Source organism: Phalangium opilio, unplaced genomic scaffold, assembly GCF_054372755.1.
Source record: "Phalangium opilio isolate 3A_F unplaced genomic scaffold, DU_Popi_V2 ptg000009l_1, whole genome shotgun sequence".
Lineage (NCBI taxonomy): Eukaryota > Metazoa > Arthropoda > Arachnida > Opiliones > Phalangiidae > Phalangium > Phalangium opilio.
Window position 1 is genome coordinate 10,025,347 of NW_028324146.1, and position 71,890 is coordinate 10,097,236.

General features: G+C 38.2%; 3 protein-coding genes and 4 long non-coding RNA genes across 11 annotated transcripts in view; 4 read left to right on the forward strand and 3 right to left on the reverse strand.

The window, feature by feature from the left end:
- Nucleotides 1–463, forward strand: part of LOC149713754 (uncharacterized) — a 1,705-nt gene extending 1,242 nt beyond the window's left edge. For 3 of the 4 annotated variants that reach the window (XR_016371499.1, XR_016371498.1, XR_016371496.1), the window contains 3 exons: nt 1–110; nt 178–280; nt 355–463. The exon at nt 1–110 is cut by the window's left edge. This is a non-coding gene — a long non-coding RNA (uncharacterized LOC149713754). The remainder of the gene's footprint in view (nt 111–177; nt 281–354) is intronic. The other variant, XR_016371497.1, reaches the window with a different exon arrangement.
- A 27,637-nt stretch (nt 464–28,100) lies between these two features.
- LOC149713755 (uncharacterized) lies at nt 28,101–29,674 on the reverse strand. Its single transcript, XR_016369355.1, has 2 exons — nt 28,407–29,674; nt 28,101–28,331 (listed from the first exon to the last, which is right to left on the reverse strand). It is a non-coding gene; the product is annotated as an uncharacterized LOC149713755 (long non-coding RNA).
- Nucleotides 29,675–30,804: 1,130 nt separating this feature from the next.
- LOC149713756 (uncharacterized) lies at nt 30,805–31,623 on the forward strand. Its single transcript, XR_016369357.1, has 2 exons — nt 30,805–31,317; nt 31,393–31,623. It is a non-coding gene; the product is annotated as an uncharacterized LOC149713756 (long non-coding RNA).
- A 199-nt stretch (nt 31,624–31,822) lies between these two features.
- On the forward strand, nt 31,823–33,477 carry LOC149713757 (uncharacterized). Of its 2 annotated transcripts, none has more exons than XR_016371500.1 (3): nt 31,823–32,126; nt 32,231–32,452; nt 32,529–33,477. It is a non-coding gene; the product is annotated as an uncharacterized LOC149713757 (long non-coding RNA). The 2 variants fall into 2 exon arrangements; XR_016371501.1 differs by having other exon boundaries at nt 32,535–33,477.
- An 8,351-nt stretch (nt 33,478–41,828) lies between these two features.
- On the forward strand, nt 41,829–42,919 carry LOC149713758 (uncharacterized). Its single transcript, XM_089843927.1, has 4 exons — nt 41,829–42,195; nt 42,259–42,327; nt 42,380–42,475; nt 42,538–42,919. The coding sequence occupies exons 1-4, from the start codon at nt 42,173–42,175 to the stop codon at nt 42,701–42,703; spliced, it is 354 nt and encodes a 117-aa protein (XP_089700053.1). The 5' UTR covers nt 41,829–42,172; the 3' UTR covers nt 42,704–42,919.
- A 14,885-nt stretch (nt 42,920–57,804) lies between these two features.
- On the reverse strand, nt 57,805–59,026 carry LOC149713759 (uncharacterized). Its single transcript, XM_089844630.1, has 3 exons — nt 58,751–59,026; nt 58,276–58,419; nt 57,805–58,113 (listed from the first exon to the last, which is right to left on the reverse strand). Exons 1-3 carry the CDS (start codon nt 59,024–59,026, stop codon nt 57,805–57,807), a joined length of 729 nt encoding a protein of 242 aa, XP_089700756.1.
- Nucleotides 59,027–59,215: 189 nt separating this feature from the next.
- On the reverse strand, nt 59,216–59,820 carry LOC149713760 (uncharacterized). The gene is made up of 3 exons (XM_089844635.1): nt 59,578–59,820; nt 59,286–59,414; nt 59,216–59,236 (listed from the first exon to the last, which is right to left on the reverse strand). Exons 1-3 carry the CDS (start codon nt 59,818–59,820, stop codon nt 59,216–59,218), a joined length of 393 nt encoding a protein of 130 aa, XP_089700761.1.
- Nucleotides 59,821–71,890: the final 12,070 nt, after the last annotated feature.

The following is a 71,890-nucleotide window of genomic DNA, read 5'->3' on the forward strand; positions in this document are numbered from 1 at the left end:
GGTTTAAATTAATGGTAATATAATTGAATAATTAAATCACACGATCACTAAACCCTGTCAACAAACCAACCAATGTTTTTTATCCCGGCTCTTGCAATCATTTTTATTAGGTAACAGTTGCGTTTTTAAGTACTATTTATAACCGCTATTTGGAATAAACCTTTTTGTTTAAATTAGATACATTTTTGATGTGTAAAGTAGATTAATTCAAACTACGCAGAAGAGTTCATTCCCTGGTTTCTAGACAAGGGTTACCGCTACGAAGATATGTTTTTTGCTGGTAAAATAAATGATAGATTCAATTCAATCACACTATCACTAATCCCTGTCTCCAAATCAATATTTTTAATTCAGGCTCTTCCAAGCGCGAAATTACAAATTACAGTGTGTTAATTAATTAATATAAATTTTGGATAAATATGTAACACACTATCATTATTAAATTTCTGAAGAGAGGAAAAAAGGTTGAAATTAATTTTTTTAAATTTAAAAAGCAAATTTGGCTCGGAAAAAACCCAGCGCCAGAAGCCTGGCTTATAAAATTTTCACAAGATGATTCGTTCAAGAATGTCTAGAATTAAGTCGCATAGAAGTAATGAATATTTCACCTAAGTCAGCTGACTTGGCCAGGCAGGGCATAGCCCACTCGATCCATGCTCACGGACGCTGCTCTGCATCTTGCGTAGTGTTACGCGTGATCGAGTGGGCTATGGGCAGGGTAAACAAATACGGGGCTGCCAGGCTGTCTCTTACACAATAATGATACAGGGCAAATGACTAGTTTAAAAATAAAACCATGGGACCACAAAGAAAATGCAAAGGTAACCAGAGTCCAGACATTAACTCAAAAAGTTTAATTGTTCAATTCCTAAGTTTAGCAGACGACGTGGTCAAATATTATTATATAGCGCGAGCAGCTTGCGTCCATGAGCGCGGATCGAGTGGGCTATGCTTGCAGGAAGAAACTTTGTCTCAGTTACACCAAAGAGAATATAGGGGAGGAGTTGAAGATCCCCCGCTCCACAAGGCTAAATTACATTGTTGCCCCTAAATTATACTAGTGGTACGAGGGAGTTTCCGGCTCAGTCGCGCCACCTACGATACCGTTAAATGTCTCAAACGGAAATGCCTCGGTACTGCGCATTGAAGATGCGCGGAAGAAAAGAGCAACAAGATTTTCCCCTCTTTCCACTCCTCCCCTATATTCTCTTTGGTTACACCTTGTATTGGAAACCCCCATACCTATAGCGTTGCCTGTGTACCCCCGCCTACGGCACCGTAGTCCTCCCAGCATCCTCAGCGGTTAGGTAGGGTCGTACTGGATGAAATTGTAAAGGGCGCCCCCTCTATCTTAAAATTAGAAGCTAGCTCTCATACAAATAAAATGGCGCTACGCGGCAGCACTTAGCAATCGCCTACCGAAGGGTATGGGGCGTGCGCGAGGTACATTGGGAGAGATACGGTGCCGCAGGTCGCCCATCATCATTTGCAATCCATCTCAATTCCCTTATCCCTGGTTACACTGCCACAACGAAAACCAAATACCAGCAACATAAGTCCAAGCCAGTCATCTGAAAGACTCAAAACGATGACTCTGATTCTTCTGAATTTGAAATATCAGTAGAAATGTTTCTAGATAATCCTCAGAGTTATTTTAAATATTTTAATGCTCAAAGCCAGGGGATAAGGAAAGGCCAAAATAATTTTATTATGAAAATTTGATGTTTTCAGTAATAAATTAATCTCATTGGTGATAACTGATTAACTGGTACCTGAAAGCATTAGTCACTAACTTGCAATATTAGGTCCCTTATGCTTACGCTCCCCTATATTTATGTTTGTGCTTAGTGCAGATTTTAAAAATGCCACAGTTTCTTAACAATCTTAATTAAAATGAAGACTGAAGGAACAGATATTAATAAAAAATGTCTTCGTGGACAAAGACTTGAAAAAGTAAATGATAAGAAAACAAAATGGAATGACCGAAGCAACAGATATTAAACTTTTTCTTTAAAGACATGATTATAAAACATCAATTATTTGAAAAAAAATACTTATCTTCGTTTTTTTCACCAAAATTACATTTGCCCAAAAATATTGTATCATTAAATTTTCCATTCTTTTCAAAATGGTTTGTGGCAAAGATTTACTATATAACAGATACATGCGAAATCGTTTATATTTACAGCTAGATTTCCAGTGTAGACCATGATAGAAACAGTTCCTCGTTAGTGATATTTAAAAGGATTGCAGCTTTTAATTTGAACTACAATGCGTTTTAATACTGGAAACTAAGCCCAATAGTGAAATAAATACGCAGCCCACCATTTGTCGGTGTCCATTTACGTGTTTCGTGTTATACGTTTGCTCTACAATGTGTTCCTCATAGCGAGTTGAAGTCATACCAAACTAATTCAATCACAACTTTTAAAACAGTTCTCACGCACTCAATAATATACCAAAGGTTTTTTGTTAATAATGTCTTTTATCCAGATTTTAATGATTCATTTATAAAACATTTTAAATCATCGACCCAAAAAATAGGACCCAAATTGAATCGTGGTCGAATAAATGCAGGCGCAAAACCAAAGCACCCTAAAGCGACGTTTAAAATGTCAATCATGATGAAAGATAAAATTTCTTCCTTCGGTTGAATTTAGTCGTTTTAAACAACGTTTTGCCTTATAGTTCGAAAAGAGAAACCTTTAAAAATAACCTATATCCATACTCGGATATTTATTCTAATCCTTTTCATTCGAAAACTGTTAATACCACAAAGGATATATAGAATGAATAATCTGTCTTTCGAAAACAATGCAAATATAATTTTGGTGAAAAAAACGAAGATAAGTATTTTTTTCAAATAATTGATGTTTTATAATCATGTCTTTAAAGAAAAAGTTTAATATCTGTTGCTTCGGTCATTCCATTTTGTTTTCTTATCATTTACTTTTTCAAGTCTTTGTCCACGAAGACATTTTTTATTAATCTTATCTATACCTAATATCTAGTCTCCCCCTCTCTGAGATCAACTACTCTGTTATACAACATTATGCTAGTTTGAGCATATTACAACTATTCGTGAAATTATAACAATTCAATAACTTGGTAAAAATATCCGCGACATTCAATTTTGATGGAACGTATTTCATGTTAAAACACCTCGCTTCTAATTTTTCCCTAATAAAATGATAACGTATGTCTATGTGTTTCGAGCGTTGATTCTCAATGTTGTCTGTGGCGAAACATATGGCAGATTGACTGTCGCTGTGTATAGTTGGAGTCGTCATCTTTACCTGGAACGATTCCAGTTCTCTTATGATCGGTTGTAACCATAATAATTCTTTGACGGCTTCGGCGATGGCCACATACTCGGCTTCCATCGTAGAGAGGGACACTGACTTCTGTTTCAATGATCTCCATGCTACAGCCGATGCTCCCATGAAAGTGACGTATCCACTCATTGATCGCTTAGTGTCTCGGTCCGACGCCCAATCACTGTCCGTGTAAATTTTAAGTACCAATTCCTCTCCCTTTCCGTAGACCAGTCCATGATGTGATGTTTACAGTACATATCGTAAGAGCTGTCCTAAGAGTCTCTAATGTTTAAATCCAGGGTTACTGCTGTACTGGGCGAGCGTATGGATTGCCGTTTCGGCCAAAAATGTTGTCAGAGGTAGCTTGCAATCGTGACGCTTTCTTCTACGCGAGACAAGCGACGGAGGTTTGTCATGAGGTAGAGTGTTGACTTTGGGAGAGAAAGGAGCATAATTTCTGGCAGGAAAGTCTATACATGGCGTGAAGGTTTATACTTGGCGGGAAGTTGCATACGAGACGGGAAGTTGTATACGTGGCGTGAAGGTTTATACTTGGCGGGAAGTTGCATACGTGGCGAGAGGTTGTATACGTGGCGAGAGGTTGTATACGTGGCGAGAGGTTGTATACGTGGCGAGAGGTTGTATACGTGGCGAGAGGTTGTATACGTGGCGAGAAGTTGTATATTTATATATACGCTATTTCCATTTTTATCGGTGGCTATAATGCTCCTTGGAATGCAATGTTCCTTCCCAGGATGCGCTCGTATTTGTGCATCGACGAAAAGTTCTCGTCCAATGGCTTCTCGATCGTTGGCCAGTAAATCAATATATCCAACGTGGTTGGCCGGTATAACTACGGCTTCCTTCGCCCAGAGATTTACTTTCTCTTTCGGCAAGATGGGAATCTTGATATTGGTTAAACAACCGTCCTCTTCTTCGTTATCGTTTTGTTCATTGAACAAGCGGATTGTTCCTTTTCGTTTAACCACCGTTACATGGGGTTGATCTGTCAAAGGTTGACCGATGAGTAAGGGTATTGTTTGGACATGATCATCCACTACGTAAATATTCACATTGGCGCTCGCTTGATCGACCTTTAGTTCTCCGCTCAGTACTCCGATGGGTAACGTTTTTCCATGTCCATAACCGCTTATTACCGTTCCCTAGGGCGGTTTCTCGTACGTTAGGTTCATCTCTTCGGCGATAGACTTCTGTAGATTAATACATTTGCTTCCCTGATCGACATATGATCGAACAGGTTTGTCGTTCAGCCCTGCGTCCTTGAAATATTTTTCATTTGTTTGTTGGTGTCAACGTGACAGTTGGCGAGATTTTTCGCTGATGGCGTTTCTTGTTTTCGGCGACAAAGCTCGGTCGAATGTCCTGTTCTCTTACAGTGCGAACATCTAGGCTTTCTCTGTAGCTGGTCGCATTCCCGCGAGAGATGTCCGCATTCAAGACAATTGAAACAAAGGGAATCACCTTTTGCGTTTATACTTGGTCTATACGGGCGGGTAGGTTTGAGGCGTTCACTGTTCTCTTCGTTGCGTTTTCGTTCTTTGTACCGTTCTTCATTTCGTTCTGTCGTCTGGCCGGTCCTTGTTCTTTCTTCACTTCTCCACTTATCGTGCGAGTGGCTTACTGTCTTGATGTGGCCTCGTTTGACCAATAAGCGACTTTCCTCGATCTTGCGAATACTATGCAGGAGTTCATGGGGTGAGTTGAATGACCTCGAACTAAGCGAAGTTGACATGCTCTCATCATTCAAACCGGCTATGATGTAGTCCATCATGGTTTGTTCATTCAGTCCTGCTAGGCGTGCCTTCGCTACCTTATCATGAAAATATTCATCCACGGGCTCGACCGGGCCTCGTACACGACGTTCCATTTCTTTCATAAGATGCATGGTTCCTTGAGGGGACGTGAACCAGTTGCTTAGAAGGACTTTCCATTCGGACCACGTGTGATCAACAGTGTTCAAGCTTTCGTTCCATGTTTTCGCGGTACCTTGCAGTTTCGGCAATGCGTATCGAATTATAGCTAGTTCGTCCCAACTATACGTTCTAGCCACTTGTTTGACCTTTTTCAACCACATATCCACGGTCTGTTGGGGCTGTTTAGGATCAAACTCGGGTATCAGTTTCTCTGCGTCCTGATAGCTTCTAGTTGGTGTGCCTGCTGCTTGTTGCCCTTGTATGGCTGCTTCTACTGCCGCTTTAATAATGCCTTGAAGTTGATCTAATGGGAGAAACCCGGGTGGGGCAGCTTCCAGTCCATTCGTTCTTTTGTTTCGATTTCTATTCTTTGGAGGCTGTTGGTAACTGTCCTCGCTATCGCTTTCGTTAGCGCTACTGGCTCGGGAGTTCTCCATTTCAAACAATGGTTGATTGACGCTTGCGTCGTCGTTCTCGTTCAGCGGACTCGTTTCGTTCTCGTTTTGTGGACTCTTTTCGTTCTGTGTCGGTTTTGTCGAACAACCGTAACAAGTTTCACATACACGTTTCGCTCTCTTCCTCAAAGATCTTCTTGGTACAATATTTTTGTCCATATAAATTAATATTTCGTACTAGTAATCATCCATTTCGTTCTACGATCTAACAGTTCGTTTATAGTCTTATCGTTTCTCATAACATTTCGAACTAACTAGATGCTTTCCTGGTTTAGGGTGTGGCTACGTGCCGTACTAAGAAGACGTAATGGCGGTCACCACACGTTCGTCAACGTGCTTGCATCAAAACAGCTTGTTCCATCCTTTTTTATCTTGATCCTATTCTTTAATTTGGTCTCTTTATCCAGTTCTTTATCCCACTTCTGAGATTTTAGCGTTTTTTCTGTGTTTAGGTCAGGTGGAATGAGTGGAGGACGTTATTTAGATAGGAAAAAGATTTATTTAATGCATTATTAACAGTCCGACAATTGCTAGAACGTTCGCGTCCGAAATCCGAATCCCGACTCGCGTCTCTCCTCCAGGGCCGTCGCCAGGGTCAAATTTTAGGTATGGCCGCGGTAGGGCACATTTTCGGGCGAATGCACCTTATTATCGATGAGTGTGCCAAGTCTTAACGCAAGATTTTTAACTGAAAAGTCTGGTTCCAGATGATGCATATTAGAAGATAACTTAAAGGTTCCTACTGTGAAGAACACGACGCATCATTTTGCCTTAGATTGTTGAATTAAAATCGTGCTATAAACCTTGGTATACTCATCGGGAATAGGGTGGATTAGTATTAAAATCGTGTCTATACAAGAAATTTAAAACTTTGTACTATTTATTAAAAATTAAGCGAGGGAAGAGACAATGTCAACGAGGTCTTAAAACAAATTAATAGAAGGGTTTACCAACTATTAATTAAAATTACGAAAGTCATAACAATAACATGAAAAAGAAGAAAATAAATAACCGAAAACAGGTATGAAAATTGCTCATTGATTGTTTGATCTGGTTAAACATATATCTCAAATACGCGGTTTAAAAATTAAGCACTAATGCGACTAACCGATTAACAATAAAAGACTAGTCACTCTATACATCACCTCCTGGATCACGCGCAGGATGCTCGTTCTTTGGAAGCCAGTTCAAAGATATATTTTTTGCGCGTGTATCTCCGACTATCACTTGAAAATTCAAAGCCGTAAGCTTTTACAATGACCGTCAATATGACCATGCAAGTTATCGCACAAAGTTTTAAAAATAATGGTTCTTTTCCTAAAAATGTCTATGTTACTGTGATAAGTACAAACAAAGTTTCAATGAATTTTGAAAAAACCATTAAATATACGTCTCACTAATATTTTAGAAGACTCGAACCAGTGAAACCGCAAAAGAAACATATTTCCTCCGACTCATGGCTAAATCCTTTAATCATAGCTTATTTCCGTTTTAATTTTATTTTTTTTTTGTAAAAAGACTATGAAATGTGAACTATCGAAACTTGCAAAAAAATAACCTTACGCTGCACATATGTTAAGAGATTTGACCATAAGCTAAAATGTGTATCAATAACAATAAAGACTAAACTAACATTAAGACAGGTGCGGTTAGGATTGTAAACGACAATAAATATGCCAAATGATGAAATGTTCATTTCCAAGTGTAATTTAAATACAATCATAAGGATATCAAACCACCCGTAAGCGTGAATCGGCGGGAAATTAGCCACAGGCATTGTCTATGTAAAACTTGGGACACAAGTCTTCCAGGTGGCACAAAAGGGAAACTTTACACAAATCGCGCAAGGTATGCTACCGGAAGCTTGGGAAAAAATACTAGGATTAATATATATCTTAAACTTACCTATTAAAAGCTCTACCTCTATTAATACTTGTAATCATAACAAACATTTTCGTCTGCTAGTGGGGCTAAAACGTGGATTTTGAAGTTCGCGTAACAACAGCATGCTGCAACCTACACTCTTATCTTTTGTACTTATCCTATTCGTAAGAAACCAGTTGTTCTGTGTACACTTATCACTATGAGTTTTTCCCATTTTCTTTAAAAATCCGAGATAATTTGCTGTTCCTAATCTTAAACAAACAACTTAAGTCTAAAAACCCGGAATAAACCGATTACCACTGCCATTTATTGCAGAAGCAGACGACTGCTTAGATTTCCGGGTTATAAGGTGGTAGGGGGAATCGGGATGGAGGGAATTGCTTCGTTTTCCCTCTAGGTGGCGTAGAACCTTAAATTTTTCTTGTACAATGGTGATTACCCGTGGTCTTATTATGAGTTCACGCTTACGGGTGGTTTGATATGCTTATGTTTCAAATTACTTTGCCAGGCTGAAATTTTTCTTTAACGATACGCTACCTCTTCCAATTTTCATTTGCTTTTTTAATAAATTTTGATTTATCATCTATATAATAGGTTGTAGAGAGCTGATCGATTTAATAAAGCGAGTTCAAAAGCTTGAAGAAGCAACGTTGCCAGAAGTTGAAATCCTTAAATCGCAATCGATGTCGAATTCTAGGATGCTTGATAAAATTGTGGTAGAAAAAAATCCACAAAGCTCTTAACTCGAAATTGATCATCTCAATTTACCCCTTGATTCTGAAGAATCTTTAAAGAACTTCGAAGAGTTTATAGCAGATAAAAAACCAATTAACAGTGGTGAGTATAGTTCTATATACAATAAAAACGGCTTCATTTATGTATAAGCAATGATTTTACTGTCTTACAGATTTCATTTCTTGGTGGTTTAGGGGGGGAAAAGCGTAGGGGATGGAACTAGAAGAGTTTTGTCTACCCTTTTTAAAGACAATCTTGCTCAACAGTATAGTTGGCAAGGTCATGGGAAGCTGCCCTTCAAAGTTTTAATGGCGAAAGATATAGTAATTAGAAAGTATTAAACTGTACTCTTAACACAACCCGACCAATTATACCTACTTAATTTTGACTTTGGGGATTTTGTAAACCGGTGATTATGGCTTAGGCATTTGTCAAAACAGTAAGAATATTTTTTGATGTTTCCAATTTGAGGATTATGTCCAGCGAGAGAGAATATTTCCAATTGTAAAGTTTATCAAAAAAAAACCTCCTATACTCTTAGGCTTAAAGGGATAATGAAATAGAAAACATTTTTAATGTGCATAAAAACATGACTTTATCAATATATAATCAATTATAAAAGTTGTGATTTTAGCTCGCTAAGCCTATAACTACATTTTTGCAGAAAGTTCTGCAGATGTAAATTGCTTTAAAAAAATTTATTGCAGCCATGGCTTAATTGAACGTACAAGTACTCCCTCTTTTCTCCGGTCAAGGTTTAGCCCGCTTGAAACCTCGTTAAACTTAACTTCAGCGTTATTTATGGAATTAATTCATGAAGATTTAAGCCGATTTCATAATTTAATTCCAAAAATAACGCTGAAATTGAGTTTAACGGGGGGTGAAGGGTGCTGAACCTTGTCCGAGGAAGAGAGTGAGTTCAAATCATTTTCGGCGGCCCCTGATTGGTCGCAATAAGTTCCGTTATTTAAAGAAATTTGCATCTTCAGAATTTTCTACAATATGGAATTTGGCTTAGGGAGCTAAAGTCTCAATTTTAGAAATAGATTATATATCGATAAATTTTAGAGAAGTTATATTTGATGTTTTATGCATATCTATAACTTTTCTAATTCATTATCCTTTTAATTAACTAGAAAAACCCTGCAATCGTTAAGCCTAACTAGAAAACCCTCCAATCGTTAAGCCTAACTAGAAAAAAAACCTCCAATCGTTAAGCCTAACTAAAAAAAACCTCCAATCGTTAAGCCTAACCAGAAAAAAACCTCCAATCGTTAAGCCCAACCATCCCAGATGAGCTTATAATAATATAATGTATGCCTGCTAGCTTAATTAAAAACGATCAAACTCGAAAAATCTTCAACCTGCTATTTATCTAATCCATATAAATTTACCTTGAAGGTGCTGTTCGTTCAAATTACAATTTCAAGAAGGCACAGGAGAACGAAATCGAAAATGTAATAAAGGAGTGTTTGAAACAGGCACGTAACAGGCTCAACAAACAAAAAAGGCAATAATAAAAATTAAAATGGAAATGACTGCAAAAATAAATTTTGAAACCACAATTTATGGCTCCAGTATTATTTAAAATGTAATATTTAAACTAATATAAGACGCTGTTTGGGCACGTGATGGTACGAAGTTTGGGCACGTGATGGTACGAGGTTTGGACACGTGAATTTACGATGTTTGGAGACGTGAAAGTCCGATGATGGGACACGTGAAAGTCCGATGTTAGGACACGTGAAATTCCGATGATAGGACACGTGAAAGTATGATGTGCATACACGTGAAAGTATGATGTTCGGGAACGTGCAATATTGAAGTTTTTACACGTGAATCTATGTTTTTTGAACATGTGAAGAATACGTTTATACGGTGTTATTAAACACGTAAAAAAAGGTGACATAGCAAACGTTATTATCACGTTTTTGGTTCACGTTATTTCAAATAGCCCTAGATCACGTGTAGCACACGTGGTTGTGCTACCTGGGTACTCTCCGAATTCTGAAACTACAACATGAAGCCGTAGAACGCTAAGCTCAAACTCGTAACGTTGACAACCTGCAACTTACTCTTCTGGCTTCGTGGGGTTTTGATGGAAGCACTGCACAATCCCAATACAAGCAAAGGTTCGACAGCTTAGACGAACTATCGGACGCTGCCTTATTTGTTACAACCGTGATTCCGTTTCGCCTTTCCTCAAGTGCGGGCCACGTTTTGTGGAATAACCCCTCTCCACAGTCTGTTCGATTTTGTAGGCCACTAGGATACAATTTGCCAAAGAATCGAAACAATTAATTTTAGATGAAAAGTATTGGGTTGAACATCAGATTGCAACGCTTCAACCGCTGACGTCAAGACCATCAAATCATCTAAATGTTACCATTGACTATAGTCTCTACTTAACGGTAATTGATGGGAAAGTCCTAAGTATAAGATCTGGAGCAACGTCACAGCAATCCTGCTCGATTTGCGGTGCCACACCAACACAATTCAACAAACTAAACCTTGAAGCAATTCGTACAACGGATGCGCAGCAACCTATTTACGGTATTAGTCCCCTTCATGCTTGGATTAGGTTTTTTGAATTCTGTCTTCATTTGGGCTATCGCAACGTTGAAGGCTTGAAAACATGGCGAATCAAAGGGGGTGCGAATAATGCACTTTTCATCCAAAGGAAGAAACATATCCAGGGTTTGATTTGGGAAAAATTAGCTCTTCGAGTAGACTTCCCAAATCCAAAAGGTGCGGGAACAAGCAACGACGGAAATACAGCAAGAGCTTTCTCTCCAGAAAACCAGGATATGTTCGCAGAAATACTTGGTTTAGAGAAGTGGTTAGTACCAAAGTTACACGTCAACCTTTGCGTCATATCATCATCTCATCCAATTGAACCATCAAAATTTTGGCAGTACTGTCGAAAGCTGGCCGAAAGGTATGTTGCTTCTTACCAATGGTTCTATATGGCTGTCACTGTTCATAAGATTCTCATTCATGGAGAAGATATTATCAAGACATCCGCCCTGCCAGTAGGGATGTTGAGTGAGCAAGCGGGTGAATCAAGAAATAAACATTATCGGCGCGATAAGGAACTTCACGCGCGAAAGACAACTCGAAAGGACAATGTGAGAGATATGTTTGGACGAGCCCTTTATTCTTCTGATCCTATTGTTTCGGAGTATTCTTTGACTAGATAAACGTAACTCTTTACCTCTTCCGAAAGAAGCAATTGGTCTTCTCCAAGAACCGGATATTCATGAAACCTGCATTCATACTGAAATAGTACGCTTAGAAGAACATGAAATAGAAGATTTAAGCTTAGTTCCCACTTGACCGAAAACACGACGGAAACACTGCGTAAGTACCTCTGCGGTAAAACATCTACCGCAGAACGCGACCGAAACAGCTTTCGGTCGGACAGAATTGGTGTTCTATTTTTAACGCAGAGGCCGACGTAAAATTATTTTAATAACCAATCAAAATTCGTTTGGTGATGACGTTCATTTTGACGTCATGGGTATCTCCGTTTTATAGTAGAGATCGCTATTCGCGAGTCGCCATTTTATTTTACTATTTGTGCCGCGTTGGAAGGGAATGTTGAGAAGGGAAAGAATTTTTAATTCTCCGGTATGTTGTGAACTAGAGATTTTGAAACGTTAATTTGTTCGGGTTAATTTGCCGCCGCGCTCCGCTAGTACGAATATATTTTCCTTAAAATGCCACCAAGAAGAAACACGTCGAAGGCCAAGGCCCAAGCTGTTCGAGTTCCCACTCCAAGCCCAACTCCTACTGCCTTAATTGCTCCAAAGGACACAATGACAAAAAAACGTTTGTCTATAAACAAAGAACTATTTATAGAAGAAGTACGAAAATATGAATATTTGTACGATTTAAAACATCAGTTTTATAAAGATACGCTTATGAAAGAACGAAGATGGTTTGCGATAGGGACGATGTTTTACATAACAAGTAATTAGTACAATTCTAATTAATGCCTTAAGCTGGAGTCGTTGGTTGTTACTGAATTATGATTGTGGTTCAATTTAGGTATAGAAGCTTACAATGTTTGGCGAGCTATCAGAGATCGGTACCGAAAAGAAAAAAATAAAGTTCATACAATGAAAAGCGGTGCTGCGGCCGATGAAATTGTCACACCAAAATGGCACTTGTATCCAGTTCTAGACAGCTTTTTAAGGCAACGATGGAACCTCGACAGTAAGGAAGACCTTATTTTAGCCAATTTAAACTTCTAAATTAATTATTTTACAGAACATGTACCAATGGAGATTCAGTGACGGAGCCAGGAGATATGTTTTCAGGTGGTGGTGCCGAGGAATCAGTGTCAATCGGTGACGGTGCTATGGCCGATTTTCTGTTAAAAAGTTTAAGCAATGAAACCGAGTAGGTTTCAAATATAAGAATTTAAATTTCATAGCATAGTATTAATTTAATACCCAATTTTAAGACAGGGAAATATTTTCTGATGAAGATGACGATGATAATTGTACTTTATCGCAACTTAAAGAGAAATCGGATACAAGCAGTGTGAATCCGGCTCTAATCAAAAGAAGTCATTTAGATGCTTCTACCAGCATTAGTAGTTCTTCTGTAACTTCAACCAAGAATGAATCAGATACTTTAGATTTTTACCCCCTAAAAAAGTCAGAACCAAGAAAAGGAAAAAGAGCGATATCGATGAAACCTTTCATAAAATGTTGGATATATCCGAAAAAACATTGATGTCTCAGTTATCAGTTTCAACACAACAAGTTGAAAAGGATGAAGTATTTCACTATTTTAGTAGCCTTATGGGGAGGTTTCGAAATTTAGAGAAAAAATAACAAAGAGAGGCTAGACACAAAATAGAAGAATTATTCTATTTATTGGAAGATTAATTGTAAATGAAAAATAATCTGTAATTTTGACCAATTTTTGTTGTGAAATTTTAAAATGATAATTATCCTACAAGATAATAATTAGTTCAAAAATGAAATCCATTTTCCATTTTAAAATATTCAATTTTAATAAATCATTAAAACGTTTCCATATCATAAAATTATCCTCTTAATTCTTTCAATTTGCCAAGGAACACTGCCTTCGTTGCCTAGGTAATGAGCTAATGTATCCCTCAAATTACCTACATTTATACTATGCCTGTTAGCGTGGAATAAGTTACCACAATCAACAATAGCACTGTCAGGTCCAGCTTCAGTTCTCCACTCTCCTGGTTTAATAGTACCATCCTGAGCTTCACGATCGAGGAAATTACTGTTTCGTATATATTTTACTTCTTTTTTTTCAATAGATCTTTTGATATGATGTAGTTATGAACACAAACTGTTGCTTTAATAATGCCATCAATATTTTCGGGTTTGCCTTGAATGGTAGTGTGGAAAATTCTCCATCTTGCAACAAGGATTCCGAATGCATTTTCTATTACTCTACGTGCACGACAAAGCCGGTAATTAAAAATTCGTTGTAAGAAAGTCAATCCTCTTCTAGAGTATGGACGCATAATATTTGGGCTCAAAGGAAAGGCTTCATCAGAAGCGATAAAATAGGGGAATATTTGGTTAGAGTTAGGAAGAAGTGATGGTGCCGGTAGCGAAGCTTGTCCAGCCTTAAGGTTTTTCCCAAATGATGAATTTGAAAACACGCCACCATCACTTTGACTTCCGTAAGCTCCGATATCCACCATAAGAAACCGATAGTCAGAATCACACATAGCCATAAGCACAATACTAAAAGTTCCTTTGTAGTTGTAAAATTGTGAGCCACTGTTTGGGGGACACTGAATATTTACATGTTTTCCGTCGAGAGCGCCAATACAATGAGGAAGCTGCCAATTTCTCTCAAAAGCATCACTCACGGATCTCCATTCTGCACTTGTGTTAGGCTTTTTTAGATAAATAGGAGAAAGTGCTATCCATATGGCTTTACAAGTTTCATTTATTATTTTCGAAACCGTGCTTTTTCCAAGTCTATATGCGAATGATAAGCTAACTTGCATGTCACCGCTGGCAAGATATCTGTTTATTGATCACAGTTGTTAATAAATTTGGATTAAGTTTAAAAAGTGTTGACTAACCGTAAAGTTAAAGATAGTTTCTCCTCTGGGCCAACTGATTTTCTAAACCTCGAATCTGGCTTAAAGATTAAAGGTCTAACGAGTCCTTGCAACTCATCAAATTCACATTTGTTCATTCTAAAAAATCTAGGCCACAAAAATTATTAAATATCAATTAATTCACGAAATATAAACCACAATATCTTACCTAAAGTGACTTTCTGGGTCATTGAACCTCATTTCATTAATTAAATTTGCTTGAAATCCCTGGGCACACCTTCGCTTAAAAATATCTTTGACCCAAAACCTTCTCCGTCCGATATTATTGTACTGCTTGTACATAAGGTATGTAAACAATGTGCAGTTTAATACACATAAAGTACGAATTATATCGGGATTAATCTTTTCCGCAAGGTTGTCCATATTTAAACTTTACAAAAAAGTAACAAATATCAAATATAGGCAAGTTTAACAATGATAAAGAAGATACACTACCTTAACGCTAATCAGTACCCTCGAATCTCGACTAATAGATACTTGCACGCTTTGATGTTCCAAAATGTAAAAAAGCTTTATTATACAATTGTTGAGTATTAAACAAACCAAATTACTAACCCTGTACATGAAAAATTCACAACTGAAACTCAAAAGTCTCAACAATAAGCAATAACAAATCAAAACCGAGGCTTAGGAAACAATCAAGATATAGCAAGAGCAGACGATGTCTAATTTCTTGAAGAGACGTCATCCCCCACGTGATTAGCGGACGCCCGCGCTTTTCGGTCGTATGTGTGAACCAAACTAAAATCTTGCCGTCGAAGGCCTGCGTCATTTTTTAACCGCAGCGCTAAAGTTTTCGGTCGTTATTTTCGGTCAAGTGGGAACCTAGCTTTACTTGTCCACTAACACCAGTGTAAGAGTAGAAGCGTAAAATCTAGTGACTTAGGCATTCTTACAGTAAATTAATTCTTGGTACTACACACCGACTCTTCATCTCGTTTTGTTGTACTTAATATAGAATGACTTCGCTAGGGTATCATGGAGTTCCAGTTGTATTAGCTATTTTATTTAGTTTAAATATAATGCCAAAGGGAAAACATGCTAAGGGCAAACATTCGGCAACGTAATTTGTCTGAGTGTTGGGCTCTAAATCAATCAGCCCAAACGTTTTGATTTACATTTTCAAAATTTTCAGCTAGGTGTGGCTATATAACCAAACCTAGTGCTTGCGATTGGGTTTTGTCTGTCTCTGTGTGTGAAACCGATTAAAGAACGTTCGGCCATCACAAAAAAACAACATGTTAGATATAATCAAACCACTAATTTCGCTCTTTTTGGACGTAAAGTTTAAAACGAAGCACCTTTCTCTTAGTAACATGGCTGAATCTATGAGGCTTCACCTTAAATGAACGCTCTAATGTTATGATCAATATTCTGTCCGCATAATGGAGTTATTTTCCCAGTTTTCGTTGCTCTTAACAACCGAATATGAAATATTGAGCTCTGTCCATAACATTTTCATACCCAATAGTTTCGGCCTCAAAGCTGCAGATACAAATTGGTGCAAAAATTGAAAGAAGAAAATGAATTTCATTCACAATACAATGGAATATAATTTAATATTAAAAAATCAATTATTCACTTTAGTCAAATTGCGAATTTAGAATATAGTTCGAAAACAACAAGCGAGTGAGCACTTAACGTAAATGAGTTGGCTATGGATTACTCAGTTTCAAACGTCCGGAGAAACACTGGCCTTTAAAATTTTTAAATATTATTTAATAACCAACTATGTATATTTCTTATAATGTTTTTCGCATGTTATGTTGATTACATAGACGTGAAAGAGTGTCAGATCGGTTAGCGTAACAAATGGAATTGAGTGGGCAAGACTTAGCTAATGGGGACAACTGCTACAAACGAAATACCGTATTAGTCATCGCAGATAGAAGATTTTTCGCCTTTATTAGTGGAAGGGGGGCTACGGGTCTTCATTGTCTACTTTGGCACCATTTTGATTGCAACAGTCGCCGCCATTTGCGAAGCCTTGTCCACTCGATTTTATCATAAGTTGATCATATTACAGCTCCTTATAAGTACTGGACGATATAACATCGCGGTGCACCAGCATTTTCTTCCAGCACTGAAAGGAAAAGGGTATATGCGAAACGCAGCGGCTAATTTGTGAACTAAACAAGAGGAATGATGTTGGCGCGAAAGAAATTTTTAATAAGAAGGACAAAAAATCGAAACCAAGTGGTAAACAATGAGATAAGGTTTGAGTGAGCAGAGCGTGGATCGAAGAAAGTTGTTCCATGCCTAGTGTTGGGTCGTGAGGATCGTACTTGTATTTCACCTTATTTTCGCGATTTTAAAATAAATCACGGTCAATTGGTGAATTAAGTTACCAAGCGCCTACCAATTGTGAATTAAGTTTCCAAGCGCCTACCAATTGTGAATTAAGTTACCAAGCGCCTACCAATTGTGAATTAAGTTTCCAAGCGCCTACCAATTGTGAATTAAGTTTCCAAGCGCCTACCAATTGTGAATTAAGTTTCCAAGCGCCTACCAATTGTGAATTAATTTTGCAAGCGCCTACCAATTGTGAATTAAGTTTCCAAGCGCCCCACAATGGTGACATAAGTTTCCAAGCGCCTACAAATTGTGGATAAAGTTTCCAAGCGCCTACCAATTGTGAATTAAGTTTCCAAGCGCCTACCAATTGTGAATTAGTTTCCAAGCGCCTACCAATTGTGAATAAAGTTTCCAAGCGCCTACCAATTGTGAATAAAGTTTCCAAGCGCCTACCAATTGTGAATTAAGTTTCCAAGCGCCTACCAATTGTGAATAAAGTTTCCAAGCGCCTACCAATTGTGAATTAAGTTTCCAAGCGTCTACCAATGGTGAATTAAGTTACCAAGGGCCTACCAATTGTGTGTTTAGTTGTATTGTATGCCCAATAAGTGCAGGTGTCTATTCAGCCGGCAGTGTCCAGTGAGGAGACTGGTGACCAGCCTAATTTTGCTTTTGGTGAGGGCAAGCAGTTCCTTTGCCCTAGTGTTAGAAGGACCCGGGACAAACTCCTTGGCTTGTCTCTGCCCATCCATGTCAAGCCAGAGCTGCAGTTGAAGTGCAGACATCCGGCAGTGAATCCTATGGCGAATGATGCCATGGGGGATGGGAATCACAGGCTCAGGTCCGAAGAACTTCGCCTCAGCCCCCCTTTTGGCATACATATCAGCCCTCTCATTGCCCAGGTATCCGCAGTGTCCTGGCACCCACAGCAATTGAACCTTGTTGCGGGCAGCCAGAGAACACAGCAAATCCAGACAACTGAGGACTAGTCTTGAGTCAACAAGGCACTGATCCAGTGCCATGAGGGCGGCCTGACTATCCGAATAAATCTGAATCGTCCGTCCGCGGTAATTTTTATTGATGCAGAAATCCGCACATAAACAAATGGCCATGATTTCCGCTTGAAAAACACTGGCAAAGTTGCCTAGGCTCTCGTAAAAACCAAACTTCTTGGTCAAGTAGTAGACCCCGGCACCAGCTCCAGAGTCCGTCTTCGAGCCGTCCGTGAACCAGACGGTCTCCCCCCCAGTTCCAAGGACTGGGGTGGTCTCCCAATCAGTTTCGACTAGGAAAGTGCATGCTGAAGGGCTTGTCAAAATGATATGATACAATAGACTTGTCTGAGACCATCGCAAGTGATGGCTCGAGACTGCTGTACTCACTGAAGAGCTTAGTGTGACTGAAGTCCCAGTGCTTGGGCTTCCACCAGCCGTGGTTGTTGAGCCTACAGGCTCCCATAATAGCTTCCTCCTCAATAAAGAGGTGGAGTGGAAGCATATTCAGAAGGATCTCCAGAGATTCTGTGGGGGTAGTCCTCATGGACCCCGTGATGCCGATGCACGCCAGCCTTTGAAGCTTGCGTAGTTCCTCTTGGGCTGTTTTAAGGCGAACCCTGGACCACCAGACAAGAGCTCCGTAGGAGACCACCAGCCTGATGATTCTAGTATGAATCCAGTTCACGGCACTGGGGCTTAAGCCCCAGGATTTGCTGACTGAACTTCTTATACGCCAGAATAGTATTTTGGCCTTCTTGATGCTAAGATCAAGATGGGATTTCCAAGTAAGCTTGGCATCAAAGGTCACGCCAAGGTATTTTACCTCGGTGGACTTCTTCAAAACCTGTCCAAAGAAGGAAATATCATTGAAGAGGTCATTGGTCCTCTTCCGAGTAAACGGTATAAGGACAGTCTTGTTGGGATTGACGGTGAGGTTAACTTCCCTACACCATTCCGCAACAACATGCAAGGCAGTTTTCATCAGTGCAGCGATCGTTGCAGGGAACTTCCCCCTAACAATCACTGCTATGTCATCCGCATAGCCAAAGCAGTGACACCTCCCCTCCCCGAGTCGACCCAGCAGCTCATCCACCACCAGGCACCAAAGAAGAGGGGAAAGAACCCCTCCCTGTGGATAGCCACGGTCGGTGGAGATCTCCAGGGATTCCCCGAGAAGAGACGCCGTCACCCTGCGATTCGTGAGCATGGAGTGTATCCTACGACACAAAGTGTCGTCAATACCAAACCGCTCCGCAGCGCGAAGAATAACTTCACTAGAGATCCTATCAATGGCTCCCTCAATATCAAGGAAGATGGCTAAAGACATCTCCTTGAACTCGATGGCCCTGTCAAGGCAGTTCAAAATGCCATGGAGCGCCGTCTCCGTAGATTTGCCTTTTTGATAGGCAAACTGAGCAGTGGACAGGGGAGTATGGGAGAGAATTCCATCCCGCAAATACCTGTCCACCAATTTCTCTAAAATCTTTAGGAAGAAAGAGGTAAGACAGATGGGTCTAAATGCCTTGGCCTCAAGATAGCTCGTCTTCCCAGGTTTGGGAATAAAGATAACCTTCGCGCGCTTCCAGATATCCGGAATATGCGCCAGAGCAATGCAGGCCCTGAATATCCTGCACAAATAGGGGCCAATGGCGTCTATACCTTCCTGAAGGAGGGCAGGAAAGACGCCATCTGGGCCAGGGGACTTATAGGGCTGAAACGAGTTGACAGCCCACTTAAGTCTGGGGTATGTAACTATCTTATTGGCATAGCCCCAGTCCGCCCTGTGTGCTCTCCGAAAGTACACGGGGTGAGCATCGGTGCATGTGAGGACAAAACCTTGGAGTACGGAAAGTGTACCTTAAGCATATACTTTAGGGTATCAGTCCCTGACTTGGTAAACTCACCTTCTGCCACCTTAATGGTGCTGAGCTGGTGAGTGTTATCATGAGTCAGGATCTTCATGATCTTGGCAGTAGCGGGGGCATCGGAGATACTACCGCAAAAGTCCCTCCAAGAGTTCCTCTTAGCCTCCCGGATGGCTTTATTGTACTTGTTGAGGGTCTGTCTATAAATAGTCCAGTACCCAGTCCTCTAGGCTCTATTATAGAGTTTACGAGTGAGCTTGCGAAGCCTGCCAAGTTCCGTATTCCACCAAGGAACGAGCCTTGGCCGGCTGGCAGGCTTCGCTGGACAGTTATGGTGGTAGGAATTGATAATGGCCTGTTGCATGAGATCAACAGCCAAATCAAATTCCAGCACCGAGGTAAGTTTAGGAGCATTACCTCTGAGTAGGAGGCAAAGTTCCTCTCTGTAGCCGGACCAATCGGTCCGACGGGGGTTGCGCAGTTCCGTCTTAACCGAAGTTGACTTGACTGCGACCGAGAAGCAGATGTGCCTATGGTCTGAGAGAGATGGTTCATCAGACACATGCCAGTTAGATACCGACAGACTGATATTATCTGTGGCAAGGGTGACATCAATGACCTCCTTTCTGTTAGAGGTAACGAAGGTTGGTTCATTGTGCTTGTCGAAAATATGCAGGTTCGTACCGACCAGATATTCAAGCGGTTCATCACCACGTTTGTTGCAGTCGCTGCTGCCCCACGTGACATGATGAGCATTGGCATCACAGCCTAGAATGAGCCTGTCCCCCTGCCGCTCACAGTGGTCGACAAGAGCGGCAACCTCCTGTGGTGGGGGGGGGGAGTCCGTGGCATCATGTGTAAAGTAAGCAGACGCTATGACAAGGCCAGTTGCCTGTCCAAAAGAGGAGGGCAATACCCTAATCACAGCAGTATCCCTAGTGAGGTAGTTCGGAAGCGGAAGGGTATCGAGACCCTTCCTTGTCAGAGCACACGCCCTGGGGTTGAGTGAGGTAAAATCATAAGTAATGTTACCTACATTCTTTAAACCAAGGATTTTACCATTATGGATCCAAGGTTCCTGAATGAGGGCCACGTCCAGGCCCTCTAAGGCAAACCTCCGACATAGGACTGCCGAGGCTGCTTGGCAGTGATGCAGGTTGATCTGGATCACCTTAATGCTCATGCCACAGAAAGAGAGACGGCCTTAGCCACTACTTGGCAGCAGCTTGGAGTCCCGATCCAGGACCGGTATCTCCTTTGCCACCGCCAGCAGCAGCCCCGGCCTCCATCTCCATCCTAGTGTCAGGAGCGGAAGACCTCTCGGTATCAGAGTCCTTCAAGAAGTCGGACTCTGTCCCGAGGTCTATGTCCGAGCCATCTGGAAAGGATGGCTATAAGTTAATTCCAGCAATGTTTGCTGCCAGCTCCCCACTCACGCTGGCTGCGGTATTGCCTTCATCATCAGAAGCCTCAGAGACCTTCTGAAGAGGGTCCTGTGGTGCGTTCAGGACCTTGAAAGTCCCGACATCAACACCAGTGAGACCCTCAAAGACGGCCTCCTTGATGGCCTCCATGGAGGAGCCATCAATTAGGAATATCCAGCGTCTGGTGCTCTTCTCATCGAACGACTTCAGGCACCGCCAACAGTCGGTCAGAAACCTTCCGTTGTAGGCCTTTAGTCGCCGGAGAAGAGCCGCCGGATCAGTGGTACGACGGTCCTTGGTACGGAAGGACACCTTGAACGGCTTCGGGAGCTCACAGGCTTTCATCACTGAAAGCCGTGTTCCCCCTATGGCACGCTCATTATGGTGCAGCACCTTCACGAGCCATTCACCGGTCGCATAATCTCCACATGAATAGATCATGGCCCCAGCCATGATGTGGAAATTTAGGGGACGCGGCAGCGAGCTTCCCGAGGAGAGCTCAGCGTCCAGTGCGTCAAGTATAGCGGCCTGGATGGGAACAACATCCGCATCCGTGACCGCATTAGTAGGATAGCCATCTTTAACGATGGCCATCTTGACAATGCTGGCGACGTCGCAGTAAGACTTAGTCTTCTTTGGCGCCGCCGCTTGTGAGCTAGGCGAGGGATCAGAGTCCTCTGTCCTAGCTCTCTTCCCAGAAAAGATGGTAGCTTCTCTTGCATCAGGCGTAGAGTCCGTACCCGAGACGTTACTCTCAGCACCCGAAGGTACAGGAGTCCCATCTCGGCCCGTATCTCTTGCACCCAGTGCAGAGTTCTGGCCACCTTGTAGGTCTGGTTTTCTTCGGCGGTTGGCCTATCGCCTCCTATTAGTCTCACTCAACTTGGTAGAACCCAGTTGAGGGACAGGAAGCGATTTTTGGCTTTCCGCCGATTGAGGGTGGGTGCTGACGGAGGCAGCAGCTCGCCCAGAAGCAGGATGGGAGTTGCCTCCTTCCCTGAGAGAAGGCTGGGTACCGGCAGAGCCGGCTCCATGCCCAGGTTTGTTTTTAGTTTTAGTTTTAGTTGTAGTTTCCATAAAGGTCCCACGAGTAATGAGGCAAGTAAGAGGTCACCACCCGGTAGTCCTCATCCCGGGTGGAAGGCTAATTACAACGGGGTTTCGCCTGGTACCCCGAGTGGATCGTTCGAGATACCGTAGTTTGACTTCCCCGGTACCACACAGCCCTCAGCACGATACCTGCACACCTTGGCTTGGGAAGGGCGCGTATCAACTCAGCCCACAAAACGCTGTGGTTAGCCAGCTCTCACCACCGAGGAGGTGTGATACAACGCACTGTTGAGGACCCAAGCTGGCGGCCGCGCAGGCGAAAAGAACGACGGAGCAGCAAAGCAAGGGGGGGGGAGAAAGCGCGCCATACAGCTTGCGTCCCCAACTTCGTGTTTAGTTACCAAGCGCCTACCAGTGGTGAATTAAGCTACCAAGCGCCTGCCAATGGCTAATTAAGTCATCAAGCGCCCACTAAGGGTGAAATAAGTTACCAAGCGCTAACAATGGTGAATTTAGTTACCAAACGAATATCAATGGTGAATTTAGTTACTAAGCACCTGCCAATGGTGAATTTAGTTACCAAGCACTTATCAATGTTGAATTAACCTACCAAGCGCCTACCAATGGCGAATTAAGTTACCAAGCGCCTACCAATGACGAATTAAGTTACCAAGCGCCTAGCAAGGGTGAATTTAGTTACCAAGCGCCTACCAATGGCGAATTAAGTTACCAAGCGCCTAGCAAGGGTAAATTTAGTGGTAACTTCCCATTGCGCAGAATTCCATTAGACCGAATCCTGCAAATGTTTTTAATGAATTTAGCCCAACGGCAGGTTTTGTATTTACAATTGAAACGACACTATTTGTCGAAAACAGCGACCCCAAAAATGCTATGTAGTTTAATTTCTATTAATGTCGTTTTTAAATGACAGTGTTTTAAATACATTTTTACTGACATGGAAGCGCCACTATTTGGTTAAGCTAGGTTAGTAATATTTTATAAATCACTTGACAATGTTACGCCTTTTCCAAAATATTGATGTTTGTTTTCATTGACTTCTCAAATAATATGCCTTTTCCAAAAAATTTCTGTTAAGTTGGGTTTGGTTAGGAGGACGTCTCTTCCTCTTTGGAGCGGTTTTACACTTCAAGTATATTAAAACGGCTGGCTTAAAGTATTTTCATGATGAATATACATATAAAAGTAAATAAATATAAGAAATTCGTTTTATTATGTCATATTTTGCTGATTTATTACTATTTTGTTCTTACAATCCTTAGTTTTAAAATAATTACTTAGAAAATGTTTGGATCTAGTGTTTATTTTACGTAGGCCTTAAATTGTTTTAAGTTAATTTAATTTTTATACTCTTTTTCGTTTTCGCCAATTTAATATTTCTCATTTCGATAGAGATACTTTGAAGGTTATAAAGGAAGGAAAATAGTTTCACTGTAATTTTGGTGTTCAAAGTAATAGCTTTACTATGTTTAATTACCGAAAAATATGTTAAAGCTTACATTAGGGCCATTAGGCTAAATAAAGCCATACCATTATTATACATCGAACCTAAACCTATGCCAAAATAGCATAAAAATGTGGGGCTTTGGACATTACCTGTAACAATTTTGACAAATCGCTATCGTCCTTACTGTACAACGTAACCAAGAGTTAAGAGAACAAAGGATAATAAACATGAAAAAGAAAAATTATGTTTACAAAGTTCTTCCTAAATATGCGCCTCTTCCCAGTGGGCCAGTGAAGGTCTAGAGCTCCCTAAGAGAGTAGTACGCCAGTATGAGCAACAAAGATGGCGGCCACTGTTAAGGCGGGGGGAGCCTAGTTTCTACGTTTTCTCTCTTTTTTTGGGGGAGGAATACCTGTCAATCTTTGATTTTGTATGCGTAAAGATTTTTTTTTGTAAGCTTAAAGGTAGGAACGAATTTATAAAGACCATAATATAAAGTGTGAAATATTTATTTCGCAAGAACGATGACAACTAATTTGTGTTAATAAAAATGTCTGCAGACAAAGCCCCAGTCAATTAAAATATATACAATTGTACAAATTTAAAATTATTTAATGTAACCATAAGGTGCTGTAGTATAATCGGGGAAAACGCGAACTTTATCCACGACCACCTGATATGTTTTGGTCTGTTCTATCGTAATTAAAGTTTTTCGCATACTTTGGAAGTATTGATAGTTTCCACAATGTGGTTAAGTGATTTGTAATGGCCGGCCGGTATATTATGTAGATGGTAGCTTTCGTAGCTGGTCAGTTTCCCATCTTTTCGTTCAACAAGGTCGGTTACGTCACATTCCTTGGGGTTTTTAAATTTTTTAGAGCTACTTTCTTCAACTAAATCTTCAAGTGTTTTTCTCTTGCTCGCCTTCCTCTTAATATATATATATATATATATATATACAAACAAATAAATTTTTTCAAATTTAAATTCAATTAAGATAACCGTATGGTGTGGTAGTATAATCGGAGAAAACTCTGACTTTGTCGACGACTACTTGATATATTTTTGTTTGATCTATTGTAATGAGGGTATGATTAGGCAGGCGACGTATTTGGGGGCCAATGGGTACTTGGATAGAATACCGCCTTGTTTAGTCTCTAAAATTACTAACATTATTAAAGTTAAAGGATTCTACTTAAACACATCTACTGAAAATTATGTTAATTTTGATATCCTGAAAAAATTATTAGGGGTGAACAACCAGGGGAAACCTGAAATAAACGCTGTACAGGTACCCATTGGACCCCAAATACGACGGCTACCCAATCATACTTTAATTACGATAGAACAGACCAAAACATATCAGGTGGTCGTAGATAAAGTTCGCGTTTTCCCCGATTATACTACAGCACCTTATGGTTACATTAAATAATTTTAAATTTGTAAAATTGTATATATTTTAATTGACTGGTGGTTTGTTTGCTGACTTTTCTATTAACACAAATTAGTCTTCATTGTTCTTGTGAGATAAATATTTCTCACCTTATATTATGGTCTTTATAAATTTAATCTTACATTTAAGCATACAAAATCAAATATTGACAGGTGTTCCTCCAAAAAAAAAGAGAGAAAACGCAAAAACTAGGCTCCCCCGCCTTAACAGTGGCCGCCATCTTTGTGGGTTTTCCAGGTTTTTCGTCACGAATCCCATCTTGCCCAGACCGTTTTGAACAGAATTAGGGACTCATTTGCTCAATCTCATATTCAACCACCTACTCCACAACCAAATCTCAACAATCAACTGTAAGTGAAAACACCGAATAACTTTATCATACCTTCAAAGTCAAAACTAAAGATCTCGAAAAATTAGTTTTAGAACTCTACGCGAGAAAACGACTTAACGCGTTGTATATCAAAGAACAACTTAATGCCTTGCGTAAGATTTAAAAATAATATCTCACGCGGTAATCTAAAACACGATCTCCGACATTGGTGGACATTCTTTGCGACAGGTCTTTACGGCTTGAAAGGTGATGACCTAATCATCTTTATCGAGAGATTTTCTTGGAAGCCTGGGGTTGATATTTAGCCTGAGGGTATATTGACTGATGCTTATTTTATTGTCCTTTCTTCAATTGGCTACATACCAGGTGGTTTAGGACCTTAAAAGGGGGCGTGGCTAAACCATTTGTATTGTTATCAATGGAATCTGTATTTGGAGTGATTTATGACTCACACAAACGTGTTAAGACATTCCATCGGCTTTTTTATTTACACGTAACCATGTTCAGACGTTCTATGGTAGATCGTGAAAGATAGGCTTATGCTATTTTAGGCTTATTCTATGGTAGATCCTGGTAGGCCTATATGCTGTATTAGTTCTTGAAAGATAGGCTTTTGCTAGGTATATTCTTTGGTAAATGCTGACAGAATATAGTCTTATGCTAGGTTATTCTATGTTAGATCCTAAAGAAAGATAGGCTTCTGCTAAGTTATTCTATGTTAGATCAGGAATGATTGGTCTATGCTAGGTTATTCTATGCTAGATCCTGAAACACAGGCTTATGCTAGGTTATTCTAGTTGTATAGGTTGAAGAATCAGAGTTTGATTACTAACGGTTTTTCATACGATTACTACTAAAATACATATGAATATTGATTAAAATACTGGCATTTATATAAAACTACCTAAAAGACACGATTTTTACCCTGCACAAGTGTCTTATTAGAAATTAATACTGAATTCCATACGAATATTACTAAACTACAAGGGATTTATATAAAATACATGCAAAAGTTATAGCTGAATTCTGGCTAAAATACACATGAATATTTATTAAAATACTGGCATTTCCTTAATACTACCTAAAAAACACCAATTTTACCATACACTAGTGGCTTATTATAAACTAATGCTGAATTTCATACAAATGATACTAAATTACAAGGGATTTATATACATTACATGCAAAAGATATAGCTGACTACTACTAAAATACACATGAATATTTATTAAAATATTGGCATTTCCTTAATACTACCTAAAAAACACCAATTTTACCATACACTAGTGGCTTATTATAAACTAATGCTGAATTTCATACAAATGATACTAAATTACAAGGGATTTATATACATTACATGCAAAAGTTATAGCTGACTACTACTAAAATACACATGAATATTTATTAAAATATTGGCATTTCCTTAATACTACCTAAAAAACACCAATTTTACCATACACTAGTGGCTTATTATAAACTAATGCTGAATTTCATACAAATGATACTAAATTACAAGGGATTTATATACATTACATGCAAAAATTATAGCTGACTACTACTAAAATACACATGAATATTGATTAAAATACTGGCATTTATATAATCCTCCCAAAAAAAAACAATTTTACCCTGCACTAACGAATACGGAATTTCATACGAATATTACTAAACTACAAGGGATTTATATAAAATACATGCAAAAGTTATAGCTGAATACAGGCTAAAATACACATGAATATGGATTAAAATACAAACATTGTTATAATGCAAAGTGAAACATACCCTTTTTTATGAAGCAAAAGTTGATTTATATTAACTATGATGCTTCCACAATTCTATTTCATCTCGAAAGTCACTGCTGTACCTGATTTAAATCTCTGGTGAATCATCTTTCCAATTGTAACACGGGCACAAGTCCTTAATTCGGTATTTAAACTCACCGCACAGAGTACAAAAGTTTCGCTCGTCAAGAAGATGTCTTCGCTTTTTTTGGGTCGACATACGGATAAGGTTTTTAGACTGAACTAAAACACAACGTCTGAAGTGCGCACAATCACGTGATGTGCAGAAATAATTTAATTGGCCGCAGTCAGGCACGTCTTTTAAAGTCCCATCACAATGAGGGCAGTGTAGATGACTCGTAGGTGGCATGGGGACATACCCTAGTTTTTTGAGGTTTCCATGAACATTTTCGGCCATACCGAAAGAGACGTGGTCAGATGAATGAAATATACCGGAATATTGCTTATTATGCTAAAAAACTTACCGATCTGAACATTTCAGAGTAAAGTATACACGAATATGGCTAGACCGTTTCATATGTTTTCTATTTAGCACACATTTTAAGGGACATTTTTACAAAAAAAGAATTACATATTACGTAAGGTGCATCGGAGGAAACACGGGTTTGTCACCTGTGAAGCGTTGTTTGCGAGGCCCAAATTGATTACATTTAATACAATTAAAATCGAGGGACGTTTCGTCAATGCAGTCTTCGCAGACCGAGATGCTAACGCATAAGATGGCTTGATGCTCGAGTATCTACCCGTTATACGAAGGTATTTACTACCCCCCCCCCGCAAACCAATTTTTTGAGATGTTTACCCCCAATAAACCCCCCCATCTGTGACGTATGCATTAGCTTTGAAAATATTCTTATTTTAATTAAAGAGGACCATTATAAAAAATGTACATTATACAAACTAACAATTACGAAAACCGTTCTCCTTTATGATCTATTATTTTGTATGCCAATAAGAAATCCATATTTAAATGCAATAAACTTAACTTTAATTTTTTAAATTTTACACTATTAGCATAAAATTTATACTGTCCTAGTTCTGGTATACGAAATCAGCGTATTAAAGGCACTTTTCCAATGCTCACGGACGATGACGGGCTAACGTGTTTCTTTGATGATCATAGAGACAGGTGACACGTGTCTCACCTTCTATATCCATGGCCTTTGGACAATCCACGTCATTCAAATTTATGACTTCTTTATTTAAAATATTAAAAAGAAAGAAACATTTTTGATTACCCTTGCAATATATACGGTCTGCGAACCGGGTACCTAACATGAGACAGCGACGAAGATTATGATAAGGCGTTTCTCCTCATCCAAATGAGATTCCGTGTAAATTTCTGGTGATGTAGCTATTGAGTCGTTGTGTAGACGAAGGAAGCGTAGATTGACTATAAGGCGGTAAAAATGTCCATAACACTATTTCTGGAAGTTTAGTAACAGTAGCACAACTTAGTTCTTTAACTATCAGATCGCCTGCGAGGTTCCATTTTTCGTCCTTCCCGTGTAGATACTCAAAGTCAACTAGTACAGATTTCATGTTATCTAGAAGGTAGTTTCCTAAATGATGATTCTCCAAATGGTTGGAGTGCGGTTTATATACTTTTCAAAGTCCTTTCACTAAGTATATTAGCTATAGAATATAAATCACATGACGGAGGGGGGTGGCATGCTGAAACACGTATGACAATAGCTCTTAAGAGGTCCAATCGTTGTCCAAAAATTGACAGTAGGTATAACAATAGAACTGTGTTTTCGACAGAAGGTTAAAAATGCAGAGACAACAATCTCTTTTTAATGTCAGGCGGTCAAACATTCTCCACAAAAGGTATATTGACAGATGTCTTAAAAGGGGATGTAAAGGTAAATAATGAGCCCTTGGCTAAAATTATTAGACAGATAATTATAGTTTTGTTGAACCCATGTACCCTTAAAGCATTAACGTCTGAAGTACTGTACCAAGAATGCGTACGAGATCTTAGATAAATCTTCAAACGTTTCTTTGTGATATTGTGTATACTAGTTTTTAGGTAACGTTTCAAAAACTTTAACGTAAGAATACGCCTACAGTCAAACCATTCAGCAGTGAGAAAAAATAGGCATTTCAACGTTTCTTATTGTATTGTGCATACTAGATTTAGCTAAGGTTTCAAAAACTGACATAAAAATACGCCTACAATCAAACCATACAATTCAACAAAAGGATTAATTATAACAAAGGAATTGATGCGTCATTCCATTAGTGGGTTTTACGACAGTAAACTTTGGTCTCCGAAGATGCATTGTTAAGAAAAAATTTCTTCAATCAATCAAATATTGACAGGTCTATTGAAATGCTAGGAGTAATAGACAAATAGGTCAAGATTACTATTGTATAATTTATTTACTGGTAAACTATTATGGAGTCAAGTACAAAAAAGTCGTCAAGAATACGTCAGATCTTGGAGATTAACCCTCCAAAAACTACTTATTGTATTATTTATTTTATTGATTTTAGGGGTACTGGAATTCCTTAATCTCTGGTTTCTGAACGTTGACATAAAAATACGCTTACAGTCTAACAATAGAGTAATTCGCAAAGCACCAAGGACGAAGGCATCTTCATTTATAGTATTTATAATAAAAGAATTTAGCTTGAATAAGAAAAATATATCGTTGAATTGTTCAATCAAATATTGACAGGCCTATTTTTTTAAAAAAATGGGTGAGTAATCCATAGGAATATAATCAACAGGGAAGGGGGAAAAGTATTGGATAAATAAGATGATCGTATAGTTGTTCAATTTATCTATCCATAGATCACTAGGTAGAGTAGGATGGAAGCACCTTACGTATAACCAAAGGAGAAAATGTAATAGATAATAGCTAGGCATCCTAAAATACAATGGAACTGAAGGGTGGAGAAGCCGAGAAGATATATTCAGCAGGGGGAAGGTGTGGAGGATGTTCGACAAATAAGATCTAACCATAGATTAATAGGTTGAATTGTAGAATGACGATCCCTTAAGTATAACACAAGGAGAAAATGTATTAGACAAATCACAAAATGTTATTGTTTCGTGTATTCTGTTATATAACCATTTATAAAATCAATATCAGTTATAAAAGTATACAAAAACATTTTTTGATAATTTTTTTAAACTTTAATTTTTTATAATTTTTTTCTTAACTTTAATTTAAACTTTTTTCCTTAACTTTATTTTAAACTTTTTTCATTTCTTTTCTTAACTTTTTTTTAAACTAATTTTTTAACAAAATACTTTTCAAACACATCTGCACAGATTTTTTCAGGTTTTTAGTACTTTTTTCCTTTTTTAAACATTGTAATAACTATCAAAGACTTTCGTTGTTGAATATAACGATAATCTTTATTAAAGTGTATTAAATATGCAAATTTATTATAATATCGCCAATCTAAAAGAACATATTCTTAAAGATAGTGTAAAATTATCAAATTTGCAGGAGGAAAAAATGGTGAAGAAGGGCAAGTGTATTATCCCTCCCTCTACAGAGGGAGGGATAACCGCCTTCAACCTGAAGTCGGACTTGCCCTTCTTCACCATTTTTTCCTCCTGCAAATTTGATAATTTTACACTATCTTTAAGACATCTGTCAATATACCTTTTGTGGAGAATGTTTGACCGCCTGACATTAAAAAGAGATTGTTGTCTCTGCATTTTTAACCTTCTGTCGAAAACACAGTTCTATTGTTATACCTACTGTCAATTTTTGGACAACGATTGGACCTCTTAAGAGCTATTGTCATACGTGTTTCAGCATGCCACCCCCCTCCGTCATGTGATTTATATTCTATAGCTAATATACTTAGTGAAAGGACTTTGAAAAGTATATAAACCGCACTCCAACCATTTGGAGAATCATCATTTAGGAAACTACCTTCTAGATAACATGAAATCTGTACTAGTTGACTTTGAGTATCTACACGGGAAGGACGAAAAATGGAACCTCGCAGGCGATCTGATAGTTAAAGAACTAAGTTGTGCTACTGTTACTAAACTTCCAGAAATAGTGTTATGGACATTTTTACCGCCTTATAGTCAATCTACGCTTCCTTCGTCTACACAACGACTCAATAGCTACATCACCAGAAATTTACACGGAATCTCATTTGGATGAGGAGAAACGCCTTATCATAATCTTCGTCGCTGTCTCATGTTAGGTACCCGGTTCGCAGACCGTATATATTGCAAGGGTAATCAAAAATGTTTCTTTCTTTTTAATATTTTAAATAAAGAAGTCATAAATTTGAATGACGTGGATTGTCCAAAGGCCATGGATATAGAAGGTGAGACACGTGTCACCTGTCTCTATGATCATCAAAGAAACACGTTAGCCCGTCATCGTCCGTGAGCATTGGAAAAGTGCCTTTAATACGCTGATTTCGTATACCAGAACTAGGACAGTATAAATTTTATGCTAATAGTGTAAAATTTAAAAAATTAAAGTTAAGTTTATTGCATTTAAATATGGATTTCTTATTGGCATACAAAATAATAGATCATAAAGGAGAACGGTTTTCGTAATTGTTAGTTTGTATAATGTACATTTTTTATAATGGTCCTCTTTAATTAAAATAAGAATATTTTCAAAGCTAATGCATACGTCACAGATGGGGGGGGGTTTATTGGGGGTAAACATCTCAAAAAATTGGTTTGCGGGGGGGGGGTAGTAAATACCTTCGTATAACGGGTAGATACTCGAGCATCAAGCCATCTTATGCGTTAGCATCTCGGTCTGCGAAGACTGCATTGACGAAACGTCCCTCGATTTTAATTGTATTAAATGTAATCAATTTGGGCCTCGCAAACAACGCTTCACAGGTGACAAACCCGTGTTTCCTCCGATGCACCTTACGTAATATGTAATTCTTTTTTTGTAAAAATGTCCCTTAAAATGTGTGCTAAATAGAAAACATATGAAACGGTCTAGCCATATTCGTGTATACTTTACTCTGAAATGTTCAGATCGGTAAGTTTTTTAGCATAATAAGCAATATTCCGGTATATTTCATTCATCTGACCACGTCTCTTTCGGTATGGCCGAAAATGTTCATGGAAACCTCAAAAAACTAGGGTATGTCCCCATGCCACGTACGAGTCATCTACACTGCCCTCATTGTGATGGGACTTTAAAAGACGTGCCTGACTGCGGCCAATTAAATTATTTCTGCACATCACGTGATTGTGCGCACTTCAGACGTTGTGTTTTAGTTCAGTCTAAAAACCTTATCCGTATGTCGACCCAAAAAAAGCGAAGACATCTTCTTGACGAGCGAAACTTTTGTACTCTGTGCGGTGAGTTTAAATACCGAATTAGGGACTTGTGCCCGTGTTACAATTGGAAAGATGATTCACCAGAGATTTAAATCAGGTACAGCAGTGACTTTCGAGATGAAATAGAATTGTGGAAGCATCATAGTTAATATAAATCAACTTTTGCTTCATAAAAAAGGGTATGTTTCACTTTGCATTATAACAATGTTTGTATTTTAATCCATATTCATGTGTATTTTAGCCTGTATTCAGCTATAACTTTTGCATGTATTTTATATAAATCCCTTGTAGTTTAGTAATATTCGTATGAAATTCCGTATTCGTTAGTGCAGGGTAAAATTGTTTTTTTTTTGGGAGGATTATATAAATGCCAGTATTTTAATCAATATTCATGTGTATTTTAGTAGTAGTCAGCTATAATTTTTGCATGTAATGTATATAAATCCCTTGTAATTTAGTATCATTTGTATGAAATTCAGCATTAGTTTATAATAAGCCACTAGTGTATGGTAAAATTGGTGTTTTTTAGGTAGTATTAAGGAAATGCCAATATTTTAATAAATATTCATGTGTATTTTAGTAGTAGTCAGCTATAACTTTTGCATGTAATGTATATAAATCCCTTGTAATTTAGTATCATTTGTATGAAATTCAGCATTAGTTTATAATAAGCCACTAGTGTATGGTAAAATTGGTGTTTTTTAGGTAGTATTAAGGAAATGCCAATATTTTAATAAATATTCATGTGTATTTTAGTAGTAGTCAGCTATAACTTTTGCATGTAATGTATATAAATCCCTTGTAATTTAGTATCATTTGTATGAAATTCAGCATTAGTTTATAATAAGCCACTAGTGTATGGTAAAATTGGTGTTTTTTAGGTAGTATTAAGGAAATGCCAGTATTTTAATAAATATTCATGTGTATTTTAGCCAGAATTCAGCTATAACTTTTGCATGTATTTTATATAAATCCCTTGTAGTTTAGTAATATTCGTATGGAATTCAGTATTAATTTCTAATAAGACACTTGTGCAGGGTAAAAATCGTGTCTTTTAGGTAGCTTTATATAAATGCCAGTATTTTAATCAATATTCATGTGTATTTTAGTAGTAATCGTATGAAAAACCGTTAGTAATCAAACTCTGATTCTTCAACCTATACAACTAGAATAACCTAGCATAAGCCTGTGTTTCAGGATCTAGCATAGAATAACCTAGCATAGACCAATCATTCCTGATCTAACATAGAATAACTTAGCAGAAGCCTATCTTTCTTTAGGATCTAACATAGAATAACCTAGCATAAGACTATATTTTGTCAGCATTTACCAAAGAATATACCTAGCAAAAGCCTATCTTTCAAGAACTAATACAGCATATAGGCCTACCAGGATCTACCATAGAATAAGCCTAAAATAGCATAAGCCTATCTTTCACGATCTACCATAGAACGTCTGAACATGGTTACGTGTAAATAAAAAAGCCGATGGAATGTCTTAACACGTTTGTGTGAGTCATAAATCACTCCAAATACAGATTCCATTGATAACAATACAAATGGTTTAGCCACGCCCCCTTTTAAGGTCCTAAACCACCTGGTATGTAGCCAATTGAAGAAAGGACAATAAAATAAGCATCAGTCAATATACCCTCAGGCTAAATATCAACCCCAGGCTTCCAAGAAAATCTCTCGATAAAGATGATTAGGTCATCACCTTTCAAGCCGTAAAGACCTGTCGCAAAGAATGTCCACCAATGTCGGAGATCGTGTTTTAGATTACCGCGTGAGATATTATTTTTAAATCTTACGCAAGGCATTAAGTTGTTCTTTGATATACAACGCGTTAAGTCGTTTTCTCGCGTAGAGTTCTAAAACTAATTTTTCGAGATCTTTAGTTTTGACTTTGAAGGTATGATAAAGTTATTCGGTGTTTTCACTTACAGTTGATTGTTGAGATTTGGTTGTGGAGTAGGTGGTTGAATATGAGATTGAGCAAATGAGTCCCTAATTCTGTTCAAAACGGTCTGGGCAAGATGGGATTCGTGACGAAAAACCTGGAAAACCCACAAAGATGGCGGCCACTGTTAAGGCGGGGGAGCCTAGTTTTTGCGTTTTCTCTCTTTTTTTTTTGGAGGAACACCTGTCAATATTTGATTTTGTATGCTTAAATGTAAGATTAAATTTATAAAGACCATAATATAAGGTGAGAAATATTTATCTCACAAGAACAATGAAGACTAATTTGTGTTAATAGAAAAGTCAGCAAACAAACCACCAGTCAATTAAAATATATACAATTTTACAAATTTAAAATTATTTAATGTAACCATAAGGTGCTGTAGTATAATCGGGGAAAACGCGAACTTTATCTACGACCACCTGATATGTTTTGGTCTGTTCTATCGTAATTAAAGTATGATTGGGTAGCCGTCGTATTTGGGGTCCAATGGGTACCTGTACAGCGTTTATTTCAGGTTTCCCCTGGTTGTTCACCCCTAATAATTTTTTCAGGATATCAAAATTAACATAATTTTCAGTAGATGTGTTTAAGTAGAATCCTTTAACTTTAATAATGTTAGTAATTTTAGAGACTAAACAAGGCGGTATTCTATCCAAGTACCCATTGGCCCCCAAATACGTCGCCTGCCTAATCATACCCTCATTACAATAGATCAAAAAAAAATATATCAAGTAGTCGTCGACAAAGTCAGAGTTTTCTCCGATTATACTACCACACCATACGGTTATCTTAATTGAATTTAAATTTGAAAAAATTTATTTGTTTGTATATATATATATATATATATATATATATTAAGAGGAAGGCGAGCAAGAGAAAAACACTTGAAGATTTAGTTGAAGAAAGTAGCTCTAAAAAATTTAAAAACCCCAAGGAATGTGACGTAACCGACCTTGTTGAACGAAAAGATGGGAAACTGACCAGCTACGAAAGCTACCATCTACATAATATACCGGCCGGCCATTACAAATCACTTAACCACATTGTGGAAACTATCAATACTTCAAAAGTATGCGAAAAACTTTAATTACGATAGAACAGACCAAAACATATCAGGTGGTCGTGGATAAAGTTCGCGTTTTCCCCGATTATACTACAGCACCTTATGGTTACATTAAATAATTTTAAATTTGTACAATTGTATATATTTTAATTGACTGGGGCTTTGTCTGCAGACATTTTTATTAACACAAATTAGTTGTCATCGTTCTTGCGAAATAAATATTTCACACTTTATATTATGGTCTTTATAAATTCGTTCCTACCTTTAAGCTTACAAAAAAAAATCTTTACGCATACAAAATCAAAGATTGACAGGTATTCCTCCCCCAAAAAAAGAGAGAAAACGTAGAAACTAGGCTCCCCCCGCCTTAACAGTGGCCGCCATCTTTGTTGCTCATACTGGCGTACTACTCTCTTCCCTACATTCTCCTTTTTCCAAACTACCAATGAATCAAAGTGCCCTTAACGACGTCACTACGGGCAAAACAAGTTGGGTGGTTTTTCGCGGCTGGTTTGAACTTAAAAATATCTAACGCTCTTTTCTTAATTTTAAAGGTTTTAGTTTGATTTTTCTTTTGCCACACATAATGTTTGGCACATTTTTTACCTAAAACTACCCTCATCTTGTACTAGTCGGAAAACATTGAGAGTATCCCTTTAAGTGTGTTACGACGGCTCAGATGACATATACACTGAAACCACTGGTGATTGGAAAAATTTATATATTAGAAAATTTGAGCATGGAGGTTCGGAGTTTAGTGTGACCTTCTTTTCATAGTTCAAAATAAATTTAGCAATTCTCCACATTAATTCCTCAACAAGTCATTGGTACCGATTTCTTCGTTTTAGTTAATCTATTCCCTAAAATTTATCCATTTCATATTTTTCTTGCACATAAATGGAGAGCTTCCAACTAAACAAGATGGCCCCGGCCAGATTACACTTTTCGCACCCTCTAGTGACTAGAATTAGCATTACTATATTCATTGACCCCGACAAATTTAAAATTTTCAGGTTTTTTTCCATTGTTTATAAAATAGCATTCCGATTATGAATAAAACCAATCTAGTAAGAATTTGGTTTACAGTTTAATTAACTAACCGCCAGTTCCCGTGTGCCCGTGCGTCCATTAGTGTTTTTCTAATTAATTTATTTTGCTGGTTTTTGTTTTTGTTTTCTGTCTGTTCATACAGGGCGCCGATCATTATTTTTCCCAGGGGGGGCTGGGGCCCAAGGCAACACCAGGGAGCCAAGGCAAAATTTTTTATTACTTTTAGGAAAATATGAAATATAGGATTTTATAGTAGAAAAAGGGTGTTTTATAGGAAATATAATACTCAAAATCCTCATATGTAAACCTTTTCAGTTCTGTGTAGAAAAGTCTGAAAAAATAATAATCACATTTTACTTCGAAAAAAAAACTTAACGAAAATACTATGTGGAAAAATTTCAGAGCGAGCGAAGCGCGAGCTCCGCAATTTCGCTTTCATAAAATTTTATCTCAATTTGGCCTTTAACTATACGAAAACTTATGTCAAGAGTATAGGATAAAAGACTAAGTCAAGAGTATAGGATATAAGACTAAGTCAAGAGTATAGGATATAAGACTATGTCAAGAGTATAGGATATAAGACTAAGTCAAGAGTATAGGATATAATAGGACCTTTTATGAAATTATAAGATAATATGGGACAGGTTGAAATATATAGCATTTTATGGTAAATATAGGACCTCTGGGCTCCCTGCAATATAAAAAGAGTCCGTTTGGTTCACCACAAGACTTCTGGAGAATATATTTTCAGTCACTGATTGGCGTTTCTAAGCGATGTCAAGTGGTTGGTATTTGAAAATCCAGCCAAAAACATTTGCGCACCTCCGTTCTGAATATAGTCTTGCTACATCCATATATAGTAGAAAATGTTTATTAGGAATTTAGGATATATATTCTATATCGATATAAATACAGACCTAATCGTAAATAGTGAAATAGACTAAAATAACTCTATTATTTTAACAACAAAAGGCCATTAATATTTTCCTTCTACGGTAAAAAGAGTGAGAGTGGGGCACCAGTCTTGGCCGACTCACAGTGGCACCCAAATTAAACGCAGCTTCCCAGAGGGGGCTGAGCCCCCTGTCATTTTTCTCCGTGGGGGCTCAGGCCCCCACTGCCCCCACATGATCGGCGCCCCTGTGTTCATATTGTTCTTTTTTATGTGCTACTATGCTGTTTTTGCTTTTAACCATGGAGGGGGGTTGTACCCAAGCCCTGGTGGCTTCACAACCCTATCCCTCGAGTTCCACTAAATAAAATAAATAAATAAATAAATAAATAAGTAATTAACTGTAGTGTTCAAGTCTTGTTGGATTAATTAGGCGAGATATACTAATCAATATCCAAGATTTATTCTACCATATGATTATGGTCATTCGTTACATTGGGTGGCAAGGATGCCGCTTGAGTGCGGATAAAGAAGTGAGGAATGTTCTCTCCTATATCAGAGAGAATTTAGAAGGGGAGTGGAAGGCCCCCCCTTTGACTCTATTAAACGTGACGCCCAAACAAGATGTCGCGTTGAGCTTTTTGGGGTAGGCGAGTTTCCGGTCACGTGTTCTAAAATATCTCTGTTACCAACGCATCATACCGGAAATCGACCTGCCTAGATAACGTTTAGCAGACGACGTTGCGCTACATTCCAAACCACCCCTTCCACTCCCCTTCTTAATTCTCTTTGCCTATATCTCATGCTTAGAAAATGGGGGTTACAAACTTACAATCAATCGATATCTGAGGATGGGGCGCCATCTAGGTTGTGTTTGGAATAGGCGGGAATTACGAATATAGCAATACTCTCCCGTGAGATTAAAACCCAGTGACTTTATGAGTCTTAAGATAATGTGAGGGTTTAACAATAAATTTCGAAGATCATTGGCAACTTGTAATATTGCGCTATGCATTTGTATCAGTTTGGTTGAGCTTAATGAGGTAGATTGTAATTCAGATTTAACTTCGTTTAAGTCACTATTAACTTTTATTTCTTATTACAATTTTTCAACTAGTTGCCACTAAATATCAATCAACATGTCTAATGATATTTGAAGTAATTAATCCTTTTCTGAACTATCCTTATTCCTTATTCCATTTTACATAAATTCGGTGGCAATATCTTCTCTCGCTATCAGTAAGCCAGATCAAAATCTTGTAATGTGACCATACACTACTGCCTAATACGACTACTGACAACTAGTACTGGCTATGGTCTAGACTGTCGACTACAAGAGACTCATTCTAGAGTATAGACGCTAGACAAGATCAATAGTCAATAGAATACAAAACTTTTGTAGGGAAGTTGTAGCCAAGGAGTACTAACTACCTAGGAGTAGAATTGGTAGAAAATGTGTTGAGCTAGAAAAATTCTAATAAGGAACCCCGAATTTATAAACTGGTCCCACCGTCTATTTTTTCCAAAAACCATAATTAATAAAGTGCTCCCTGATACCACTGACCCCAACTTTTGGAATAAATAAACTGGTCCGAGCAATTAATAAACTGGTTTGGGACTTGTAAACCTGTCTTATTTCCTAGCCTGTAGTGACGAGCTCATGTAAACAATAAAGATGGCCGCGAGCTATACGGACGCTCAGGAGGTTTAAGCCTCGGTCTTTAGTGTATCGGGGAGACGGGGACTCGGGGTCCGAGTAACGGGAGTTTCTGAAGCGTTTGCAAATCTTATTTAAATTTATATTTTTATTATTATGTAACCGATTTATATTACTGAACGAATTGTACCTTATACTGTAGCAGACCACCCTAAAAGTTAGGCCAAGGTTTTTCAACTGTTGCTGATATTTAACTAGTTATGCCACCGCATGGATACACGTTGATTCCGTTTGTCGTTGATTGAAATTAGATTCATTTTGATCATAAATTTCATTTTATATTTTGAGTTGTTGATTTTATGAGATTGTTGATTTTATTTTTATAATTATCACTTACGTAACTGTTATTAGTAGATGAACCCAGCGAGAGCGAACTGCCAAAATGATTAGTTAATTTTGCAAAGAATCTGCAATTTAATTCTGCAAAAATCTACCTATTATTTTATGTCAGTTCCGTTAAGTGATAATTTAATTTTAAACTTGCCAAACAAATAGTGAGCAATGATACCTCCGTCCCAAACTAGTTATAGTTTTAAAACGCTGACTCAATACATTTAATTTTATTAGTAAATCAACCTCCCTAATTGTCCAGTCATTGGTGAAAAAGGAAACTTAGAAACAGTCCTCAAGAAAACTCCTTACGTAATCAAGAAGGACAGAACATTTTCTTTGAAACCCTGACAAATGTATTATGGGCAAGTGCAACTTAGTTTGGCCCTTATAAATAATAATAAAATTCCCTGACTTTGCTGAAATCCTCTAATTTAAAATGAAGGGAGCAGACAACCATGGACTTAACCATTGTTTAATTACGTTTAAATAAACAGCAAAACTGACAAAAACTAGCCTAATTATCGTTGAGCAGATAGTTGAGTTGTTGATTTAATTTTATAATTATCTTTGAGCAATTCAATTTAATTAACTTTAATTTAACCATGAGTATGTTGATTGCGTTTGTCATTAATGGTATCGCCGGGATTAAGTTACATTTAAACACCTGATTAAACCTTGCTATCTAATCATCGATCATCCGTTAAGCCTTGGACCTTGCAATAGGATAGGAGGGAGAGAGACAACAAACTAGTATTTATGACATCTCATGTTGCCCTCTATTGAATCTCTCAACAACTATCGTTAAATTTATTACTTAAATAATATAATTTTTTTTAAATATAATAATCATATTAGCTAATTATAATTATTTAACTTTAAATGGGTATGTTTCATTGATTTAAAATAAATCACATTGCGAAAAATTATTGGCACGCGCTAGGCAGTCATTCTCTCTACTCTCTCTCCTCTCCCACTTACAAAATCCAGCTGCAGCTGGTTGGCGCGCGTCGGGAAGGGGAGGGTGGGTGGGGATCCACATAGTTCTACCTCTCTCTACTCTACAGTCTAACTTAACTCGGGTTTTGTACTAAGCGAGCGTAGCTTCGTGCTAGCACGCGCGGGCGCCTTCACTGGCGTCTCGTATGGATTGGGATATCGCGGGTTCGAGGCCCGGCACCGACGGGAAAATAATTTCAATTGAAATTAAATACGTTACGCCACCTATGAGGTGTAACGTGAACTACGGGTGAATTTCGAGTCGAAAATTCGCGGGAAATTTGAAATTCAAAAAGTTTATTTATGACGAAACTTATTATGCGGTTACACCAAATCCAGCCAGCCGTCCAGCCAACAGAGGTCGGAACAATACTTTTCAGCTCTAAAGAGCGCGAAAAGTAAAAACCACACAGGACCAAGGTTGTTGCTTTTTCTTAAGTAGACGACATTATTTTATTAATTAGTCTGAGCAAAATAAATTGTTATATTTTCTTGAACTCAAGTCTTCTCAGAAACTTATAACAGATGGAAATTTCTTTCGCAGCAATCTTGAAAAATTAACTTGCTAGCAATACTATGTCTGTCAAAGTGCTTACAAAATTTAGAGCCTCGACACGAAGTCCCTTAAAAATATTAAATTTCATGATAAAATGATTTCGGAAATGTAGTTTTTCAATTAATTTAGAGGGAATCAGGGTTGGCAAAAATCCGGACTTTTCTTGAAAAAGCCACTGGTATGGTTTTTTGCTGGTTTAAACCGGATTTTATTGGATTAATCTGGCTTTTTTTTAAACTACTCTCTAGTGCTTAATTTTAGCACTTATTTTTTACATTTAGTGCGCTAGCTGACTTCTGCTAAGCCGTCTAATTGAGAATCATTTTTATTATACATAAAAGTTGATAAAACTATAGACATTTCCCTTAGAGATGATTAGGGCCCCTGATTTAATCGGGATTTTTCAATACAACCCGACCCATATCGGGTTGAGTGAGAAAATTACTTAAAATGTTTTGCTGGTCGGGTCGGGTAGGGTTATCATATCGTCTACCAGGGTAGGCTTTTTTGTGATCTTCAAAAGGGCAGGGTCTGATAAAGATTTTTCTAAATGCGCGGTCCGACCCAACAATTTTGCGTTGCGAAAAATTCAACTCAGTCTCACGAGTTTCGGGTGGGACAGTGGGAGGAGGGCGCGTCAAACTAACCCACAATGTATGGGAATCGACCATTTCGATGAAATAAAGAGGTAAAGACATGTGGGTCAAACGTTTCCTTCCATCTCACTTTATGGTGCCTGCGCTGTACTCTATTATTATATGTTTTGAAAAATCCACTGGATTTTTCATCGTGGTTTAGCCAAACAAAAGGGTAAAGCTCTATACTGTCAGGACGGATCTTGTCTTTACTAGCTTTGCTCATAAAACCTTATTGTTTTTCGTGTGCCCTACCTACAAATCATCAGCGCACTATTCCGTTTGCTTATCTAACATAACAACACGGAGTAAAAATTATGTTAAATCTTTGTAAACCATCTATAGGAAATATGGGGTACCGCTTTGTTTCATGTAACAAATGTACACGATTGTAACATACCCAAAGCTGGTAGATTTGGATGTGACCATGATGAATTAACAAAAGAGCAGCTGGAAAGTCATCCTTGGCTAAAGCAGAAATCCACCGCGTTACGCTGCCTTAGGGGATTAGTTTTTAATGACGAATTCTCGAAGAAAATGCCGTATTTTTGTAATTTCAGGTTCGCACAGTGTTATTTTTTTTAGTGCTCCTATATTTAACTATAATATTCCATGCTGTATAGGCACACCGGGTTTTTGGAAAATATGCATAGTTTAATGCTAATGTATGCGCCGAAAAGAATATCCTTTAGGTAGGCAATATAAATATTGCAGCACAGCAGTTTTTGAAAGTATTTGTTTTAGTTTTCAAGGCTATGGAATGAGGATGACACTTATTGTTATAGACCACAATTATCATGTTGGCCGAAAACAATCACAAACCAAAGACGGAAGACCTCGGTTAGACTACTTAATTGCTTACTACCCTCAGTGAAAATTGATGAATAATAATTTTTTTGTAGTGACACTCGAAAGTTTAGCAAACGATCCAAAGTATGGCACACTGTGAAAGTGCTGGAGCCAAAAACGTATGGCTATATGCCAGAACTTTTGAACGCCATTTTTAGAAAGAGGGCTAATTTCGATGTAAGTATATCTTCATTGTCGCATGTCAGATTGGACCCTTGAAAATAAATATGCTTTGCTATTTGAAGGGCAATTAAAAGAATAAAATGTTTCTTGGGTCAGATGATCCAAAGAAAATTCATCCCCATCGTGGGATGGTGGATGCTCCCACTAAAGAAGTGCTAAGAGAAAGGCAGCAAAGTCGTTTTGAATCGTCAACCCAAGAAATATGATGAAAGGAGGCCTATTAACTAGATATTAAAATGAAAATAGAAAATATTTGCCATTTGACATTTAATTCAATTGAACAGTATTCTAACTATACAACTTGAACTAAATCATGAACCCGAAATTTATTCATGTTATACATGAAACCATAAGTAACATGATGAAACCAAAGAGGAGATAAAATAGGGGGGGGGTAGTAAAAACAATTTTCCGTAGTTCAGTTTCAGGTCCCATATTCTTCGTCTTGTATCTGTTATCCCCTATCTGAACTATGTAGGAGAACTGCTGGGCTCCGGCGCCATGGTGCACTGTAGATTTATATCTTTATATTGGTTTTCCCCTATAGAGTAGTGTCGGTAGAGATGAGAGAAGACTGTATCCCTCCCTCCCTCTAGGCGCGCTTTTGTAAGAGAGGATACTGTACGCGCCTGGTAGGGGGGATGACACTGAGCTAAGAGATGATAGAAGGGTATGACGTTTGCATACTAGACCTGACATTACTCTATACTGATTCTCTCCCCATGTCTCTCTCTCTCTCTCCTCTTTGATGAAAAAACCAATAAAACTGACAAAATGGACGGCCTACAAGAAACTGCTGCTACTCGAGGGGCAGTTCACTTGTTCCATTAATTCTACAACATCGCCTTATTAAATCTGCTTACAAATATTACCTTTCTTCCACAGTGTTGATTAAATCATGATCAAATGATTTGATCCTTAAATTCAGATTAATGATGCACCCGAGATCCAAGTGAATTGCCCCTCGGTGCTACTGTAAAGCGATTGTTATCTCGGACAAGTCAAGAGGGCATTCAGATGGATTTCTAAAGGGATTTAGATAGGTATTATATCAATGGGCGCTGCCATAACCGGTCGGCAGCCTTTAGTTAGTGGCTGGGATTTCCTAGCCTTGACAGACCAACCCTCTGAAAAGAGAGCGAGGGCGGTAATGCCCAAGGTCGTTTTACTTTCATAATGTCCTTTAGTGTTCCCAAATTCTCATCCCCCATTCCCTTCCCCTAATGTAATGCTAGAGAGGACTCTGTTTGTACAGTGGAAGACCGACGTTTTCCCAATCCCTTCAAAAATCCAGCGTTCATGTGAAAGGCTCAAACAGGTTGGGGGAGGGGGCTTCAACCACCTCTTCATAGGTGACATGCCCCCTTTTTTCCTGAGAAATTTTCTAGAGTGTTTGAAATTTTGAATCCTAACCGTCAATTTTCTCTGACAAAGCCAACACTCGTAGTCGCGGCTCACGGGGTCCAGAATGCCTTTGTCTCATTAGGACAAATAGATGGGTGTATGGTAAGTATGGAATTCCAAATTTCTAATTTTTATATTTTTGAATTATATTTATAAAACCTCAGTATATACATTGATTTCTACATTATCCAAGTGCACAATTCATAAACAGTTGCCTTTTATTCTTTATTCTCCCGCGATTTGTGAAAATTGCGGCCCCTTCGTCAAAAGTTCCTCATAATAATAATTATTTTTTTGGAGACTGCATTCTAGGAAAACAATATATCTCATTTGTGATGTGTGCTGCTAATTATAATATCTTTAGGGGAAACATCTTTGGGAGTGACATTCTATGATTGCTGTGTGAGAGGGGTGAGATTGTGAGTGCTAGAGAGAGAGAATATATAAGCTAGTAAGAGCCGACATTTCGCCATGATATGGTATGTTTTCCCACGGTTTTCCATTTTAATATTTTTTGAAATATGCATTAAGGCTGGTTTTCACGGGACCGAAATTTGGCGCAAAATTCCGCTTTCTCGCACCGAAATTTTGCTTATCACCGCGGCGAGAGGTTTTCACAGAGCCGTTTTTTCAGCGAGCAATATTTTTTTCTCTCTCTTTTCTGTCGTCTGCTTTATTTTATTTTTATTGAACTTCCATTTCTAGAGAATTCCGTATGTCTAGCCCGTTTTTTCCTCTCCTCTTTCAGTAGTCTGCTCTATGGTTTGCTTGATTATTTATTTATATTCCCAAAAATAAAATGGATAACAATAGCCAAGCATTAATTAGAGCCAATTTAGGAGTTATTAACCTTGCTGTTATAATATTGGCTACTCAGGTGTTAAATAGGAATAATCGCAAGTATAAAAAATCCATATGGGTGAGAAATATATTTCGAAAGAGAAAAGAACAAGGCTGTTTTTCTAATCTCATCAGAGAAATGAGGGAATCTTCTCGATAAAATCTTCATTGTTCACATCCTTTTTTAAAACTCTCAACTTCATCGCGGCCACCATTTTATTTTACCAAAGAAAAAAAAAACCCCAAAAGATCGAGAAACGACGTCAGAGTGACGTACGATCATACGGCCCTATTCTTGGCTGCGACAATATTCGGCGGCCAAAAAGTAGAGCTCCAGTCTACTCCGGCGAAAAGAGACTTTTCGTTTCGGCGCGCCGAATTTTTTTCGGTGGCGGTAGGTTTTCGCCCGATTTCGCCCCGTAAAAACCGGCTTTTAGGGTAAACATCGCTCATGTGTGGGAGGCTGGGAGCATATGATTATTTTTCTACTTTACCGAGAAGCATCTCTACCTCATCAGCTTGGCATAGCAGTGGCGCCGTGTAACGGTACGTAAATTATATAATATTTTTGAACTATTGTTCTAGTTTACCGAGAAGCATCTCTACCTCATCAGCTTGGCATAGCAGTGGCGCCGTGTAACGGTACGTAAATTATATAATATTTTTGAACTATTGTTCTAGTTTACCGAGAAACATCTCTACCTCACCAGCTTGGTAGTTGGTACAGCAGTGGCGCCGTGTAACGGTACGTAAATTATATAATATTTTTGAATTATTGTTCTAGTTCATCGAGAAGCATCTCTACCTCACCAGCTTGGTAGTTGGTACAGCAGTGGCGCCGTGTAACGGTACGTAAATTATATAAAATTTTTGAATTATTGTTCTAGTTCATCGAGAAGCATCTCTACCTCATCAGCTTGGCATAGCAGTGGCGCCGTGTAACGGTACGTAAATTATATAATATTTTTTGAATTATTGTTCTAGTTCATCGGGAAGCATCTCTACCTCATCAGCTTGGCATAGCAGTGGCGCCGTGTAACGGTACGTAAATTATATAATATTTTTGAATTATTGTTCTAGTTCACCGAGAAGCATCTCTACCTCATCAGCTTGGTACAGCAGTGGCGCCGTGTAACGGTACGTAAATTATATAAAATTTTTGAATTATTGTTCTAGTTTACCGAGAAGCATCTTTGAAGCGCTGCCTAGGAATTCCTATGTCAGTAAGGAGACCACGCACTAAAATCAATAAATTGTGTATGGCCCCCATTGTTGTCTGTCGTGCACTTATATTCTTTGTGATTCCATCATTTTTAAAATTACGTTAAATGTTTTTGTGAATAAAATATAACTTTCTGGGAAAACAAATGTTTCCTTCATACTTGGAACTGTTTCCTTTTGCCTTATTAATAAAGGCAGAAGTACTTCTGATAAAGGGTATCATATTGTATTCTAAAGAATAATCCAAATAAAGTCGCCTAATAGGAATTTAAATTTTCACCAAATCAGAAATTATTGCTTTTAGTCACTGAGACTAAAGGTTTTACATTGCTAATGGGGCTCCACAAATATACATAATGAAAACAAAGCAAATACTGATAACATCTAGTTTGTACTCTTGATCTATTTGGTCATCACGCAACGTCAATTTATTATCTATACAGATGGCGCCACAGTGCAAAAATAACTTAGTATGAAGACTAATAACTACCATGGACTAACCAGTAATTCCAAAATCTAGCACATAGTCTTTGGAAATTGGAATGCCACTAAATAGCAGCACATTTTGGACCAATTTTTTTGGGTGAAGGGTAGGGGTAGGGTTTTAGGTGCGCATTCCCCTTTAAGCTGCATCTTCGCAAGCAGAAAAACTTAAAGGCATTGCAAAAATTTGCCAGACCGAAAAACTAAAACAATCTAATATGGCAACTCACTGCTACACATTACCTTTAATTGGAAGTAAAATAGTCAAACTACCTCCCCTTAAAACCTTTAAATCTGTGGAAACGCAGTGTTGCATTAAAGATAGTCAGGTAGTCATCGTGCCTGTCGAGGTTGTTCCCCAAAGAGTGGACAAAAGCACTCAAACGAATGAAGATACTGAAATTGCTTCGGTGAAAGTTCTGTGCCCATTTTTATCAAACGTCACTACAATTTTGGATGATCAAAACTTTAAAAATCATCTGCGATATGGTGTAAGTTATCGGGCATGTTTGACAAGTTTCGTAGTTTAAAATATTTGTTTTTAGACCCATGAAGATTTCGAAGGGAGTGTTTTTTAACAAAGAAGAGAGCAAACGCAACAGGCATTTTTGGAGCGACATTAGAGCCGTTATCTTTAAACATTGGTAGTGATGGCAAGTGTTTCTTGTCAGTTTTATTTAAAACCGTTGAAGAATTTGACTTTGCTGGTACAGTCGCCGCAATTAAAAACTTTCTCTCTCGCGACGTCTTGTTTCAATCATAAGCCGCAAATTATTGATCTGATACAATGGGTATAAAAAAACGTATCTTATATTGTTGTTTCAATAAATTTTTTACTAAGCGTTTTTTTTTTCACTCTCCACTTTCCATTTCCAACTGCTAAATAGGGGGTTTTGAATGATTGGGATGATTTTAAAGAGAAGGTGAACAGTTGAGCATAGCTCGTCCGAATTACCGAATGACATTCCAGTAAAGGGAGAGTGATGTTAATTGCAATTTTCTGAATACACGTCCCCCACGGAATCAATGCCTTGAGCCATATTTTTATGGATAGAGATCCCCTTTAATGTTGCACAAATATATAATCAACAATTGTGGAATGAAACTTCAAATTTTCCTCCGGTGAAGATATGGCTACGGGTGCGACATTCTGTTCCACTATGGTTCGCAAATGCCAGGGGGTGGAGAATGATTTCTATCTAGATTAGTGGGCGATTCTTGATGTCAGTTTCAACATAAGTCTGCACGAACGTTTGGTTGAAAACGGCGCAATTCGGAGAGAACCATCTAGAAATTCAATGGCCAACCAATTCCCTCAATATGTCACCCATTGAAAACCGCTTGGTGGAGGAAATACAGGTTCACTGAAAAGGAGAATACCCACATTCAAAGCATAGCATGGGTCACAAAGTGGTGCCTACATTTGAGGAAGTGGTTGTGTTCATTGTATTCAACTAATTGGGATTCGCCATAACGAAGATGACGAACCTTTCTCAAGAAACACTTTATTTACAATGCGAAATTAGCATTATACTAAAGTTCCACTAGTCTTAGCAGTGTATCCGATGGCAAATTATGGTTTTTCTTGAGAATCAATGGAATCTGCTGAGCTGCACGAAGTATTAAATCCTTGAAGGTTAAGTAAGGACGCAATGTAGAGTGTGTATATATTTTATTGAGAACTACCCAACCAACATAACAAGTTAAATAAAGAATAAAGACACTTTGCTAATTACTATCGAACATTTATTCTTAATTATGAACATGGTTAGGATAAATACATTTATGCGTTTTCATTTTTAATTTCATTATGCGATTAATATTTGATCATCTTACCGTTGTCGTTTACAACCTGTTGCATTCTCTGCGGCATTGATGAAAACAGATTGCTTATGTAATCGGGCCGCTCGCCAACCTCTTCCCATGCGGCCTGGATGATGGTGAATAGTTCGTCCTTATCATTGGGAATTATATTGTTCTGGGATACAATCCTTTTCATAATCGCCCAGACGTTTTCGATTGGAGATAAGTCGGGTGAATTTCCTGGCCAGTTCATTAGATCTATTTCCGGATGATTCTCCTTCAAATACGCCATGGTTGCACGTGACTTGTGTATACTCGAATTATCTTGTTGAAATATAAATTTACCGTCCGGAAAATGATTGTCTACAACATGAGGGAAAAACGTATGTTCCAATATATCAATATACTTATCGGAATTTAGGTGCCCTTCTATTCGTGCTAAGGTGCCAATTCCATGTTTTGAAATATAACCCCACACTGGCACAGAAAACCGTCCGCTATTCCGGATTGAATGAGTGTTAGCCGCATCATATCGGGTCCCTTTCTCTCTCCACACTCTTACGTGATGGTCCGTAGATGAACAAAATGTTGATTCGTCGCTGATGACAACTTCATCCCATTCGTTCCTCCAGTGCAGGTGAGCGCGCGCAAATGCTAGGCGTTCTTGTTCGTGCTCTGGTTTGAGATATGGCTTCTCCGCGGCGATACGACTGTGTAGCCCAACGTCACGTAATCGGTTTCTAATCGTTGTTTCCGACGCTTCCAATTCCATGATGGATTTTACAGATCGAACAGTGGTGGTAGGATTATTCACAACAAGAGCAGCAATAACGTCGTCTTCTTCTGCAGTGGTAACGCGTGGAGTTCCAGGTCTTGGTTTGTCGGTCAATCTCCCATTCTCACCATAAGCGGCTAGCCAAGACCTCACGGTTGGCTTTGCCTCATGTAACGCAACGAGCCTATTGCGTTCTTCCTGTGATAATCTTGGCATACTGACTGGTGAGAGAGTGAGACAAACTGATAGTATTTATATAACAATTTATGGTAAAAAATATATTCTAACATATATTTTTTACTATCAGTTTGTCTCACTCTCTCACCAGTCAGTATGCTAAGATTATCACAGGAAGAGCGCAATAGGCTCGTTGCGTTACATGAGGCAAAGCCAACCGTGAGGTCTTGGCTAGCCGCTTATGGTGAGAATGGGCGATTGACCGACAAACCAAGACCTGGAACTCCAAGCGTTACCACTGCAGAAGAAGACGACGTTATTGCTGCTCTTGTTGTGAATAATCCTACCACCACTGTTCGATCTGTAAAATCCATCATGGAATTGGAAGCGTCGGAAACAACGATTAGAAACCGATTACGTGACGTTGGGCTACACAGTCGTATCGCCGCGGAGAAGCCATATCTCAAACCAGAGCACGAACAAGAACGCCTAGCATTTGCGCGCGCTCACCTGCACTGGAGGAACGAATGGGATGAAGTTGTCATCAGCGACGAATCAACATTTTGTTCATCTACGGACCATCACGTAAGAGTGTGGAGAGAGAAAGGGACCCGATATGATGCGGCTAACATTCATTCAATCCGGAATAGCGGACGGTTTTCTGTGCCAGTGTGGGGTTATATTTCAATACATGGAATTGGCACCTTAGCACGAATAGAAGGGCACCTAAATTCCGATAAGTATATTGATGTATTGGAACATACGTTTTTCCCTCATGTCGTAGACAATCATTTTCCGGACGGTAAATTTATATTTCAACAAGATAATTCGAGTATACACAAGTCACGTGCAACCATGGCGTATTTGAATGAGAATCATCCGGAAATAGATGTAATGAACTGGCCAAGAAATTCACCCGACTTATCTCCAATCGAAAACGTCTGGGCGATTATGAAAAGGATTGTATTCCAGAACAATATAATTCCCAATGATAAGGACGAACTATTCACCATCATCCAGGCCGCATGGGAAGAGGTTGGCGAGCGGCCCGATTACATAAGCAATCTGTTTTCATCAATGCCGCAGAGAATGCAACAGGTTGTAAACGCCAACGGGAAAATGATCAAATATTAATCGCATAATGAAATTAAAAATGAAAACGTATAAATGTATTTATCCTAATCATGTTCATAATTAAGAATAAATGTTGGATAGTAATTAGCAAAGTGTCTTTATTCTTTATTTAACTTGTTATGTTGGTTGGGTTTTTCTCAATAAAATATATACACACTCTGCATTAATTGCGTCCTTACTTAACCTTCAAGGATTTAATACTTCGTGCAGCTCAGCAGATTCCATTGATTGTCAAAAAGAACATAATTTGCCATGGGATACACTGCTAAGACTAGTGTAACTTTAGTATAATACTAATTTCGCATTGTAAATAAAGGGTTTCTTGAGAAAGGTTCGTCATCTTGATTATGGCGAATCCCAATTAGTTGAAGACAATGAACACAACCACTTTCTCAAATGTAGGCACCACTTTGTGACCCATGCTTAGGGTTCGAAAATTACCGTAATTTTGGAAAATGGTAAATTACGCCGTAATTTACCGCGTAAATTACCGTTCATGGTAATTTACGAAAATTAAAAAATTAAATTATATTGATCGTTTTTAAGCTAAATAATGAAAATATCACTTGAACACAGCTATTCTTTTTATAGCATAGTGTTTTACAATATTTAAACACCGAGTTTTGATGTTTGCAGCTCAAAATACTTTTGAACAGCAACATCTACTTTCTTCTTCTTACCAATTATGCGAATTTTTCTATTTCACGTTTTTAAAACAAAATTCTAGAGAAGGGCCGATAACAGTTTAGTCAAATTTCGGTGCCGATATATCGGTTTAGTCAAATTTCGGTGCCGATATTGGTATCGGTATGGGCCCATCTCTAGAAAATTCTAACAACTACAGTTTTCCAGCTAAAGCAAACGAACTCGACAACAAGAATAGACGACAAAAGCAAATTTCATTTCCTTAATCAAATTTTTCCCACGCTTGCCGTTCAACCTTTTATGACTTACTCATAAATCATGGGAAGAAATAAGTGTGCATGCACGGGTAGAGCAAAATATGGAGCTTTAGGACCATTTTCCAAGTGTTAGAAATGAAAATTCGGTGGTAAATTACCATCGTGGTAATTTACCAGCGTAAATTACCACTGTAATTACCAGGGTAATTACCGTTTTCGTAATTTACCCGAGAAAATCGTAAATTACAGTTACCCTGGTAAATTACCGTGTAAATTACCATGGTAATTTACCGATTTAGAACCCTACCCATGCTATACTTTGAATGTGGGTGTTCTCCTTTTCAGTGAACCTTTATTTCCTCCATCAAGCGGTTTTCAATGGGTGACATATTGAGGAAATTGGTTGGCCATTGAATTTCTAGATGGTTCTCTCCGAAATGCGCCGTTTTCAACCAAACGTTCGTGCAGACTTATGTTGAATCTGACATCAAAAATCGCCCACTAATCTAGATAGAATTCTTTCTCCACCCCCTGGCATTTGCGAACCATAGTGGAACAGAATGTCGCACCCGTGGCCATATCTTCACCGGAGGAAGATTTTAAGTTTCATTCCACAATTGTTGATTATATCTTTGTGCAATATGGCTCAAGGCATTGATTCCGTGGGGGACGTGTATTCAGAAAATTGCAATTAACATCACTCTCCCTTTACTGGAATGTCATTCGGTAATTCGGACGAGCTATGCTCAACTGTTCACCTTCTCTTTAAAATCATCCCAATCATTCAAAACCCCCTATTTAGCAGTTGGAAATGGAAAGTGGAGAGTGCAAAAAAAAACGCTTAGTAAAAAATTTATTGAAACAACAATATAAGATACGTTTTTTATACCCATTGTATCAGATCAATAATTTGCGGCTTATGATTGAAACAAGACGTCGCGAGAGAGAAAGTTTTTAATTGCGGCGACTGAACCATCCTCCCCATCCCCGACACTTTAGAGGTAAACTGAAGGATGAAAACCCTAATGAATTATTAAGTCTCTATGGTTCAGTGGTAGCGTGTCTTAATGGTGCGCCAGCGACCCGGGTTCAATTCCCGAGTGCGATGTGAAACATTTTAATTAAAATAAAATCTCTAACCGAGCTCAGTTACACCATGAGTTAATAATATGTTAGCTCCATAGGGAGCTAACATATTATTCACTTATGGTTACACCTATTGGTGGTTTGAGGTGCTATAGAGTTCCTTTTAAGCTAAAATCTAATGATAACGAAAGCGACAACCCCGGCCACTACCACTACTACTACTACTTCTACTACTAAGGCTCGGGTCTAACTAAGAGCCTCATCGTATACTACGATGTGGCTAAAAATACAACGTACTCATCTGAATTGTATGTAAAACAACGGCCGAACATAATTTAGTGAATTATTATATTATTTCAAGGAACACCTCGCGATTGGACTAGTAGCATCATCTTTGAAGAGTAGCAAATCATGATAAAATGCTTTAAACTTACTTCCATGAAAGGTGTTCTGTAGTAGTTTGCTGTTTCGACGTTCATTATTATTGGTTCTTAATTTCTTAAATCTAGTCGTATTAGAACCAATGGCAAAAAAATAAAATGTAATGGGATGCATTCAGGTATTTTGGTCCCTTCTCAATTTGGGCAGTTTCACCGAGCAGAATAATTTGAAGTAAAATGCTAAGAAAATCATTTGCGTGTTTGAACTTGTTTTTCGAGAATCGAGATTTCGCTTTGAAATGATTCTTATAATTTGTGGCGTGAATATTGAAACCATGAAATGCCTAAAGTTGTTAGTTGAGCTGGGATCCTGCCCTTCTTTGGCTGAAAATTTATTCGGGATCGATAACTCTTCCACTGTTGCCGGAACTCGGGTCGTTCGTTGCTAAGCAGCTAATTTTTAGTGTTTTTGACGCGTTTATAAAGTATATTTTATTTAGGCCTAGATGCTTAAAATTTTAATTAAATGGATCGATCCTAGCATTGCGCGTGCACCCAAGCGAAGAATTAATAGGCGCAGTTCTAAGAAACTCTTTGCGTGTTTCACCTTATTTTCCGAACCTACGAGGCTTAGTTTCAATTTGTGGCATAAGTGAATATTATACCCTTTCGAAACTTTAAAGTTCTTTACTTTAAAGTTCTAATGGAAAAAGAGCAGCTATAATGGCTATAGATTAGTTATGTTGTCGATACTAAAGTTTCTGCAGTGTGGCGTCATCTTATGGTTACCATAGAAATGATGTCTAGTCAGCTAGAAGTCAATAATGTGTTACAATAACAAGTGGAATACTTTTGAAAAGCTATCCATAAAATATTCATCATAGTGTGTGATAAAAAGATAATCACTTAATATTTGGGAAGAAATTTTTAATTCAAAATAGTTTTAGCGATATAAATAGTCCAATACACCGAGAGGTATTTGTTATACAACAAGACATGAACATTCGAATAATTAGTTAATTTAGCCTTTAAATACGTATAAAAGAGTTCAGAAAAGTCATTCCACCCTAAAATGCGCGTTAGCTTTGGGTTCCAACAACCGAGAGTAAAGTCAGATCAGTAATGAGTTCAACTATCCACAAGTTTGTCCTAAATATGTCCATAAGTTTCAAAACACTGGTTACTGAGAGCTTGCAATTGAAGATTATCATCTGATAAATTTTTGTATTGGTTTTAGTAGAAGCTGCATTGTTGATCGACTTCATGAATTGTTCCGCTAGTGTTTAAGTATGTTGTATTCCTCCGCGGTAGGTCTTGCGGGCTCTCAGTAAAGCATTGTTAAGTGTCGTACTTATGAACGCAATTATATCAAACTTATGATGGATACGATTCTAGTTAGTCGCGTTTATTCAGAAGGTGAAAGTCAATTAAAATTAAGTTCATTGAGAATCGGGGTTTATCGTCGAACGATGTATTCGTAAGGAGAACCGGATTCGAGTACTCTGTAACCGGAACTGGCGCGGGGAACCGAGATGACTCTGTATCCGCTGGTGGGCGCTACGGCGATGGGGCGTTCGATGATGATGGGTTGAGGGGCGGGCCTCAAGTAGACGGGACGAGGGGCGGGGCGAGCGACAATGACGCGTCTGACTGGTTGAACGGGTTGAACGACGGCGACTGGAGCGGGGGCCGGGCTTTGACTTGTTGCACATTGACGTCAGCGGGGCGCTGCTCTCGACACCGGGTTCGTTCGAGACGACCGTGGCGCGGTATCCCAATTCATCGGCGACGTAATCAACTTGACGGGAACGTCCGTCTGGGTCGCTGATGCTGTAGCTACCAGTGACACGGCCGGCTCCGTCACCTTGGGATCGATGCGAAGAAACTCCACCATCTTCACCGACGTTTCGGTATTCGAAGGCGTATGGCTGCGGAGGTTCCTGAAACAAAAACGGCCACTCGCGATTCTCTTGGCCGCTGCAAAGAGGTGTACTTACAGCTGGTGCCGACAAAAGTTGGGCGTTGATGGCCGCTACACACACCAAGGCGAAGACGGCCAGAATCTGTTTAATTCAAATTGTTTTTGTTACTTTTGCGAACTTGTTATTATCATGCCATTTTTGCATTGTCATTTTACACGGAGTAGTTTTAGGGGAGAATTTCGAACTGGTCGAAGTAATTTTAGGTTAATTCCTCATTAACTGAAATTTCGAAAGGATTTTACGAGATGCACAATGGATTTTAAATGAATGAATCATTTTTCGTTATGTGGGGGCACGCCTACGAAAAACATCTTCGAGAGCAGAGACCCAAGGTCAGGAGGATCACAAATAACAGAGCTACATAGCTACATTTTCTATCTCAGATTATTTGAAGATGTGGGAGTTCACGCTTACATTGTGCAAATACCAAGGTCAATTAGTAGCGTAACCAAATAACAGTAGCATTCCCAAATACATCTACATAAAGACTGAAAATTCTACCAACAACTTGCCCTTCTTCGAACAGGCTTTAAGAGTTACGAATTTTTGATGCATTTTAATTATAATCGAATCGAGAAAGAACACGATTAATCGATTAAATCTCTAACCCATCTATAGAAAATCTTCCTATCAAATACTCTGGATAATATTCGATTTCGATTGAAATTATAAACGAATAATCTACCTTTTTTGTTAACCGATTAAATTAAAAACATGTTTAAATTTTACTACCATTAGAATATTTTAGAAATTTTCTTTTCACGCTAATTACGATATTCTCCAACTAATTAACTGCCACCTTTTCCAAAATATTCTCCAACTAATTAGCTGCCACCTTTTCCAAAATATTTTCCTACTAATTAACCGCCACCTTTTCCAAAATATTCTCCTAATAGTTAGCTGCCACCTTTTCCAAAACATTCTCCTACTAATTAGCTACCACCTTTTCCAAAATATTCTTCTAATAGTTAGCTGCCACCTTTTCCAAAACAATGGTTCCAATAATTCGTTGCCACCTTTTCCAAAATATTCTCCTATTAATTAGTTGCCACCTTTTCCAAAATATTCTGCCTTTAATTAGATGTCACCTTTTCCAAAATATTCTCCTATTAATTAGCTGCCACCTTTTCCAAAATATTCTCCTACTAATTAACTGCCACCTTTTCCAAAATATTCTCCTAATAGTTAGCTGCTACCTTTTCCAAAACATTCTCCTACTAATTAGCTACCACTTTTTCCAAAATATTCTCCTTTTAATTAGCTGCCACCTTTTCCAAAAAATTCTCCTATTAAATAGCTGATAACGTGATTAATATTATTTAAAATAATGAAAAAAAAACTACAATTCCCTTTAAAAAGTAAATTTTCGGCGATTTGAAAGTATTTGGTTCTTCTTAACTAAAATAGGTGCTTAATATTTTACAGAATGTTCGCGTATGGTGCTCAATTTCTTTGACCATTATTTTATTATAAGTCAAAGAAATTGTTTGCGCTCCCGGGAATTAAATTCAATTTAGTTCCATCGGGTGTATATGCGCATGCATTCTTGTCCCAATGGACCGAATCCGAAACCCGGAGAAGTGCGGGTTTTCGCTCCAATGGGACTGTCCCATTGGACCGAATCCGCCAAAAGTGCGGGATTTTCGGTTGATTGGGACTGGTTTCGGCCGAATGCGATTCGGTCCAATGGGGCCGAGTCGTCTAGAATAGGACCAACTTAATTAACATCGTCTTAAGGTTCACCTCCGGTCCAACCTTGAGAAGAACTTACCAAGTCACTTAAATGAATAGTTTGTTTCAAATATCAACAATGCAGTTTTGGTTCAACTTGGAAAGTAACGAATTGTGACAAAATGTCATTGAACAATTTCCACTCAAACTCGTTCAATGAACACCCCCAACCCTTAAATTATGCTAGACCTTCATAAACACTCTGCATAAAGCAAAACCAAACATAGAAATTGTTTAGAATACAGTTTTCTGAGATCCGAGAAAAAAAATCACATGTAAATTAAGATGTGTCATATACTTTGGTAAGCTCTTTTTTACATGAATTGTGCCGATTGAACACTGACTGAATAGTACAAACCGAGTAGTTTATTTGTCGGCGTCGTTAAACTATCGGCGTTAAATGTATGTATAGTTTCCTGGTGTTAGACTCGGAATCGCAGAATGACCTCCGGCCTACGTGACCGCCTTTTCTTAGTTATATCGCTCGTTAAAAAACGAAAACGGAAGATCCAGATCTCTCAAGGAGGGTAACATTTTTTTTATCTCGTAGAGATTAGAAAAAAAAGTTTTTTTTTAAAAACCCCGATGAAAAAAGTAATTTGTAAAGTAATATAAAAAGTGGAAAAGTGAACTGTCATTTGTTACGAGGAGTTTCCCGCAACCATAAAAAGCCTAACACCGTTACGCCCACCCTAGAAGTAATTTAGAGAATGCAGAAGTTTATTACTGTTGACTTGGCGAGGGACGTATGCCGTTGAATTAATTTAGAGAATGCAGAAGGTTATTACTGTTAACTTGGCAAGGGAAGTATGGCGTAGAAATAATTTATAGAGTGCAGAAAATTATTACTCTTAACTTGGCGAAGGAAGAATGCCGTAAAAATAATTTAGAGAATACAGAAGTTCACTAAAATGTATGCCCTAGAAATACTTTAGAGAATGCATTAGTTTATTACTGTGAACTTGGCGAGGGAAGTATGTAAGGTGTATCAGTTCTTCCATTAGTTCATAAGATCTTTTCCATAAGTTTGTCAATGGTTACAAACTGGAGCTTGTCATGAAGTGACGTAGGTAAACCTTTGATATTATGATTGGATACGTCCTTAGCCTTCATCTTTTAACAATGGCAACTCGAGAAGTAACAAATAAATTCTTAAATTTATCAACGCTGGATCTCAGAACACAAAAAGAATAGACAGACGAAATACAAATTGAACATTTTATTCGATTTCTTTTTTAATTTTCTTTAAGGGTGGTTGGTACAAATCACATCCGTTCTTGGAACTAAAATTTCGTTTCTTGGTGAGCAAACTTTGAACCATTTCCCAGTCTTGATGTTTGCTCGCGTAATTGTGCAAATCAAATTGCTGGCACAAGGGCCAACCAAAGGTGTCCGATTTTAGAACTTCGACCGACGTCGATAATTTTTGAGCGATTATTCTTTTGGATTTTATAGAAGCGTTCTTCCAAATTCGACGCAAACATTCGCTCCCGTGCAATTTCGTCGCTAAATCGCTGACTAAAAATGGCTGAAATAGTTTTACGTTACTCTGTTAATAAGGCAGGGCGTTACGCGATTGGTCGGAGGTGCAAATGTCAAGTAGTCCGTTAAATCTCAAACTTATCACCCTCCAACACCATTTGGAAAACTGAGATTTAAGCTAATATAAATTTAAATAGACTCAGTTTACCTTGAGTGTCGTGACTAGGCGATCTTCGTCTTCATCAGTGAAAAATGGACATTTGAAAATGGCCTCGTAAATAGGATAGGACATATTCCAGCGGGCCATTTGGATAAGACACTTTTCGGGCATGCTCAGTAGGCTCTTCAAAATCTACAGCAATTGCAGTTTACCATAAATTCATAAGTGATATGTTCCATAAGCATGACACTAACTATACTTCGTAATGCTAGGGACTTTACTGAGAGCTAGCTCAAGAACGACAAACGAGAATTGATTAACTATACTCTGATAAATTGCAGGATTAGTCAGCATTACTAAGCCTTTGACAGCGCCTCACCAGGCGTCGCTATACCCAGAATCTATGACCTACGTCACTTCATGACAAGCTCTCAGTAACCACCGAGAAACTTATGGAACATATCTTTACTTATGAAGAAAACTGGTCTAAAAAGTGAATTAGAACAAATCTGTGCGTACTTACCTTGAGTGGCTTTTTGAACTGCAACATGTACTGAACAATTTGAGCTCCCGCATTAACAACAATCAATTGCGGAACCTTCCGCTTGTGAAATAGTTCCCAGTTTTGCATGTTTATAATTAAAGGGGCGATATCATTCCGCCGTTCTTCCGGATCGTGGCATTGCAGTAATTGCCTTGTAAAAATTTTAAACAAATATGGCTTGTTAATCCTCGAAAGGGTTCGTAAAGCAGTCTGCTTCTTCGAAGTGACGCTTTCAACAATGGCGGAGACAGTCATTATGACGTCAAATCAATTATCAGGTAATAGGGACAAGGATAATGGGGGATGCGTAATCTGAGAGTAATCGGCGCACGCTAACTGCGGAACAGCTTAGTTCCAGTGGGACGCGAGAAAATGGGTGTGGGATACTCGGAAAAATGGCGGACGGTCTACGACACGCGAATCACGAAGACCGCCCGCCATTTTTCAGAGTATTCTTCCTCCATTCTAAATAAATACTAAGAAATTCTTTAATGAAATTTGTAAGTATAATTACTTCGGTAAATTCTTTCTGGCAACACTTGTGATTTTTGCATATTAAGGCCATCTTGCTGAAAACCGTGAAAGACCGATGTTCCAAAATTTCTCCAAAGTTTGGCGCCATTATGTCTAAAATCTTCGTTAGCTACGTTGCGACAAAATTATTACATCAATCTAAGAATATAATAGGTAAAAAACTACGGAATTTTAGTAGAGTTATAGGGCCATGTGAAGTGTTCGTGAATATATTTAGTGTAGGTAACTAGCACGTACAAGCTAGGTATGACGAAGGCAAATTGGTAACTTACTTCCTCTCTGTTGTTGCAAGTGGTGATGATTTTTTGAGCAATGTAATTGCCCCTAGAATTGGCGCACATCTGGGTGAATTGTTTCTCAAAATGGTTTCTCCACAACCATTGGCGAGTTTCGTTACTAGCAACTTCCACCATCCTCTCGACAACAAATGAGGCGTTTTCGTGATAGAAAACTGCAGAAATTGAACTTGGACAAAAGACATCGGGGTTATTGCCAAAATGGATCTCTTGAACCATAAGTTTATATGATGTGTTACATAAGTATGACCAATACAGTTCGTAATGCTAGACTCTAGAGACTTACAGCTAGAGCTAGTTCTAGGGAGAACGACAAGCGAGAGAGAATTGGCTACACTCGGTTAATTTTTCAGTTCATCTAGTCCTATTTAGTCTGTGTACTTAGCCTTTGACAGCGCCTCAATAGGCGTCGCTTTAAAATAATCTGACCTACGTCACTTCATGACAAGCTCCAGTTTGTATCCAGTGACAAAATTATGCAGCAACATATCTTATGAACTTATGCTTAAACTAAATGAACGATATTTGCCGAACACCGAATCTTATGGCTGACGGAAGTAATTAGTGTACTAAAATGTTGAACTATGAAACTTGAAGGGTATGCAATCTATCTTACCAAGAATAGGCCTAGGCCTACATAGATTTCTTCTGCCTGTAATCTTTAACAGGTCATTTTCTGCATGGGTCTTTTTGCTTGAATTAAAGGGGAGGAGTTATAGAAGCCGTAACCCTTGACGTCATGGATAATGTATTTGAATTTTGAAAACGCGTGTCGCGTGATATTGACTAAGCTAGCGACCTGTGCCGCGACTAACGGGACCTATGAGCGGCGAACCCTTATATAAACAAATTCTCTTCGCGAGTTCTGAACGAGTAGACCTAGGGTCGACGGTTGTCCTATATATGTGTGAATAGCCAATGAAACGCCAGGAAGGAGGGGAGGGCGGAGTAACTAAGTTTTAAGGCCGTCTCCTTTCACTTCAATCAGATATTAGTAGGGGGGCTTCTTAAAGATTGCAAGTAGAATAAATCTACGTGTAAGCGTGTCCCAAAAAGAGTCGGGGGTAGTACCAATGTACAGTGAGAAATGGGCGGTTTTGCGCCAAAAATTTAACTTTTAAGTATAGCATTGTGTTAAATAAATCATTACTTGCTGGGGTTGTCCCTAATTGTTCCAAAATGTTATAGACATGGCCTTTCTCGACTCTATATCGTTTAACTGTACTACGGTTTAACCACCCTTCTTGCAACACGCTGTATATTGCAGAAAAAAGTGCTTGTTTGCTTGTATGCTTGCTTTTAATGCACGTTGCAGTTTAGAATAGCGATTTTAGTCTTACTCTATTTCGGACTTGGTAAATGTGGCATTGGCAATTTTCTTGGTTAATCGGGAATTCAACTTGCTCTTAGTCCCTTTCAAAATCAACAGAAGAATTTGAATGACGGGCGCGCTGCTTTCTGACGTCACCATTTCTGTCAGCGGAAGAAATTCACCATGTTGGTGGTCATTTAAGTATCTTTTAATACAGGGTTTCCCAAAGTTTTCTTAGTTGAGTGTCCACATCTTTTGCCCGATTATGGGTCTTATGGTCGATTTTGCTTCGAAAATGTACACGCGTTTTGGTTTATTAAAGGGTTTTAAGGATGGCCCCTTAATTAGCATTGCGCCTTCAGAATCCTTACGTAAATTTCTAAGCGGTCTTCCGTAAAACTTGCAATGTTCATAACATTTTCGACAAAAAATCATTTTTGGAACCCTTTTTATATAATCTAAGCTTTGCCTATGAAGAGATGTGCATACTTAGCCTGTGGCTTGTTTACATGTGATGTGGGTCCCTTAAAGGGGTATGACTAATCTATCCATGCCATATGGATGTGGGGACACAAAGGCTCTTACCTGTTAGTTTATCACTTGTCATGATGCTCTTAGTAAACTTATTGAACAATTTTACAAAAGACTCTGGAATAGCGTTCCACCATTTACTCTTTCGATCTGGAAATTAGAAAAATAATTTAATAAAGAATAAAGTACTTAATGATTTACTGAAATTATTGAGACAAATTTTGTACTTCAAGTTTAACCGAGCAAATGGTTGAGATAAAAAAGGTTTAAATTCGCAAGACAGAACTGACTGAAAGTTATTCTTTAAGCATATTCTATTTTGGTAAGTTGAAGTTTCAATATTAATACTATCCTCCCAGGGACGCCGAACATTATTTTTCCCAGAGGGGCGGGCTGTGCCCAAGGAATAACACCAGAGAGTTTAGCCAAATAGGAAAAATAGGAGTTATAGGTTTTTATAGGAGAAAGTGTGTGTTTTAATAGAAAAATATATGAGAAAAAAATCCTCGTATGATTGAGTCCATATCTTTCGACTAATTGTTCCATAATGTTATGTAACGAAATTTAGTTCTTTTCTTTCGTAAAGTAATTTTCAAGTCATCCACACGGAAATTACTATTTATGGACCTAGTAGAAGAGCTTCTCTAAGACAAAAATATATCATATTATAGGACCTTTCATGAAATTATAGGGTAACACGGGACAAGTTCAAAGATATAGTGTTTTATAGGAGTTATAGGACCGCTGGGCTCCTCGCAACATCCACCCCTCCCCCTGACTCCTGGATAATTGGTATAGTCCAATTGGACCGAAACCGCTTTTCGGTTTTTTATGGAGAATATGTTTAAATTTCCAGCCCAATGGCGGGTTTCTGCTGAATGGGAATTTATTTGAAAAAATTAGGTAATTAAATGCCTGTGAGGATTTCGAATCACCGCAGAGCATGGTAGAATATTAGGCTTTTAATTCAGAGGCTCGGGTTCAAACCCAGAGAAGGAAATTGTAAGTTTGGTTAGCTTAGGTTAGGTTAGGTTAGTTCAGGTTCGGAGGTTAGGTTATAATCCTATTAACTAGCTGCCACCTTTTCCTAAACATTCTCCTACTAATTAGCTGGCACCTTTTCCAAAATTTTCTCCAAATAGTTAGCTGCCACCTTTTCCAAAACAATGGTTCCAATAATTCGTTGCCACCTTTTCCAAAATATTCTCCTATTAATTAGATGCCACCTTTTCCTAAATATTCTCCTATTAATTAGCTGCCACCTTTTCCAAAACATTCTCCTACTAATTAGCTGCCACCTTTTCCAAAATATTCTCCTAATAGTTAGTTGCCATCTTTTCCAAAATATTCTCCTTATAGTTAGCTGCCACCTTTTCCAAAACAATGCTATTCTCTCCATTATCAATCACTCTTAAAATTAAATTTTGCATTTCAAACATCAATATACAGGGTGTTTCGGAGAAGTCTGGCACAAATTAACAGGCGTGTTCTTCGGGTCAAAAGAAGTCAAAAATGTTCTATGAACTTTTGGGTGAAAGCCCCCCGTTTCAGAGTTATGTACTCTCCAAAGTTGGCCTTAAAACAATGGAATTTTGCCGATATGTGGAACTGGTATTATGCCTTTGGACAAATTGTTTTCTAATTTACCATAAGCTTATGTACGAAGAAATTAACAGCTAGTGAAGTGGTTTAAAGGGCCGCTAACATTATTCGTTCTCGTATTAATAACGTTTTTACAAAAATAATAATCCCAAACAAATTTATTGCACCTTAAACGCCAGTTACTTGTTTAATTAGACTTTTTGTTTTATGTTCCTTCGGTTACAAAACATCAGCATTTACAAAAATTGTTCAAAATGACCTCCTTCAACGTTTAAGCAAACTTGCGCGCGTCTTTTAAACGACTCGCGAACACGTTCGAAGATTCCTGGCGTGTTGCGGATGTTATCACACCCATCAATTATTCTTTGTCTTAAGTCCTGGACATCTCGAACTTCACTACGGTACACCAAGTCTTTCAAATGGCCCCACAGGAAAAAATCACATGGGTTGAGATCCGGCGATCTTGCTGGCCAATCAATAGCTCCGCCTCGACCTATCCACCTCAAAGGGAATTCGACATCAAGATGCTGTCTTACTCGAAGGCTAAAGTGTGGCGGTGCCCCATCGTGCATGAACCACATTCTTTGTCGGAGGTCCAACGGTACGTCTTCGAGAAGGTCTGGTAAATTGTCCTGCAAAAATCTCAAGTATGCCTCCCCATTTAACCTTGGTTGCATAAAAAAGGGTCCAATTAACCAATCGCCTACAATTCCGCACCACACGTTCAAACTAAACTGCACCTGATGTGCCCTTACGCGTGTCGCGTGTGGGTTTCTTTGGCTCCACTCGTGCTGGTTGTGCAAATTAATTACACCGCCACGCGAAAAATTGGCTTCGTCAGAGACCAGCAAAATACGTGGAAAGTCCAAGTCTATTACTTGTGCCAAAAACCACTGGCAGAAAGCTACTCTTCTTGGACAGTCACCTTCGTTTAAAGCTTGTACTTTTTGTAAATGGTATGGGTGGAACTGGTGTCCACGAAGGATTTTCCAAACGAGTACATGATTTACACCTAATTGGCGGCCAATGATCCTGGTGCTGGTTGTAGGATCTTCCTCAAAAATAGTTAGTACATTGTCTTCAATGTCCTCGGGTACAATCTGCGGGCGAACTTCAGGGCCTGACGGTTGTAGCTTACCGGTTTCTCTCAAACGTCTGTCAACAGCACTAAACGTTTGCCGATTCGGAACTTGTCGTTCAGGAAAGTGCTCCTGGTACAAGCGCCGAGCTTCAACCCCATTGCCTTGAGCCAATCCGTACATCAGATGCATATCTGAATACTCTGCATTCGTGAAGTAGACCATTATTTGTTTTAGAGAAGCTACCAAATTCGCATTTAAAAAGTAAAGCACATTAAATTCGATTTTCCTTTACTCAAGCTTAAGTAGTTGTGATTCTTAAAAAAACATTCCGATTGTTTTATCCAACGCAGCGTAATTTGTTTTTTAATTTCACTACTTAAGCTTGAGTAAAGGTCAATCGAATTTAATGTGCTTTACTTTTTAAATGCGAATTTGGTAGCTTCTCTAAAACAAATAATGGTCTACTTCACGAATGCAGAGTATTCAGATATGCATCTGATGTACGGATTGGCTCAAGGCAATGGGGTTGAAGCTCGGCGCTTGTACCAGGAGCACTTTCCTGAACGACAAGTTCCGAATCGGCAAACGTTTAGTGCTGTTGACAGACGTTTGAGAGAAACCGGTAAGCTACAACCGTCAGGCCCTGAAGTTCGCCCGCAGATTGTACCCGAGGACATTGAAGACAATGTACTAACTATTTTTGAGGAAGATCCTACAACCAGCACCAGGATCATTGGCCGCCAATTAGGTGTAAATCATGTACTCGTTTGGAAAATCCTTCGTGGACACCAGTTCCACCCATACCATTTACAAAAAGTACAAGCTTTAAACGAAGGTGACTGTCCAAGAAGAGTAGCTTTCTGCCAGTGGTTTTTGGCACAAGTAATAGACTTGGACTTTCCACGTATTTTGCTGGTCTCTGACGAAGCCAATTTTTCGCGTGGCGGTGTAATTAATTTGCACAACCAGCACGAGTGGAGCCAAAGAAACCCACACGCGACACGCGTAAGGGCACATCAGGTGCAGTTTAGTTTGAACGTGTGGTGCGGAATTGTAGGCGATTGGTTAATTGGACCCTTTTTTATGCAACCAAGGTTAAATGGGGAGGCATACTTGAGATTTTTGCAGGACAATTTACCAGACCTTCTCGAAGACGTACCGTTGGACCTCCGACAAAGAATGTGGTTCATGCACGATGGGGCACCGCCACACTTTAGCCTTCGAGTAAGACAGCATCTTGATGTCGAATTCCCTTTGAGGTGGATAGGTCGAGGCGGAGCTATTGATTGGCCAGCAAGATCGCCGGATCTCAACCCATGTGATTTTTTCCTGTGGGGCCATTTGAAAGACTTGGTGTACCGTAGTGAAGTTCGAGATGTCCAGGACTTAAGACCAAGAATAATTGATGGGTGTGATAACATCCGCAACACGCCAGGAATCTTCGAACGTGTTCGCGAGTCGTTTAAAAGACGCGCGCAAGTTTGCTTAAACGTTGAAGGAGGTCATTTTGAACAATTTTTGTAAATGCTGATGTTTTGTAACCGAAGGAACATAAAACAAAAAGTCTAATTAAACAAGTAACTGGCGTTTAAGGTGCAATAAATTTGTTTGGGATTAATATTTTTGTAAAAACGTTATTAATACGAGAACGAATAATGTTAGCGGCCCTTTAAACCACTTCACTAGCTGTTAATTTCTTCGTACATAAGCTTATGGTAAATTAGAAAACAATTTGTCCAAAGGCATAATACCAGTTCCACATATCGGCAAAATTCCATTGTTTTAAGGCCAACTTTGGAGAGTACATACCTCTGAAACGGGGGGCTTTCACCCAAAAGTTCATAGAACATTTTTGACTTCTTTTGACCCGAAGAACACGCCTGTTAATTTGTGCCAGACTTCTCCGAAACACCCTGTATATATATATACAACGAAAACTGTAGGGTAAAACAAATCCTTAAAAAACGTGAAAGCGTTTGCTTTTTAAATATTGATATATATTTTCCCAAAACCGCACATTTGGGCTGTTTTCGGTTGAATAGGAAACGCGTTCGGTCGAATGAGACACAAGGGGATAATTTGGTCAATGTACTGATAAGCTTTCTTACTTGGGGACCACCTACTCATTTGGGCAGTTTATCGTCTTTCAGAGCTCTAAAGATAAAATACATTTTGGAAAAATTTCGCTTTTGATTATTAAAGGGATACTCTCAATGTTTTCCGACTAGTACAAGATGAGAGCAGTTTTAGGTAAAAACAAATTGCCTAAAATTATGTGTGCTGAAAAATATCGAATAAAAACGTTTAAAATTAAGAAAATTTCTTTAGATATTTTGAAATACAAACCAGCGGAAAAATACCGCCCAACTTGTTTTCCGCGTAGTCACGTTCTAATGGGACGTTGATTCATTGGTTGTTTGGAAATAGGAGAATGTAGGGAGCTCTAGATCACTGTATAGTAGCTTTTCTCCCTCACTGGCCCACAGGGATGCGGCGCATTTTTGAGAAGACCTTTGTTAACATAGTTCTGATTTCATGTTTATTATCCTTTCGTTCTCTTAACTCTTGGTTACGTTGTAGAGTAAGGATGATGGCGATTTGTCAAAATTTTAACAGGTAATGACCAAAACACAACATTTAAACTCATTTTGGCAAAGGCTTAGCTTCCATGTCTAATTATGGTATGGTGTTATTTAAGCCTAAAGGCCCTAATCTAAGCTTTAACATATTTTTATTTGAAATTAAACATAGTAAAACTATTACTTTGAACACCAAAATTACAATGAAACTATTTACCTTCCTTTATAACTTTGAAAGCATCCGTATCGAAATGTAAAATAGTAATTTGGCAAAAATGCAAAATAGTATGAAAACTACTTTTAGGTGTAAGCCTACTATACCTCCAAGTGAGCGGAAGGTAGCGGGGGGAATGAAGGTGTTTCGCTCGTATTTTTACCGAACGACTATAGAGGGGTCAGTGATCGGAGCGTCACCGAACACGAATACTTTTAAAAATTAATTAAAAATAGTTATATTTTGAAAACGTAAAAAGATTGATTCTATCCCTTTAAAACCCTTTCGAGGCTATTTCGAAATTTCCCCGTTTAAAAACCCCGCGAGTTCCAAGCCTGATACTCACTTACAGCCTAAAAAATAGTGAAAATAGTGACTAACCGTATTAAAAATAGTGACTAAATAGTGATTAAAAATAAGGCAAATGAACTTTTCAAAGTGGAAAAAGACTGATTTAATGCTGTTACAGCAATATTTCTTATTTATAACAATTAATAATCATATTTTATGACTTTTTTATGGCAATTGGTTATTATTTAAAATAATAATATAGGAACTGCAAATTTTATCACATATTGTTCAAGAAATACGTAACGAGATTCGATTTTTTTCTTGTCTATTTCTTTTTGAATAGCGTCAGCGGATTTCTTTTCTCCATCTTCCCCCTCCTTAACCTTCATTACACCTGCAAGCAGCTCGACTTCATTGAAGTTTTAATCACTTATTGCTTTTCTTAGCCGTTTATTGCTTCATTGAAAAGTTGATCGGCCAACTTGCTCTTTCAATCTTCTTCAATCCGTTTATCTCGCAACTCTGTTTCTTTATTCTTTATTTCCACAGCTTCTTTCTGAATTTCCTTTAATTTTTCTTCCACTTCTGCTTTTTTCTTTTCTGCTTCAAGCAATATGTTTTTTGACAGTTTACGGTTTTGCTCATCTAAATAATTTTTGTAACATTTTCGAGCTGTTCGTCCTAATGCAAAACGTTCCTTGGTAACCGGCACACATTCTGGTTTGTTGCTAAAAAGTTGCAAGGCATCTTTCGTAGTTAATATGGCATTCAATGTTCTTTCTTCCATACTAGCTCTTTCTTCAGTTAGTACTTTGCCTGATTTAGAAAATCTTCTTTCGACATCTGCACTGCCATGAGAAAGAGAAAGAGCAGCTTTGACAAGCTGCGATACATTGGGGTATTTTACTATGCCCATTTCGTTTTTAAGGGAGACAAAATGGCTCCAAAAGACACCAATACGTTCGTCTTCTTGCTTTGAAGGTTTGGTCATTGACATTTTGTCAAGTCTTAGTAACTTCCATTCGTCCACCAACTCATCAAGTCTTGATGTCCAAAGGAAAGGCTCTGGCAATAGAGACAACATCATGGCAGCTTTTTTCTTATTCAATTTTTCTGGTTGGATACAACGGAAGTACTCAAGGAAGTTATTTACCGATACTGGTGTTTTTTCAAGAATGTGTACGCATGCTTTATAATGCTCCCTGGCAGATATGAAAAAACAAATTTGCTCCATTTGCTTAGCAAAGTTGTTCAAGAACATTTTCCCCACACACAATATCTTTCATTGGAAAGTAGTTCTCTTTCTTGAATTTTTCAGCTGAAATGGCTTCAAATTGTTGAAAAGTTCCAGTTTTGCACACCCTATTTACTAGAACAGTAAGCAGCTTATTCAATTCGCTGTGTAATATGTGAATTAAAGGCTCTTCTTTTTGAAAGCTTCCTGTAAATTTTGTAAAAATGTTTGCGCTGGAAATGACAAATAATACTTCGGCTTTCATTGTGGGCATCTTGAGATAATTCGCAATCTTCTTTTAACCATAAGATTCAGTTGTTTTAGATTCCTTTTTGGGAATGTAAATTAAGAAGTAGTTGATAACTGCCTCCCATTGTTCCAAGAGCCTTAGAGCTGAAATTTCTATAGTGAGCAATCGCGATGCAACATGCTTGATGAAATTATGGTTAGGGACATTCACTTGAAAATTCAAAACAATCGATTATTACAACGCAATTTTCCCAAATTTCTCGTGGAAACTCATGGTCATGGTTGCCTGCAATCGTCTCTTTTTGGCCATTTTATGAATCTTTTTAGACGACTGTATAAAGCATTTAAGCAATTGTAGAAAATTCTCCCAACGCTCCTTTCAGAAATGCAGAATTTGTATGATAACTCTTTATTAGTTGTAGCGAGTCTCAGTTTCATTAGTGTTAAAATAACTTGCTGAAAATGTCCCAGCTTAGAAATATTAAATAAATAAGGATCTAAGTGTTCCACAATATCCAATAATAGATCTTGGCTTTCAAGTCCCGTAAGGAAAAGAATTTTTTCCTTATCGTCCAAAAAATAAGAAGGGCCACAATGGTGCTTTTCTATTTCTTCTCTATGCGTTTGCAACTCGGTGTTCACTTTGGTTAATTTAGTTTGAAAATCTAAAATTTTACTTTTAGCCTCTCTTAATTTAGTTTCGAGGGTATTTATAACACCAAACGTTTCTTTATATTTTAATTCAGCACCTTCAAGTTCAAACATCGGCCAAACTCTAAGTAACGTTTGGCAGTATTTTTCTAAAGTTTCAAAATGTGTTTGGGAGATGTTTTCAATTGTTCCGTAATTTCCTGTTTGGGAAGAATGTTCAACAACGTCTGTTTCAGTTTGAGTACACGCTATGGTTAATCTGCTACTGATAGTTTCAGTCGATGCATGACAACTTTTTGTTTGTTCAAATTGAGACGCAGCGTCAGAAAGTTTCGCCCACTTTCAACTTCTTCACACTGAGTGACCAACAAGCCTTGTTCCGTTATAATTCCACTGTCTGGCTTTTCGACTGCATTTCAATCTTCAAAATCCAGTATCATCTGGGAAAAGTTAAACGAATTACTTTCAGAATTGATACAAGAAATAGGAGTTGAGTGAGCTGTTGGCCCGGTCCGTTTTCTCTGCCTCCAGGTTAGACTATTACTGTTAATTCTTAGACTTCTATTTATCTTCCTATGATATCGCATAAAGGTACTATCATTGGTTTTGGCACTGGTAGTGATAGTTTCCGAACCATGTAACAGCTTACTTGGGAGCAAATTTGGGTGTATTTTGTCATAAAGTTTAGCCAGTGTTCCTAAATTAAAACAAAAATTAAAACTAACTTACTAATTTGCATAACAAAGCGGAAAAAAACTTAATTAAAAATGAAAAACCTGTGATAAAATGTCTTGAGCAAACTCGTTTACCGGAATTTTCAACATCTAAACTGTTAAGCCGTAGCCTTCCTAGCCAAATATTATGTCTTTCCCGCGAAAGTTTAAATGTTTGTTCACCCTGGCTTTCAATAACTTTCGGTATTCTGAAAAAACTTACTTCTTGTTTATTGTTCCCTATTTTGCATTTTTTAACACAACGTCCATGTTTACGCAATATTATCAGGCTTAAACTCTCCCAAGATGGCTACCATAAACTTATGGACGTTTCTTCTGGCATTATAGATGACAGCACGCTGTTTCATTCCTCCTCACTTCTCGCTATGATGTTTCACCACACCTTAGCGCCACCGCACTATAGAGATCAAGTTTTGACCTAAAACCGTTTTTGCGAGATTGTGCTTATCAAATTGTGCGTTAACTGGTATCGGTTCAGAGCTTTCTTTGACATAGTCTTTTAGTAATTCAACTAGAATATCTTCGAAGTAAACTCTTCTCCTGAACGGTAAATGTTTCATTATTTGAGTCCACTTCTTAAATTGGATTTTTGAGGTAAAAGTATCTTCCTCACTCCACGACTTTGCGAAATCCATTAAGCAGTTGATTTGCGTTGTATACAACACGAAAGATAACATGTCAACAGGATAATTCTCCCAGATATTTTGGTGTATTATTAATGCATTTAAATATTTTGAGTTATTAGAGCTACCTAGAATAAAGTTCAATTTGTCTTTGGTCGTTTCTGAATATTTAAGTTTATCATATACAATTTTCAGAAATGATTCGTAAACCACTTCATTTTTAGAGTTGTTGAATGGGCTACAAGATTTGAGGGGAGAGCTTACAGTTTCGACTGAAAAATATACCGCTACGTGGTTCGTAAAATTAACTTAAATCTTTATGTGCGAAATAAACCGACGGTTGATTGAAAACTCGAGGTATAATAGTAACTAATTTTATTTAATGTTAAAATGGTAAATTGACATCGCGCTGTATAGAGTATCGTTTAAACAAAAGAAGGAGCTTTGTCTCTACGCGTCTACGAACTCAAAACTGCTGTCGTCTCGGAACGGGTTTTAGGTTCCGTGTTGACATTCTGGGCTTCCCTCAACTCCTCCCTCTACGCGACTACGAATTCAAAACTAATCACACATCTGCCCTTTCTGCCTTCTCTATTTAAACAATTTTGGGCATGAGAGAGAGGGCAAAGGTTCAATACATATGGTTGATTATCTTAGTTTTTTATTTATATATTAATATTTATGTTAATAATTTATTAATCCTGATAAAATATTTCTATATTTATATATAAATACATATATATATTAAGATTTAAGTGTAAAATAGTTCACAAAAATTATTGTTTGCATTATATTATATTTTAGTTAAATTATATATTTTGGTTATATATATATATAAATAAATATTAATATATATAAATTTTGTTTGAGAACAATATCAATTAATAAAAAAAACTAGAAGGACCAAACTTAAAAAGACAGACGAGTTTTAAAAATAGTATAAGTCTCCTCTCAGGTTCTTCTCCCCGAAATAGTGGAACACTATGACGTCACTAAAGCGAGAGAAACTTTCTACGGAAATTTTCTAGGGCAAACGTTCCGAATGCTCTCCCCTTGGGACAGTGTGCTTTCTTCATTGGCATCCAGGGAAGAAGAGAACAGGACATTGATACGGACGGCGCTGGATTTTATCCTTGGATGGTCCGTTCACTGTCCATCCAAAAATGGTCTCCATGGCCACAAGCGTA

What these genes read in the sequence shown, in the direction of transcription:
- LOC149713760 (XM_089844635.1), bottom strand. Translation starts at nt 59,820, where the DNA reads ATGGTTCAAGAGATCCATTTTGGCAATAACCCCGATGTCTTTTGTCCA. An exon ending in CTTGCAACAACAGAGAGGAA is followed by an intron (nt 59,415 to 59,577) that starts GTAAGTTACCAA and finishes GTCGCAACGTAG; the next exon opens with CTAACGAAGATTTTAGACAT. An exon ending in GCCAGAAAGAATTTACCGAA is followed by an intron (nt 59,237 to 59,285) that starts GTAATTATACTT and finishes GTATTTATTTAG; the next exon opens with AATGGAGGAAGAATACTCTG.
- LOC149713759 (XM_089844630.1), bottom strand. Translation starts at nt 59,026, where the DNA reads ATGACTGTCTCCGCCATTGTTGAAAGCGTCACTTCGAAGAAGCAGACT. An exon ending in AGTTCAAAAAGCCACTCAAG is followed by an intron (nt 58,420 to 58,750) that starts GTAAGTACGCAC and finishes CAATTGCTGTAG; the next exon opens with ATTTTGAAGAGCCTACTGAG. An exon ending in GCCTAGTCACGACACTCAAG is followed by an intron (nt 58,114 to 58,275) that starts GTAAACTGAGTC and finishes AAACTATTTCAG; the next exon opens with CCATTTTTAGTCAGCGATTT.
- LOC149713758 (XM_089843927.1), top strand. Translation starts at nt 42,173, where the DNA reads ATGCCGTATTTTTGTAATTTCAG. An exon ending in CCGTATTTTTGTAATTTCAG is followed by an intron (nt 42,196 to 42,258) that starts GTTCGCACAGTG and finishes CATGCTGTATAG; the next exon opens with GCACACCGGGTTTTTGGAAA. An exon ending in ACCAAAGACGGAAGACCTCG is followed by an intron (nt 42,476 to 42,537) that starts GTTAGACTACTT and finishes ATTTTTTTGTAG; the next exon opens with TGACACTCGAAAGTTTAGCA.